Source organism: Lygodium microphyllum, chromosome 22, assembly GCF_053477565.2.
Source record: "Lygodium microphyllum isolate KBCC chromosome 22, Lygodium_microphyllum_v1.1.10, whole genome shotgun sequence".
Lineage (NCBI taxonomy): Eukaryota > Viridiplantae > Streptophyta > Polypodiopsida > Schizaeales > Lygodiaceae > Lygodium > Lygodium microphyllum.
Genome location: NC_141156.1, coordinates 58,504,819 through 58,576,907, shown reverse-complemented (window position 1 = coordinate 58,576,907; position 72,089 = coordinate 58,504,819). Strand labels below are relative to the sequence as shown.

At 40.2% G+C, this 72,089-nt stretch overlaps 1 protein-coding gene across 12 annotated transcripts; it reads right to left on the bottom strand.

Annotated features, from left to right (window-relative positions):
- Nucleotides 1-23,266: 23,266 nt before the first annotated feature.
- LOC148017191 (uncharacterized) lies at nucleotides 23,267-61,339 on the bottom strand. Of its 12 annotated transcripts, none has more exons than XM_087662552.1 (6): nucleotides 60,456-61,272; nucleotides 60,274-60,377; nucleotides 24,550-24,607; nucleotides 24,162-24,206; nucleotides 24,043-24,075; nucleotides 23,267-23,950 (listed from the first exon to the last, which is right to left on the bottom strand). In XM_087662552.1, exons 3-6 carry the CDS (start codon nucleotides 24,575-24,577, stop codon nucleotides 23,799-23,801), a joined length of 258 nt encoding a protein of 85 aa, XP_087518678.1. In that variant the 5' UTR covers nucleotides 24,578-24,607; nucleotides 60,274-60,377; nucleotides 60,456-61,272; the 3' UTR covers nucleotides 23,267-23,798. The 12 variants fall into 12 exon arrangements, with proteins under 12 accessions (XP_087518678.1, XP_087518679.1, XP_087518677.1 ...); XM_087662546.1 differs by having other exon boundaries at nucleotides 23,268-23,950; nucleotides 24,538-24,607; nucleotides 60,456-61,271; XM_087662553.1 differs by lacking the exons at nucleotides 60,274-60,377; nucleotides 60,456-61,272 and adding an exon at nucleotides 61,287-61,325.
- Nucleotides 61,340-72,089: the final 10,750 nt, after the last annotated feature.

The window sequence follows — 72,089 nt, the reverse complement described above, 5'->3', positions numbered from 1 at the left end:
ACAACTGGAGGTGGAGTGGAATATATGGTGGGTGGGCAATGATGCCATGTCCTGCACAGACTTGGTGTTCGAGCTACCGGTGGAGAAAGCCTAACGACCAACTTATCACGTAGAGAGCCAGGTGGGTCGATGACAAGCCTGCCTACCTACCTGGAGAATGCCTATTACCTGCGTGGTTACTGGGGAGGATCCTGGTAGACAGGTATGAGGAGATGATGGAAGTACCATGCAGGCCTCCTGAGGCCGGTGGTGCAATTCAGACGTATGATTGGCTGGCAGCGATCGAAGCTGCAACTTCCTTTTAGGTTAGCAATATTGCTGGAGTTGGCAAGGACGTTTTCAAAGCCCTACTATGGTTAGCATAAATGGGGCGAGAAGCTCATGGATATCATCGGGGGCTCCCTCTCTTTTGCCAATGTGAATTCCAGCTCCGCATGATAATTAATGTCTACTAAGAAGGAGACTGCAAAGTTTGGGGGCTTGAGATAGCAACTATATAATATACATATCATGCGATTGGGAAAAAAAAAAAGTTGAAGGCAAACAACAAGAATGTTTTTGATAGTCCAAGAAGTTTAGCACTATCCAAGATCAATTTGTGTTTGTAAATAAGCTAAGGTAGGGGTGATAAGAAATTGGGAGAGAAATGGAGGTGGAGTGTTGCAATTTCGAGGGGTGGGTCGTACGTATAAGGCTATTTAAGCTGCTACTTCTAGTTCTTTTTCTTACTTATTTGCTAATATAGGCAAGAAAGTGGAGGTAGGGTAATGGGATCAACATTTGCATATAGGTAATCATGAGGGATGGATTGTGTACAATTAAGCTTCTCTCTTTCTTCTTCTTCTTGGTTTGCATGTCCCCTACACAATCGGTTGCTTAAAAACTATTGGTATAAGTACAACATCATTAAGCTCTCTCTATCCATTTTAACAAGACAAGTATGCTATGTTGCAATGGACAAGGAGAGGCCCGCTCCAAATCAATATTGGGAGGCCGAGGATATGTTATGTTGCAATTACGGGCAAGAGGAGGGCCCTACAAAGTGTGTGGGCCCAGTGCAATAAGTAGGTAAGTGGTCATAGGAGAAGGCAAGTGGTCCATGTGGACTTTAGAACTAAGGGGGAATACCAATGTTAAGTGGTATCTTGTCCAAACACTAGCAATGCTCGAGTCATCAAGTTTCAAAGTAGCCATGGTGCATACATGCAACTAGGGTGCTACACCACCATGGCATGTGCAACCATGCATTATTCAACTAAACCACTAACCCCCACTCCCCTCCCAAAACACATACACACCCATGAATCATTTGTAAATATACTTTTTATCTCCTTAAGGTTCCTAACATATTAAAACTACAATAAAAGCTCACCTAAAATCTCTGATATTTGAAAAAGCTTGCCAAAAAATTTTCCCCATAATGGAGGACGGATTGAGCAAGTTAAGAATTACAAAGGAAAAGCTGCATAAGTCAAACAAAAACTTTTTGTACTAGAGAGTCAAACCTCCTTAACAAGTGCCTTTCTTTAATTCAAAGAAATTGCTCTTTAGCATCTGGACAAAAAATACCTTGGCATGGATGCCAAGATCCGAATGGCTTTTGGCTTTAGAGTAATAAAATGTTGAGAGCATGGAATTAAAGATGCTTCACAACTAAAATCAATGTTGAGAGGCTAGAGAAGAAAAATGGCATGCTAATTTGCACTACAAGATATAGACCTTATACCGACGTTTAAAGCGACGAAAATACAAACAACAAAATTTGCCCCCGTCATCGCAAAAAGCGTCGTTATTGATGACGCCATAGAAACGTTGCAATATGTGTTGCTATATGCGTCGCTATTTGCGTCAGATGACGCAAATAGCGATGCATATAGCGACACAACCAGTAAATTTGCGACGCTCATAGCGAGGCCAATAGTGACGCGAGCAGTAAATTTGCGACGCAAATAGCGACGGTAACAGGGGAAAAAAAATTTGTGGCAGGGCAGATATAGCACTGTGTGCTGTATGAGAGCCATACAAAATAGTTTCTGCACTACTGCATACAAAGCACTTGCAAACAAAAAGAATGTATACTGAAATCATAAAACTGATACATGAAATAAATACATGATCACATAAAATGCGATTGGTACAATCATGAAAGGATATCACTAATACATAGAAAATGTCTACATAGATCAAGCGACTAAAAACTAAAGGTGTGTATCCAAGGGCGAGCTACAAATCCTCATCCCCCGAAAGCTTGTCCCGCTGCAAAAGGAGCATCGAACGGATTCTGTAGAAAAAGAAACAACATATCAATCCACCATACAATAATGCATTCAAATATCTCATGGTAACTACGGACAAAAATAAGATTGACTTACAAGGCCGCCGCATCTATACAATCGGTCGATCAATGCATTGAGACCGTGCCTCTCTGTATATCGAGTCTCAAGGCCTTGCGGATTGCGATTTATAATGGAGTGTTGCAAAGAAAACAAAATGCTAACTGTTAGAAACATGATTGTCAGTACAAAGAATATTTCAAAAAAACAAATAAGCAAAACAAAAGAGAAACTTACAAACTCCACCAAATATGTCCTGTGGCCGCCACTCACAAGATGATGCACCACTCCGGCCTCAAGTCGTGCCCTTGCCGCCTCCCGCTAACTCCAACGTCCTGGCGAATCTGTAGCCTCCTTCCTCAGTCGGCGCCAATCGTTTGCATCTAACCACTCGGGCTTTGCAGCCCCACTCTTGATTGCCTTACGTGCGTCGGATCGTCTATGTGATATGTATGCACGCATGCAATCCATCATCCAGCCCGTGGAGAATCTATCTACTGCGGCTCGCACCGGAAACTCCTCATGCAAGGATGCTACTATGTAGTCATTGCTCCCCTCCGGTATGTTCTTCCAATGACCCAGGACGTTGTGCCGAAAAACTTGTTGGCACAACTCCCTCATGCGAGCCATCACCCTCCTCCCCTCATCATTCATGATGATGGCTCTTGACCTACTATCAACTAGGTATTCATAACCCCTAGGAGTCTGCCTAAGATGGGTCCTCTCCCATCTCCGTCCATGCTCCTAGGCATATCTAGGAGACCCCTGTATATCCGATGTACCGACGGGGGTACCCTCTCTCGGAGTGCCACTCAAAGGGGTGCCACCAAAAGGGGTGCCACCTGCTGACGGCTGCGCAAAAGCTGGAGTAACTGGAGTAGACGTCCCCACAGGTGTGACAAATCTTGGAGGTGACGTAGCTCCACCTGAACGACGAGACGGAGACACCACGTCCATGTCTCCACAGCAGCACCCCCTGATCCCGATGCAGTCCCTCCCTCTGGCCCAAGTCATGAGCGTCGAGATCGTCTACTCGAAGCTGAAGCATCTGATCACGCTGAAGCAGATCTAGCAGAGCGCCCTGACGAAGAACGAGACAGCTCCTGGTCTGCCATCCCTCTGAATCTCGCGAGCTGATCTGGACACATGCGTGCCATCATGTCCTGAAACTCCTCATCGCTCATCCCTCGACTCATCCAAAAAATGTCACCTGCACAGATAAAAAATGGTGTTAGAATAATCAATTTAAACTATACAAAGCACAGTAATATAAATCATTTTTAAAAAATCCCTCTTAAAATGCATATCTTATGTACCTTTATGGAAGATCTAAACAACGAATTGAGTAGTACAATTCTCCAAGAATGAAGTATTCTATGGTCCCATGTTAATCTCCTAACACAACTCTGCATACACTGGAAGGTCGATAGACATGTCACCACAAAAGAACGAGTCTACCTCGTTCTCAAAAAATTCTTGGACTTCTGTATTTCCATCATTGTTAGTCGATGCGGGCTCCAAACTTGCGGTGGCCTCCACTCCTTGTAATATCGACCCCTCTATTTATATATTTTTTTCATCTATGCCTGGAACATCGCTTTGATCATATACTCTCGCACTTTGAGGAGTTGAAGGTATAACATACCACCATCGAGGTTGTCGGGGGTTTGGATAGAAGATTACCTGTTCACAAACACGTACAAAGCGAGTTCAAACCATTGTGACATAAACCATGTCGTATTACAATTAGCAAGCAAATGACTCTTTGAACCTGTTCACAATGGGCCGGCAACACAAAGGTGTCGCGCAAATCCGTCCATTTTTTTTCGGAATCTATTTCGAGAAATCCAGATGGACCTCGTCGAACTGTTGCTCCAGCTCCTCCAAGTACCACTTTGAACCACTGCACATCGAATAGTATCATGGAGAAGCTACGGTAATCCACCGTAATAATACTTTGCAAGTTCCCAAAATACTCAATCTCATCCACAACCGTGTTCGGATCCGTTGCTCGTCGCCGGCTCTCTTGCTCAAACCTTGCCATGACACCACAGTCCATTGTGGAGCGCATTTTGTCAATACACTCCACGCAAAAATACTGTCCGCGCGACCACGCTGCACTATATATTTTGTACTGCACATTTGAAACACTCAAATTAGATGTAGCAAGTAAATTTAGATAAGACACATTCTAATCCCCTCATCACCTTTGGACTACATCCCCTCGAGAACTCCCACTCCTCCATTGAGACCTCTGTCCCTTCGCTGGATGCTGCGGTCAAGGCTCCATGCAACCATCGTGTTGACATAAACTGCGGCATCTCCTCCATGCCTTCGGGATATCGAATCGGTCAGTGACGCATACTGCGTCAGAATTCAGCTCGCGCTTCCTCTCAATCTTACCTTGCAATCTGGTACTTGGCAAGCCATGTCTCCATGGAGGCATGGTACAACATACAAAAGTGATTCACCTTCTCTTTCATTGAGGCATCCATTCTTTTTTCTAACCCATTTCCAACCACCACATCTCCAGTCAGTCTATCATCGTCCTTCAGCGTCCATAGCATTTCATTGTCTGGTTCCACCGTTGGTAGCTATTGTGAGATATGTACTAACGCCTCTGACACCAACCAACCTTCCGCCATGCTACCTTCTGGACGAGCTCGTTGTCGCACGAAGCCTTTCAGGGTTTTCATCAAGCGCTCCAAGAAGAACATCCATCGCGTATGGATAGGTCCAGCGATCTCCACTTCGTCCACAAGATGCACAAGAAGGTGAACTTGTATCGTGAGCATGCTAGTGGGCAGGTATTTCTCAAAGAGACAAACCGTCTCAACTGCTCCCCGCCTTGCGGATTCAATAGAGGATGTCTTAATCTCTTTCTATGAGATCCATTGCACCAAAGTCGACAACTTGTAAATGGCCCCACGAATTTCTGGAGTAAGGCATCCTGTGATCGCGATCGGTAGGACAAACTGCCACAAATGAGAAAGCATTATGAATAATGGCCACTTTTCAAATTGCAAAATGCCCACGCTAATTACAATCCATTCTGTTCACAAACCTGACATATCTTATGCCAATCATGGGATTTTAGCCCAGACAATTGGTCATCTTTAGAAAATGCGGACCTGAGAGAACGCATTATACCCGTCGGAGTGCGAATAGACTTGATTACCTGCTTCACAATGCGCTCTTCTTTGGTAGACAAAACCCAGGGAGCGCGAGGAAGCTACACTCCCCCTTCAGCACTCGACTGTGGCCAAAGTGCCTCCATCTTACCTACCTCCTTCAAATCCATTCGTGACCCTATAGTGTCTCTCTTTCCTGTGATGTGGTCCCATAGCAAGCTACACACATTCTTGAAAATATGCATGGGATTCAACAAGTGGTTGACCTGTAAGTGGGTCCAATATAGCAACTCGTAGAAAACTGAGAACCGTCGCATTCCATTTGGATGTGATTCCGGGTTTACCATTTTCAGCTCATACCAGCTTGCAGCATTCATACGTGCTGGAGGTCATCCAAGAAAACCTTCCCTGAGTTCATGATCCTCTGGCAAGAAAGCGGCGTATCCTTGATATACCATCTTCTTCATGGTTCGTTACCTTCGGGAGTCTAACTGTGGCCCACACAATGGACATGCATGATAACCTGAGGTAACTAGACCTGTAAGGCGAGCCACGGCCTAGTGAATACTTGATTGAATGAAATAAAATATAGATATTACCAGCGAGAACGGAGGTCTGCTCACGTGAGCACTCTCCCAATCCCGGAAAGTCATGCATCGTCCACATGAGAATGGCTCAAATGTTGGTTGACCGCCGACCATCGCGCCTGCTCATATCTTGCATAGTGACCCCCTCCTCCCACAAAATCTTAAGCTCATCGACTAATGGACGAAGATACACGTCTATATTTTTTACTTTGTAGCGGCCCGGGACGAGCAAGCTAAGGATAAGATGTCCTTTCTTCGTAGAAAGCCATGGAGGGATGTTGTAGTTGACAAGCACTATAGGCCACACATTGTAAGAAGTCGAACGCAGACCGAATGGGTTCACACCATCCATGGCAAGACCGAGTCGAAGATTCCTTGGATCTCGCATAAAGCCTGGGAAGGTAGAGTCAATGTGGCTCCATGCGCGTGAATCCGCTGATATTCGTTGAACTCCATCCGTGGACATATTCTGCACATGCCACGTTGTCAAGCTTGCCATGCCAGATGTGCAAAACATGTGGTTTATGCAGGGGATGAGCGGAAAGTGTCTGAGAACTTTTTGAGGGATGGTTTGCCCTTGCAAGTCCTGTCGATACCTGTGAGCACCACACTTTGGACATGTCTCCATAGTCTCATATTCATCTCTAAACAGTATGCAATCGTTGATACATGCATGGATGTTATTGTAGTCCATGCCAAGCTTCCGTAAAACATGTCGTGCATCATCACGAGACTCAGGCATGGTATTTGCAGGTGGTAATATGTGATATTTCAATAACCTTTAAAAAATCATAAAACACCTTGAAAAAGCACAAATGTTTGCAATAATACTGTTTTAAAAAAAAATCAATGAAGCCTATGTGCAAGGTACCTGAATAACTCAGTCACACTCGTATCGCTCCAACCGTATTTTGCTTGCACACTTAAGAGTGCAAGCAATGTCTTCAACCGAGATACTTGGCACCCATCATATAATGGTATGGATGCTTCCTCTCTAAGCAGGTCAGATGTCTCAACATCCATGGGAATCAATGCATCGATCATTGCCTCCATCTCAGGTTCCAAGATTGTAGGTAGGTCGGGAAGGTTGTCTGTCTCCTCTGGCATTGACGGTATAGATGGGCCTTGCGAGTGGTGGATTGGCTCCTGCAATCCATCCATCGCACGTCCATGAACTCTTCTAATTGGCCGCAAAGGGTGCACTCCCCCTTGGGTCGAGACATCACCCCCCTGGATAGAAAATTTGCCAGCAAGACCCAATCTTATTGTGTATGGTTTTCAATTAGCTTGCGAGTACAATGCATGATTAATATTAACTTCAAATTACCGTTTGCTGAAAATCCGCAATCGCCTGATCAATGATCTCAGATTGAAACTCGCCAAATTGTCGTACGTGTTCTATAGACAATCGGCGTTTTTGTCTAATTGCCAACTTGCATTGAGAGCAAGGACATGGGACACGCTGATTAAGATACGTCTCGCAGTCGTGAACAATAAGACCTTCTTCGTTTTCCATCTTATCTACATTACAACAAACGAGGCTTACATGGATAGCTTTATGGAGATGTACGTCAAGTTGCAAGTTGACCATAAATCTTGCATTGTACGTCAAGTTACATAGTAGTTGAGAGATTTATGGAGATGTACATCAAGTTGACCATAGCTTTATGGAGATGTACGTCAAGTTACATAGTAGTTGAGAGATTTTCCGATGTTATATCTCGGCCTTGTATCATGCTCAAGGATTTGTTTGTCCCGGTAGATAATTATTCGTTATTGTAAAAAACTGCACTAGAGGGCTTTGAGTATAAGTAATCAATTTTGAGCATCATTGAGGATCTCTTAGTCTAATAATAAATCAGTCTCAACAAAAAGCATCTTAGAAATGTGGTTTTTTTGTCCTAGGATCGCATATTAAAATCAATGCCATCTATGAAATTTATAAACTATAGTAATAAAATTTATTTCAATCAATTCTACTCATAGTCATAAGACCTGAGAGAAAATATCCTATACTCAATTTAAGGGATTCTTCTTCTATAACAATACTTTTGGGTTCATTTTGATGAAGTACCGTAATGACCATTAGCTAGGGTATCATTTTCTTTTAGTCCTTCCGTTGACTAGTTGGCATGATTTCTAATTTGTTATGCCTATAAAGTTAATACAAAAACAATGAATTATGCATATCACAATTAGATCCCCTACTTGGACATTATGAAGGACATGACCAATTTTAAGCCATCTTAAAGAGTCACCAATGTACGTAGCCCATGGCAAAGCACATTGCATACCATTATCGATAAGTCTATTATCTTAAATTTCCTTCCCCTCCCTCTCCCTCTCTTTCTCTCCCTCTCTCTCCCTCTCCCTCTCTTTCTCTCTTTCTCTCTTTCTCTCTCATTTCCTCTCCTAAACAAGCAAAAAAGAAAGTGATTCAAACATTAAACAAGCAAGAGGGAGAGTGAGAGAGAGAATGCACTCTCCCTCCCTCTCCCTCTCCCTCTCCCTCACCCTCTCCCTCTCTCTCTCTTTCTCTTTCTCTCCCTCTCTCATTTCCTTTCCCTCCCTCTCCCTCTCCCTCTCTTTCTCTCCCTCTCTCCCTCTCTTTCTCTCTCATTTCCTAAACAAGCATAAAAATAAAGTGATTTAAACATTAAACAAGCAAAAGGGAGAGGGAGAGAGAGACAATGCACTCTCCCTCTCTTTCTCTTTCTCTCCCTCTCTCATTTCCTTTCCCTCCCTCTCCCTCTCCCTCTCTTTCTCTCCCTCTCTTTCTCTCTCATTTCCTCTCCTAAACAAGCAAAAAATAAAGTGATTTAAACATTAAACAAGCAAAAGGGAGAGGGAGAGAAAGAATGCACTCTCCCTCCCTCTCCCTCTCTTTCTCTTTCTCTCCCTCTCTCATTTCCTCCCCCTCCCTCTCCCTCTCCCTCTCCCTCTCTTTCTCTTTCTCTTTCTCTTTCTCTCTCTCCCTCTCCCTCTCTTTCTCTCTTACTCTCTCGTTTCCTCTCCTAAACAAGCAAAAAAGAAAGTGATTTAAACATTAAACAAGCAAAAGGGAGAGGGAGAGAGAGAATGCACTCTCCCTCTCCCTCTCTTTCTCTTTCTCTCCCTCTCTCTCCCTCTCCCTCTCCCTCTCTTTCTCTCTCTCCCTCTCTCTCCCTCTCCCTCTCTTTCTCTTTCATTTCCTCTCCTAAACAAGCAAAAGAGAGTGATTTAAACCTTGAACAAGCAAAAGAAAGAGAGAGGGAGATTCACCGATGAGATATGGCGAGCATGGGGCGGCTCCTCTTTGAGATGAAGGCTCCTCCTCTCCTTCGCAAACAACGGCGGTTGCGGCGACAATTCTTCTTCCTCTCCTTCTCTCACGATGGTCGCTCTCTCCCTCGCTCTTGCTCTCAAAACTCACAATGGAGCAAACGCGAAATGAAAACCGCGCTCGGTTTCGACCGCGTTTTTTCCCTGCGGCCCATCGCTATTTTCGTCACAAATGCGACGCAAATAGCGACTCTATTAGCGACGCCGCTATCCGCCATCGCTAATCGGCGTCGCTACTAGCTCAAATCCTTGTAGTGTTACAATTTGCTCACTAAAAATAATATCTTGGAATGTGGAGATAAGGGGGTTTGAGAAGCTGCAATATCCTAATAATGATGGCACTAATGCATGGCCAATCCAAGTTGGCTAAATACAATGTGAAGGGGAGTAAATGAAAGCACTAAAAAGGCTTTGATTTTGCAATGGCTATTTATGAATATTCTCAATGCTACCTTAATTCAGGAGCATAAGCCACAAAGCCAAAGTGGGCCATAATTCTTGCATAAAGAATACACTTGCTTCATAGGAGGCTCACTTGCTTCGTAGGAGGCTTGGCAAGTGGAGAGTCAAGATGCACGACCGTCTTCAAAACATGCAAAAATCTAAAGCTCAAGTGCAAATTAAGGATGGTAGAGTGTTGATCATTTCAATTAATTGGGAAAATGATACTTTTGATTTAATTAATTTCATGGCTTTAATGACCCCAAGAAGAGAGGATTTTTGGTTAAGACTATGTAGCATTAACCACACAAGACGCCTCTTAGGAGGAGATTTCAACATCATTTGGAAGCACAATGATGCATCTTCCCCATCTTCTTGGGGCTATCAAGCAAAGAATTGGAGGCTTGTATGCAATATGCTAATGGATATAAATGATTATTTGCACTATAAAAATATCATGTTAACCTTTGTTAGATATAAATGATTACTTTCACTAGTAAGTCTCATGATAACCTTTGATGGATACAAAGGATTACTTGTACTATAAAATCTCATGTTAACTTTTGATGAACGTTAACCTTTGATGGATATAAACAATTACTTTCACTACAAAAATCTCATGTTAACATTTTATGGATGTAATCCTTTATATCCTATAAAATCTCATGTTAACCATTAATTCCCCAATCTATGTTGGATATTAGGCACTAACCATTGATAACTAGCCAAAGGCACTACAAACAATCTCAATTTGGATCCATCTTGAGGGGGGACCATAATGATTCATCTTCCCCATCTTCTTGGGGCTATTGGACAAATAATTGGAGGCTTGGATGCAAAGATGTTGATATGAAGGGGACCATAATGATGCATCTTCCCCATCTCTTGAGGCTATCAAGTGAAGACTTGGAGGCTTGGATGCAAGATGTTGATGGATATGAAGGATTACTCATTTTTTAATATCGTGTTAACCTTTGATGTTTATAAAGGACCGCTTCTTGCATTAATAAAAAAATCTCATGCCAAACATTTAATTCCCATATATTAGATGCTAACCACTCATAGCCAACCATAGGCAATATAAATAAACTTCATTTGGAAAAAGTAACTAAATATCAGTATGATGGAGTGCCTCTAGCATCATGGAAAAAGAGCATAATTAGTCTTAGTCCCCCCAAGCAACATCCTAGTCATTGAAGACCAATCCCACTAATGGGAACCATTTTCAAATCCTAGCAAAAGCATTTGGCTCTCGAGTTGAATCCATTAATGCAAATGTAAATTACAAAACATAAGTTTGATCTTATTGAAGAAAGATTATTGATGGATAATGTGATTAATGTAATCACAACAACAGAATGAGTAAGAAGATTAAGTCTATAGGAAATTGTCTCTCTCCAACTTGATGTTGAGAAAGCATTTGACAAAGTTAAATAGTCTTACACCAAGCAAGTTATGCTTAGAATTGAAAAGAAAATCATGTTGTTGCATGGCCACTTCACATCAAGCTTAAGATTTTGCAATGCTTTGAATATCTAGCTATGTATTTTTTACATTCCACTAATTTGTTGGAAGTTCAAACCAAGAAAACACTAAGATTTTGTGGTGGGAAAATGTCTTGGGGCCAAACCCAACAAAGCAAGATATTTGGCATCCATATCCATGAGCAACATCAAACAAAGAATCAGTTGCAAAGGTCTTCATTTTATGGACTTGCATCAAGAGAGTAGAGCTCTCATAACACAACCCTTGCTTAGATGATGGACTCAAGAAAATCACTAGTCTCAAATGATAGAAGAGATTATCTAATATGGCAATAAGAAGCTACACAAAAAATGGAATGTTGCCAAGGAAGACATGCTAACCATGCAATAAATTCTACAAATTAGAGCAAGTGGGATCATTGAGCAATGTTTTAAGTTATTGGAGGACGGCCCTAAAAGAGGCACATTGGAATCTAAGGTGTAGGAAGTCTCCTTCGATGAGGGTAGGAGAAATGCTTAAGAAATCAACCATGACCTATTAGGAAATTGTTGTTGCTAGTGTATTCAACTATTCTTACTATCCATCGATGCAAATGGGAGATGCACTATAACAATGCTTAGGTTGCCTTGGAGAAGTATTGTGAGAATGCTCAACAACAAGGCCACCTTAAGATTGGTTCTTGGCTAGGCAAAGTTTGGAGATTGAAAGATTACAAGACATTTTGTACTAAATCTCTTAGAGAGGCAAATGGAATGAAGATGCCTTAAGGGAAGGTTTGGACACTCAAGCTTCCCTTTAAAGATAGGGTATCTAGGTGAAATTTTGGAAGGTTTGGACACTTAGCTCCCCTTTAAAGATGGGGTGTTTAAGTGGAAAGTTATGATGGGCTCTTAAGCTCCCCTTTAAAGATAGGGTGTTTAGGTGGAAAGTTATGATGGCTCCTCAATTTACAAGCAAAAAGTTAAAAAGAACCCTAACCCCTAGGCTTTGTAGAAGGATGTCTTCCAAAAGCTTAGTTGGCACATAAACAACAATGGGAAGTCTAGGTGTTTCTCAATTGGCTGTACGAAGTAGAACCTTTTAACAAATCCCAAAAAGTGATATAACATTCAACTCCAAGTTTTTCATGACCAATAGATTTCATCATAATCTATGCAACATAATTTAAACATCAATCATAATGATAGAAATTTCCATATCAATCTAAGACTACATTCTATAGCAATAATTCTCCTCCATCAATCACCAATTGAGAGGATGAAAGACTAGCAAATAACTGAGTAAAATATTAACGAAATGTTGGCACAATTTGCATTAAGCTCATAATTGTTCTCAATTTCTTGCCCATTCAACATTTTAATTGTATGAATGGGATGCCTTGCCTTGGAAGTATATAAACCCTTAATAGAGTTTAATCAATCACACAAGTTATTGTGTAGCTTTCACATACCATTTTAGTTTTGTCTCATTATTCTTATGAATAAATGCTTGCAAAAGCTATTGTTGCTCTACTTAATCCAATAGTTTATATTGAATAAGTTCTCTCAAATCAAGCAACATTTGTTGCTTAGGTCTAGGAACCCTCAATCACTTAACTTTGAGATATCATTTCTAATCATTGCAAATAAAATTTTGCATACATAAATGCCGATTCTTCTTCAACTCATATTAATGACTACATACAAACATATTTCCATTTTGCAAATCCTTCAAAGTTTGGGATTAATCTCACCGCTAGAGTCTCCAATCTAGAACATTGGTTCAATAACAAAGGTAGACAATCAAGTGCCATGGAAAAATGAATCTATGAAGTGTTTAAGCTAATTTTTCAAACTCACTAGCATTCACTATATCCTATTTGTCTTAACATAACACAAAAGCAATTGTTACTATGATGCCTAAACATATATCGCACCACACTTGAAAAGATAGTTCTATAAATTGCAAGCATACAGTTTACAGTTTGCTCACATCAAGTGTGACTTGCAAGAAGCTACAAAGTTAATTCATATTCATTATTGTCATCAAATTCTTTTTTGTATTAAAGTCTCTACAAAAAAATATTTGTTTGACTATAAGTTGAAGCTTCTCCACAATCAATATGGAAATCTAGGGTCTATGAAGAAGAATGTAAAATACATTGTATCAAGCAAAGAAACCCTCTCTTTCAACATATATACATTTATTGTTACACACATAAGTAATGATCAAAGCATCAAAAGCAAGCTCCCATATATATGATAGTACCAATAGCCTACTCCACTTCACACAAAAGAAACATTCAACATAGTTTTCCTCACTTTAACAAGAAACACATTTTCATTACATACATCAAGAGGTATCAAATGTCTAGTCCACTTTTACATGCAATGAATCCCTATTCTAGACAAAACACAGCATCACTCCAAGCCCAAAAGTATTCTTTACCACAATAAAACCGAGTGGCAAAAATGATAGAATTAGATTATTCATGTCCAACTCTCTTTAGATAATCCTTCTTATTGATCAACAGAGGGGAGAGTATTGTCATTTTACCATTTTCTTCGTCAATTGTACTTACAAAAGCCTACTCCATAAGTTTTGGCATTTTAACTACTACTCACCTTTTATACAAGAATAACATAAAACAATTGGACATCTACTTTGTATTTTACCAAATTTTGGTTGCAATCTTCCCCCATTTGAAGTTAATATCTCTTAAGGAGCTGGGGAAAGTTACTATATATATATATCCTCTGCATCACGTGCATTCAAGGAATATTTATAAATATCCTTGTTTGTGAATAAAACATAATTCTTTTCTATTCAATTTGTAAATAATTCCTTTATATTACACCCTTCTGTATGTAAAAAATATATATAATGATATTTTAAAAACGCCCTATTTTGAACCCACGTGATGCACACAAATATTCATGAGTAACTTACCTGAGTTAAGGAGATATTTTTTCCATTTAGACCATGTTTGGCCACTCTTCCCGAGACATATGCTTGCAAAAACAATGCAAATCAACAAAAGAATGGCATATTGAGAACCTCTCCTCTAAAGAGGACATCCATATTGAAAAAGACCTTGCTTATTTTTAGAGACAAATTAGCGTGCATCAAAGGTTTTTTTCAAATGCAATTAGTTGTGTAAATTCAAAAACATGAGTTTAATAAACCCAAGATCCACAATGTTGCAAGAATATTACAACAACTTTTCAGTATTTTCCTTGAACAATTGCACATCACCAAGGGTAGCATTTTCCCAAGGTAAAACGCAAAACATGCTACTTTTTCAAGCAAGATTCATCAAATAATCATACATAGCCTAGGTTAGAACACACGACAAAATCTTGGGGTGACCTATCTCGCATGCAAGTCCTATTTTAGCAAAAACCTCATGAAGTGTATCAAAGAAACTCTACAACACTAGATTTTCTCATTTCTAGGAACCATACTAGAGGCATAACAACTTTAAACTCTTCCATTTTCTCGTTGCCAAATTATGGTAGGATCCTTTCAGGTGCCTTGTATTTAACTCTAAGCAATCTAATGGCATTTGCCAAAGGACTAAAGAACTGTTACATATTCAATGCTATAGCATAAACATAAGACAATAGATGCATGTTGCAGGATTTTGTGTATTCAACCAGCATTGAATCCCATCAACAGTTCCAAATTGCCACAAAAGCTTGAAAATGGGTCTTCCAACTTGAAAATCTAGATGAATGAGAAGTGAGAGTTTAGAATGCAAATTTTCTGCCCACCTATGTACCCAAGACAAAGCGAGCCAAGAAAAGCACCTCATCACACCTTTTGGTAAATCCACTCCTAATTGTCTCATTAAGTTAAAATTTTCCAAGAAAAACAAACTTCATTATAAAGTCTATAAAAGACTAGAAATAATGGTAAAACACAACCATAGAAAAAGCCTCCAAATCACTAGCATGGCAACAACCACACAATGATCGCCACATTGAAATTATGGAACACGCATTCAGCTAAAATGGATGAGTACTCACACAAACATGATTTCTTTGGGTCCAAACAATTCAAAAACCCCATATTTGATCCAACAAAAGAAGAGGAAATATTGAGATACCCTTTTGATGATAAACCTTCCAAACAACCAAAAGATATGTCAAATGTTAGAGCTAGAGATCAAATATGAAATTGGTAGAAATACCATTTACACAGAACCAATTTCTAGGCAATCTCAAAGTAGATGTAGTTGTCAAGGAGAGAACTAAGAGGTGAGAGAAAGAATAGTAAAGGAGAAAGAAAAGAGTGATGAGGAGAGAGAAAGACTAGAAAATTAGGAAAGCAGAGAGAGAAGCCATAGAATCTGTGAACAAGAAGATGAGCTAAGAGACAATAAATGTATTAATGTTCAAAAGATGTGAAAATTTACAAATCCCATGTCTTTATACCTATGTTAGTGTGACAAGGTATTATTAATAATTCCATACTAAAATATATCTTCTTCCTAACTTCTTATAATCCATCCCTTCCCAAAGGTTTTTACCCACAAAAACAAACTTACAATGGTTGGAAAGGATGGATGAAACAAAGTGCTCCTCTAATTTTAGATACACAAAGTATGAAAACGAATGTAAGATTGAAGATATTTTGACTGAAATGAAGACGTGAAAGTAAGCCTCAACTATATATATGATCCAGATGTCTTCAAAAGAGTTGGGAGCCTATAAGTCTTCAAGAAATAAGCTTAAGAATGAGAGGATAGCTTGTTATAAAAAATAGACCTTGCTAAATAAAATATGGCATAACTTCTGGTAAAAGTATCCAAATGAAACATACCACATGTCAAAACATAGCTTTTAAAGAGTACTTTGATTTTATGTAGATGGCATATTTTTGAAAATTTGATAGAATAAAAACTGCTCTAAAACAAACTATTGTCTCAAGACCTCGTCTGCTCCATAACTAGCTCCATTATAGTTATGCTTCAACCACACCAATGCATCCCATAGATAAGGAAACTCATCCAATATAGATTTAGATCTCAAAGAAGCTTCTTTGATTGGTAAACATCTCCAACTAATCAAATATTCAATGATAGAGTGAAAGCGAAGCTTCTTCTCATGATGACCTATGATAGCCTCAAGGATGTTCTAAATATGACATTCTTCATCTATAAGTGATAGCTCATCAACTGTATCCACAAGAGTACCATAGAAGGGCTTGAGCTCACTAACATGGAATACATTATGAATCTTAGTAGAAGAAGGTAGTTCCTATATATATGCTAAGTCTCCAATGCGCTTCAAAATCTTGTAGGGTCTATAAAACCTATGAGCAAGCTTGTTACTAGATCCATCCTTCAATGAAATTGATTCTCTTTCTTGGAATTCTAAATATCACATTTTCTCATTTACATATATCTTCATTTACCTTGGGCGTTCCTAAGATTCATCTTATGATTAGCTACATGTGAAGCAGTAAACTGTGTTGGTAGAAAGAAAGTGGGCTGCCTTGGTGAGTCTATCCACTACCACATAGATGCTATTCCATCCCCTTTTGGTAGTAGATAAACTAGTAATGAAGTCCATAGTAATGTATGTTTACTTGTTCTCAAGAATAGGTAGTTGATGTAATAAACCATGACTTATGGATGTTGTCCATATTGTGTTGACAATGTATTTATTTCATAACAAAATCCTTAACATCTTTCCACAATCATTCCCAATAAAAGCTTTTACTAATCTTACCATAAGTTTTAAAAACTCCAAAATGTCCGGCTAAAGGTGAAAATTGTAATTTTTCTATAATTTTTTGTATGAAAAAAATAGAGAAAATAGCAATCTTGCAATTGAATCTTATTAGACCATTTTGAGTTGATAATGTGAGTTTTCTTTCAAACACAATTTTAATGAATTTGAGAAACTTTCAAGTCCTATTCTTCATTATTTAGAATATTGGGACTCCAAAAAGACATATTTGAGTTTCCCAAAGCTATCATGTGACACATAATTGGAAACCTTATAAAAAGTAGAATATATTGAGCTATTGAATAATAAATTTGGAGCAATGGTGTGAGAGTTATAGCAAAGAGAAAAATTTGACCATGAGTCCTAAACTTGTGGAAATTTTCCAAATTCACTAATAGTGTGTTTTCATGAGACTTTGCTGTAATTTTTAAAAAACATGGCTAAGTTCATCATTTAAAAGATAAGCTTCATGTAATTCTTTGATCTAATCAGTATATAGCTCAGTTATAGTTGAAACTTTACATGCCCACATGCAAGAAAGAGAATCTGTTGCTGCATTGTAGTTGTCTCTCATATGAGTGATGTCAAAATCATAATTTTGCTGAGTTGCTATCTACCTACGCTGCTTAAGATGAGATTTTATTGAGTGAGAAAATACTTTAAGACCCTCTGATCACTTTAAACTCTAAAATAATTGCTAACAAGTAATGATATCACTTTTTTATCACATGTAAAATAGCCAACATCTCTTGGACATAAACATTCATAGCCATTTTCTTATATGTAAACTTGCGATTTTCAAAGGCAATAACTCCATGCTCGTGTAACAAAATAGTCACGATGCCACGGTCAATGGCATCACACTATATGATGGTAAACTCTTTTGAAAAATCCGAGCACACTAGAATAGAAGCAGAAATAAGGAATTCATTTACCTGGTTGAAGCTACTATCTGCAAGTGCATCCCAAAAGAAAGCTTCATTCTTCAACCTATCAATCAAAGGAGCTACGATATTTGCATAATGCTTAACAATTCTGCAATAAAATAATGATAGACTAAGAAACTCTCTAAGTGAAATAGTGGTAGTAGTTATTTATCAATCTTTAACACACTACATCTTAGGGTCAACATGTATCCATTTTTCATTGATAATATGGTCCAAGTACTCCACCTCAATTTGCATGAAAGAGCACTTCTTTTCCTTAGGAAAGAATATGATGCCTTAATACATCAAAAACCTTTCTCATATGTGATAAATGGTCCAATAGAGTCTTACTATAAATCAATATGTCATCAAAGAAAACTAGGACAAATTGAAAGAGGAAAGACTGCCAAATCTTGTTCATCAAACTCTATAAGGTAACTGAAGAGTTAGTAAGCCCAAATGGCATCACTAAAAAATGATATAGCCCATGATCAATCCTAAAGGTAATTTTAACTTCATTACTCTCTCACATACGAATCTAATGATATCCTACCCTCAAATCAATCCTGGTAAATAACCTAGCCCCCTTGAGTTCATCAAGCAAATCATCAACTCTAAGTATTGGATACCTATTCTTCACTATGTTCTTGTTTAGATCCCTGTAGTCAATACACATCTTAAAGGATCCATCTTTCTTCTTCACTGACAAGACGACCGGATATGCATAAGGTGAAGAACTAAGTTCAATGAATCACATCTCTAAAAGCTCCATGATTTACTTAGCTACTTCTTCACGCTCACACTTAGACAATTAGTAAGGTGGTTTATTGATTAGCTTTGAGTGTGGCTCTGAATCGATACAATGATTCACTACTCTCTTAGGAGGTAATAAAGTATATACTTCAAAAAATCCATGTACTCCTCAAGAAGAGATTTCAAAGCTAGATGATCTACTAAATTTTTGGACTGATCTTCAATCTCTTTATTCATGTGTAAGACAAAGATCTATGAACATCTCTTGCACTCCTTGAGTTCGTGAATGGTGATAAGTTGAAAATCGAATTTATTAGAGATTTCATGTAAATGGATAGATTGCCCATCAAAGACAACCTCCATATACAATTGTGAAAAATCCATAGTAACATTTCCTAAGGTTATCAACCAATCACATCGGAGTATAACATTTATGGATCCCATTTCCAAAGTAATTAGGTTTACCTTTACTTCATAATTTTTGATCAATTGTAAGAAAACTTATAGACATATTTGAGTGCTAATTTTTTCTCACCATTTGCTAGTTGAACTCTTATGGATTGTTGTAAATCAATGGGAAAACAATTCAATCTATCTACAACTAGCTTATTTACAAAACTGTATGCACTGTCACTATGTATCAAGGTAAACACATTCTTTCCATGAATATTACCCTACATACGAAGTATATTATGGCTCTTAGAACGTGTCCAAGCATCCACGAAGATGGAACAACTAGTGACAACATGTGACTCATTAAGAATTCCTCCTGAATCAAAAGAAATACTACCAGTAGAATCAAAAGGAAAAGTGTCAATTCTATCATAAATTTGTTCTTGCACAACTTCCTTTTCAACATTCTCAATTACAGTAGTAGTCACAAATGCATTTACCTCATCATTATCATCCCTTGAATCTTTAAAAAGACCTTGGCTTTTGCATTCTTGCATATACACTTTGTTGCATGATCAATTGTATACTTCTCTCCACATTTGAAACATAAGCATTTTTCTTTCCTTTCCTTATAAAGGTCTATAGGAATACTTTGGATTAACATTGACTGAAGTAGTTCTAAACTTGTTGTCCCCTTGTTTAAAATCCACCCTTGCTATTTGTTGTCCTGAAATTGCCTTCAAGTCTTGAAGCATTGAATGATGGATAACTTGGCACTTTAAAGCTCCCACTTGATGTATGATTGTTGCCATAAACATTGCCAACTTGTCCCTATTTTAAAACAGGCCTTGGCCATCCAAAACTAGGTTGAAATGAGGAGTTTCTTCTATATTTCCTTCCATAATGTTTCGCAAACTCAATGGCTTTAAAAAGAGTGGTGGGGTTTAATCCCGTATGCTTAAGTCTCTTTGCTCTAATCCATACCATCTTCGTGCCACTTTCTTTTTTTCAAGAGAAGAGTCTTGAATGCATCTCAACTCTCTACTAGTATGTTCTCTTTTTTAATATATATCCACCAAGTATGCGCAAACCCTTTCAAATGCAATGAGGCAAAATGAATCTTCATATCATTAGTTCTAGAAAATATATCAAAATAGAACTCTAATTTTTAAATCCATTCCTCTATGTCAAATGGTAAAGATGACTGTCCATTGTATTTTATCCAAATAATTTTGTATTTCAATTTCCTTTCATGAAAAGATTGTTATCCTAAAATAGGTTTATCATGATTAATAAGCATTGAACCTCGAAAACGAGATTGTACTCTTCCAAAAGGTAGCCAAAAGTTAGTGTGGAACCTTATCGATGATAGAGGATCTCTAGAAACTTGAGGATTTAACCCATAAGCTTGGGATTAGCACCATTCATATTACCCAAATAGTCACCATGCTTTTGTGAAGTCTCTCGTACTTCATATTGACTATTGAAAATACCCCTTCATCCAATAATTCCTTGACTTTTACCATTTTGATTAGGTGGCTGAAGTGGGACTATCGGGTCACTATTTGATTGTGCTTTCTCCCTAGCATCCTTGGTTCCCATTTGCATTTGCATCTATTGAAAGAATTGAGTTATAATTTGTCTATTGAATTCTACCAATTTGTCAATTGAAGCCTTTGTTTAGGTCGTGAAATCCACCAACTTCTCAATACAAGACTTCATTTGATGACTAGACAATACCATTTGTTCAATTATGAATAATAGCTCTATATGCCTTTGAGCATATCTATTCTCATATTCTCACACAGTATGATTAAGAGTACTAAATTCACCTTGCATTTGAGACTCTTCAAAGCTCTCTTTATGTGTATTTTTCAACAAAGTATCTTTGATTTGTTGGGCATATTCATCCTAGGCCTTACTCTTCCCTTTATGACCTACCATAGTAGCACAGTCTTGTAGAAACCCTTGTCAATAAATTGGCTATAACTTGAGTTAAAAAACTCCATTCCCAAACTTTTTAATTCAAAACAGAGCCATAATGTCCCCTTTGAGATAAGCTATTGCACATTTTAACAAGTTTAAAACAAAAATTCTCTATAATCCAACCTCTAAGATTGAACTATCTACACTAACACTCTGTTTTAACTTGTAAGTGTCATGTTTCCACCTATGAGAGTAAAATGGTTGTACTTAAAGACTTTCAAATCTTGTGGGAACCTCGATAAGATCTACGGACAACCTGTAGTACATACACCTGTACCTCAATGATTATAATGATACATATAGTGAGTTGTTTGTACCCTATAGTATCTTGTAAAAGCCCTATTTCACTATCTTTTGGTCTTCAAGATACTTGAATATTTGAGTGCTTGAATCTTCAATTCTCCACTCGTGGTACTTGTGTGAGGGATAAAATAGTAAAACATGCTCCTTACATGGGCTTTGAATCACCAAGAGGTGAGCGAAAATCTCTCTCGGTCAGTTGGTTACACCCCTTCAAAATCTTTAATAATGGGAGAGAGTCACCTCTCTTTTATCTCAATATCTCCCCTAACATCCACATTTTTCCTCGATGAAAATCTCAACATGACAGTACTATGCTACTATAATCAATCAACATTATATACATTATTGAAATCCCCATTCAGCTCATTCCATGAGATATAATAAAATTGAGATTGACAAAATGAATACAGAGAGAATATTACCACGCAATGACTCACTATTGACTTACCCTTTACAATGGATTATGATATATTTTACTATAAATCAAACAATCATCGATCAATCATTAAATTAGAGTAAATAATTTAATCAATTACTTTATCTTTAATAAATGAGATTATATGTAATACTGAAAACTCAAGCAATAGCTTCTAATTCACTATTTGAATCAAGTAATCAATGCACTCTATGAATGGATTGATTTAACAAATGACGAGCTAAAACTTTACGAAAACTTTTCAATTCTTTCATCTCTCAATCAAATGAATAAAACTCAACAATTGGATAAATGAGAGAGATCAAGATTTAAAGAGAAATATCTCTTACATAGCTTAATGAAGACTTGAATAATCTCCAAATGCTTAATAAAACCTCTGATTACTCAATGTTGCTAAAATAACCTTCAATCCTTGTTCCTTGGATACTTGGAAGTAATCTTGAAATCTCAAAAGCTCAAGATTGAAGCATTGAATCTGCTTCCCCTAAATCTTGACTCCATGGAAACTCTTGAGATTGAATCTTGTCCAATCTTGCCCAATCCTTGCCATTTCTTCAAGAAATCTTTACTAGAATGAATCCTAAGCTAAAATGATGAAAAATCTTCAAGAATTTTAAGAGAAGTTAAAGCTTGGACTAAAGCTTCCATGGCTATCAAGGTTCATGAAACCAAAAGAATAAAAAATAGAGCTTCATTTGGAAGACATCATACTTAAAAGTATATTATGCCAATGATTTAGAAGCATCAACATTGTCCAAGAGACGAATTGATGAAAAACAACGCTGAAAATCAACATAAATTTTGGATTGCTTTGTTGGTCCACGTGGCATCATCCCTGCTGATCAAGATAGTATGCAACCAATAGAGTTTGATCCCTAAAAACTTCCTATACCATCTATTCTTGAAGAGAACCAAGATTCACTAAGAAAGATAAATTTGAAGGACTGAAGATTCCATATAGATCTCAAACATAAATAAGAAGAAGCTCTTTTCCAAGTAACCACAAATTGTTCCTCTCCTAAGTCCAATCAATCCCTTTTACTAAGTTACCTTCCAAATAGCTTGTAATGGATGCACAATCTACCATTTTAGCCATGATTTTGCTAAATCTCTCCAAGATCTTTGTCAAAGCTCCAAGATTAGTCTCTACTCCAAGTAGAACACCTACAAGTACATGCCATATGGCTTCTATATTTGTTGTCCAAGATTTAATGTGAATTTTTTTTTTTAAAGTCTGAAATGAGAGAATCTAACAAATCAAAAACCTATGCTATGATACCACTTGTCAAGGAGAAAACTAAGAGGTGAGAGAAAGAACATGGAAGAGAGAAAAGTAATGAGAAGAGAGAAAGACTAGAAAGTTAGGAAAGAAGAAAGAGAAGCCATAGAGGCTGTAGACAAGAAGATAAGGTAAGAGACAATAAATGTATTAATGTTCAAAAGATGTGGAAATTTACAAGTCTGACCCCTTTTAAAGTGAGCTACGATATTATTAATAATTCCACACCAAAATATATCTTCTTCCCAACTTCTTACAGTAGTACTATCTGATTTGCATGCAAGCATCTTAAGACAATACGGCAAGACAGCATGCCCATGAAGCATGGAAACCCGAAATGTGGGAATTCCCACTATGGACGTGCAAATGAAAGATTACCAAACCTTGCTGATTCAAAGACAAAGGATTAAAAGGGGAACACTTGACTCAGAAGTAGGCAGATAAGAGGAACTTTGCAGGCATTAGTACCTTACTTGGCTGTATGCACCAAGCACTCATCAAATGAAGACAACAGTACCTAGAGTTCAGAGGGTAATAGGATAGAGGGAGAACAGTCACTTTGCACTCTTTATACACACATATCGCACAAGCCCCCGGTGGAAAGGAGAGGGGTGGGAAGGCTGCAGGTGCAAATCTACTGCTACAATTTATAATCTCAGAAACCGGACTAATTCTCTTCAAATACTGCATGAAGGCTTATGTAACTCAATTCATTCAGTACTGGGCACATCCTCCAGCTTCTCTTTGGATTTTAGCTTCTGAAAGTCTATGCCTTCAAACATTGGCTTGGAGTTCACATAATGAGACCCATAAGCAGCACCAAAGCCCCAACCAAGGCCTACTCCAACTCCACAACCACCACCTTATGAAGAGTATAAACAAGGTTAAAGCCGTCAATCAATCAAATATGATCTGCATACATGAGAATCTTTATAAATCAGAGTGATAGAATACCAATTCCAAGACCCAAGAATTGTAAAGAGGAGCCTGCAACATCACAAAGTAAACTTGAGTTTCAACAGTAATTTCAAAGTGCATAAACCAAGAAAAGCACACAAAACCAAATGCAGTACCTCCAAAGCCCCACCCAACACCAAATCCACAGCCTGCTCCAAATCCTGCTAAAAGGGGAGAGCCAATCATCTTGCAGTTTCATCGAAATCGAAGCTCAGTTTCATGAAACACAAAGTTAAGCCTCAGGAACAATAGGCAGGGGTAAAAGCACTAATAAATGCATCCACAGGTGTCACTTAAGCAAGTTGATAATGCAACATACTACAAATATATGAACATGGGAATTCAAACCAGCAGACATTAAGTTGAGAGGCCATGATGCATTGCAATTGAGGAGTGCTTAAAAGATGAGCTGCACGTATTCTGAACTGAGCAGGCACGCATGTGTCACACTCGCGCGCACACACACACACACACACAGAGACAGAGAAAGACCAAATCCAACACCAGTGCCCTTGAAATTGGTGAGCACCATTGTCACAGTTTTCCTTTTTCAATCTAGTGCCTGCATGCAACCATTAGTTTTATCAGTTTCAATTCAGTTTCCCGTACATGTTCATACTATTACTGATTTCATTAGACATCTACTGCAATTTAACAGACATTCTGGGAAAGCAGCCAGAAGTGGACATCAAAGAAATGGCACATGGGTCAAAGAACAAACCTCAGAAGAGAATACAAAGAGCCAATTAGGATAGGAAGTATTTGTTGTTATTGTTTAATGATGCCCATTTCAATACAATGAAAGTCACTATCCACAAATGTGCTCTTTTCACAACTCCGGTCTTCAAGCTTTTTCAAATTGCATATTCTTCCCCTCTTCCAAACTGACAATGAGTTGATTATTAAAAGGATCACTGTAGCTCTTATCATTCAGAGGAGGTATGCCTTGAACCAACTTGACATAAGCATCTTAACCTTAGTATGTAGAGTGTGTTAGCCTATAATAAGCAATCGATGAAAAGCTGGCCACCTATGTCCAACCTATAAAGGACCAAAATAGGTCCAACCTGACAGGTGACTGATGGGCACCAAGACTGGGGTGCAATAACACTAAGTGTCCATGGTATGGCGCTAGACCTAAACTCGAACATTATCAATGTAGAGAGAGTTTGGGATTTGTGACAAGTTGTAATGTGTTTAGTTTGTGCTCACTGACTGCCCAAGGATAGCCACACCAAGGTGCTCCAAAACAAACTTAACAAGTGCAAAGGGGCAATGTCAAAAGTCCATTTCTTTGAGTGCTCCAAAGTAGCTGAAGTATTCATTATATTGCCGAAGCTTGATGGGCCATCTTGAATCTACCCCATGACTCTGAGTAACTATGCTTCCAAGCACACCTTACAACAAGAAACTTAAAAGGTAAAATGTAGAGTTCAAACAGAGCACTCACCACACTGCATGGGGAATCAATACCCACTGAAAGGGGGCACCAAAAGAGTAAGTGATTTTCTTTCCTTACTAATAACAGGGTGATAAGACTCAAATGAATACATTCTGAATACTTGATCTTCAGCTCAAGAAGTGCTGCACACAACTAGAACTTGACTTGGGACTACACCCAATAGAGAACCTGATGATCAAATCATGCACACAGAGCACTTAGTTTCCAAGCACACCTTACAACATGAAACTTAAAAAGGCAAAATGTAGAGTTCAAACAAGAGCACTCAATGCACTGCATGGGGCACCAATACCCACTGAAAGGGCCCCCACCAAAAGAGTAAGTGCTTTTCTTTCCTTGCTAACAACAAGGTGATAAACTCAAATGAATACATCCTGAATACTTGATCTTGAGCTCAAAAGGTGCTACACACAACTAGAACTTGACATGGGACTGCACCCAATAGAGAACCTGATGATCAAATCATGCACACAATGCAAACAAGGCCAACTGCAGCAAAAACACAGCAGGGGCACCAACAAGGCGATGGCTCTCACAGAAAACACGCAAAGCAACACATCCCAACTGCACAAAGTGAACTGCATGATCAAGCACATGAACGCGGGCTGAAATGCAGGCAGTTAGCTACACCAGAACCAGCAACCTGAGTGCTAAAGAGGATTGCTAAAATGCAGCAGCAAACTGTTGCAGTGGTTAGCCGAGGTGTGAGCCCTGCATGCCACCATGCAGGCTGTGTGCATGGACCAAGCACAACTGTTTGGTGATGGTGATGCAGGCTGGATGGAAAATGCGGCAGGTATAGCAAAGGGCTGAGCTGCCAGCACACATTGTTGACGAAACTAGGGAAGGAAACATGAACTGATGTTGGATTGTCTATGTATAGACTCACTTGTCCAAACTGACTGTAGACTCACATTACAATGTAATAGGTCTAACTCCCCAAGTCATCCCAAACTCCAAGCAGGTAACAACGGTCTACAAGCACTAAGAAGAATGTGAGAATGATAATACTTTGAACTTAACCAACTCGATTAATTATCACCATGAAAATTAGAAGAGAGAGAAGAGTCGACACCATGTTGAGAGGAGAACCAGCCCTTCATAGGAATTTATTGAAACAAACCATGGGCAGCAAGTGCCTGAACCATATACCAAAGGACTAATTTCTTGCAATTCTAAAAATTAGGGTTTTGAAACCCTAATTTCTGCAAACTCCGGCCAGCAAGCTGATTTTCTTCTTTAATGCTTGGATTAGATCAAACTAATAGAAAGTGCTTCTTGGATGAGAGATAAATAAGAGAGTACAAAGCATGTGGCTAAAATTTTAGCATGAGAGCTTCTTCCAAATGAAGAGAGAGACCTCCATTATATAGATGTGGGGCTTGGGTTCTCAAAAGTGAACCGTAGAGGATACAAATGACAAGTGTTTATTGAAAATGACAAATGTAAGGACACTTAGTCTCTTCAAAATGACACGTGTCCTCTCCTAGATGCCACATGTCACTTTTCTAGAGAAAGAAGCTTCCAAACCTTCTACTCTAAAAATTTCTCAAATGGTTAAAAATTTGAGATAGTTGTTGAAGACAAAATTGTTCCTTGCGAAATTCTGAAGCCTTTTACATGAACAGAATTTCCATCTGAGCAACTTCCAAAAATAGTAACCTTCTAACTTTTAGGAGTCGTCAAATTTAACTTCTCGAGAGCTTCATTATATAGATTCACCAATTCATGGCTTGTTTCTTTGATCATGAGCATCTGGTTTCACTTTCTAAAACCACTCATAACATAGACTTCTAATCAATGTGACTATTTGAATATAAAAGTCTTAGTCATCTAAGCTTTCTAGCCAATCTGACCACCCAACTAAACTTTTAATTTCTCTTAGGTATCTCATCAATGACAATCCAAGAAAGTGCCCCAAATTCTTACATTCATTAGCATCCAGTTTATTCCAAGTTGTCATGATGTCCATCTCAAAGATACTTGTCAACCAATTCAATGCAAATATTTTCTTGAATTGAACTCACGTTGACACTGCTCTACCTTGCATCAAAAGAGTAGATCACCACTGTAATGCATTCCCTTTCAAGAAAGTAGCTGCCTTTCAAACCTTCAAGAAGTCTATAAAGTTTCCCCTTGAATAGGCTACATCAAACTGTTGAATGAAAGTCAAAGCTTTCAACCTATCTTATACACCACTGAAGGACTCAAACTTCACTGCTTTTCCACCTTCATCATAGTCTTTTGCCCCTTTGGGTGTTAAGTTGTCATACACTAGCTGCTGCAAAAAGAGTGCATTTGCTGAATTTACATTAAAACCAACGTCAATTGGAGCATTTACATTACCAATATTCATTCCTTGAGCCCCATAAGCATTTGGGGGTGCAAATACATACCAAATACGCTACTTTGTGCCCCAGGCATCAAGCCAATACCGCCATACATAGGGTTTTGTATATTTCCAGCCATACCCGAATACATTAGGCCTTACACACTATGCATTGGTTACTACATACCATAGGGATTTGTGTCATACATTCCCATATATTGTCCTTGTCCAACCATAGCATGAAAAATCGTGCTTCCACCAAAATATCTTAGCTGCCCCATCATAGCATGCATACCTAACTGTCCAAAATCCATTGGATTGGCACTTCGATGATGGCCTTGCAATTGCATTCCTTGCCCCGTAGGTACCAGTTGTTTTATTTCATTAGCATATTTAGGAGCTTCAAATGAAGGGTTTGGCATTATCTTCAATGCATCTTGCTGTCGTGAAGGTATAAAAGACATCTTCTTCTTCTTCTTCTTACCTTCGCTCTCCTTCTTTGGAGCCTTTAAAAATCAAGTAAATTCAGAATCCTTTGCCAAATCAACAAAGAGATTTGTTATTGTCCTCGTCCGATTCTTGAACTGGTCATCAAATTTCTCTTCACTTTGCTGGTCATTAGCCTACTTATGCCCTAAAGACAATGCATCTTGCTCAACAACAATATTTTCAGCTTATTATCCATGGTCCGAGTATTGTCCAAGTCAGGCATTGCAATTCCTTCATTCCCATATGAATGTTCATATTGAGAGGCATCATCACTGCTTGAGTCATCTCATTGTATGAAGACATATTGCTATAATTTCTCAGTTGAGATTAAAAATTAGTACTAGCATAAAGCTTTGGCTTGCAATCAAGTGTCTCGAGCCCACCAAATCAAGGGATTGAGTGGTATCTCAGCAATGGAACCATGTAACCAGCCTTCCTCCTTAGATAGGGTGGTAAATAACCTGATTAAGCACTATTTACAGCAATTAACAAATTCACAAAACTGAAAAGCACACTTTACCATATAATCTTGGACATTGGACACCCTGTTGGCCCCAAAACTGACACCCCTTTCGGTATTTATTTAGCTTAATTGAAGAAGTTAATGTACAATGAAATTCTCCCAATCCCTTTCAATATTCCAACTCCCCTCGTTGTCCAAAATGACCAATAAGTCTTCAATCTAATTTGTCCCTTGATTCAGGCAATCAGTTGGCCTTCACCCACTTTGATAAAGGTGGAAAATGCCCCAAATTCATTGATTTTCTGGTCCCTCCATTTGAATAGGCTAAAAATAGCTTCAACATTGTTAAATTCAAGTCTTGGAGCTTCCAATTTCTTGCACGCTTTTCGAGGCTACAGATTAGGGTTTACAGCAAAGAAATCTGAAATTTCTCAGCCTCTGGTGATCTCAATGCTATAATCTTTGAAGCGAGACTGTAGAAAGGCTTGGAGATGAGAGAAAATTCAAACTTTCTTCGCGAAGAATTGAAGAAAATCTGTCATTTATTGTTGCTGCCCTATCTCAATAGCTTATAGATACAAAGAACTAAAGAAAATCAGTCATTTACTATTGTTGCCCTATCTCAACAGCATGTAGATGCTATCACCTGCTGTTGATTGGTCTTCTCCTGCTCTAGCCTCAGAAGGTCCTCCAATGGCTGCAAATCAAACCAACAGTATCTCGTCCCTCTCTCTTGCAGTCTAAATACACTAAAAATGCCTCTCTCCAACCTCTAAAGATGTTTTTCAATCTTGCATGGGCATTTTTGACAAGTGGAGCCTTTCCAAATGGTTTTTCCAACATTATCTATAATTAAATATTAATTTTCAGTTTTTAAATACTAAAAATTAATCTAATAATTATTTCAACCCTGAAAAATAATCTGACTAGCCAATAATTAAATTGGCTAGACAACTTCCATTCCCGAGTGTCTCTACACCATCTTTGACTATCAGATTGGCGCTACGTACCATTAAACACCACTACCCTAGTATCACCAACTGACACTTATGGCCAAATGAATGACCTAGACTAACAACCAACACCAGATACCACCAAGTACCTGTGCGGCATAACTTATAACAACTTTTACGATTGACAACCCATGATTTTCTCCGATCCCGAACTCGTAAATTTACTCTAATCCCAATTACACCTCACATGTGCAACATTTACTTAACCATGTGATTAAAAGTTAATCTACATGTTAAGTGAGGTTTCAAAAATACATGTGCTGATGACATCATGAGTCTAGTCTCTAGAGTCCACTAGTCATGACTTGTCCAGATTTTGATGACCCATGCACTGCCTCCTCATCTAACTTTGAGGGTCCTTGTATCCCTGGATTGGATTGACATGCCTCCAAAACAGATCTGGCACCATAATAAGGTAATGTCAAACAGAAACTTGCAAAGAAATTGAAAAATAAAGAAAGATTGAAAAGGAGGAGGAGGGCAAAACATATAGAAGAATGAGAGTGGAAGAGGAAGAAGAAGAAAAACTCATTAAAAAAAAGGAAGAAGAAGAGCTTAGAAGGAGAGAAGAAGAGAAAGAAGAAAAGAAAGAAAGAAGAAAATAGGAGAAGCAGGAGAGTCGAGAGCTACAGGAAGTAATCTGCTTGAGTAGGAGAAGACGGTTGTGCAAAAGACAAAAGTGAAACTGAAAACCAATCTGCCTATCCACTGTAAGATGCCAAAATGGCATTTCCTTGTTCTCATTTCGGTCTAAAACAACAATTCTATTTCAGGGCTTCCAAAACACCATTTCAGATACTATGTTACCATGGAAATTCAGACTATACATACCAAGAGCCGAACCTTAACCAGCCATTGTGTTATGTCCCTGGACACCAAATGTGCGCAATAGGGCCTTGAGTCCTATAAATAGGGCCCACATATCCTAACCCCGAAGCGTCCTTACATTCGCACTAAGTCACTTCATGATGACTATGACCAATACTACAAGCACCCATCCAAATGTCCAAGGACATCAAGAACATAACACATTGCATGAAACATCAAACCTCCACCAAAATATTCGTCTTACATGCTATTGTCAAACATTGATGATGGACATAGAGAACTATTATGACTCTTCACTATTTTTCAAGAGTTGATAAAATCGACATCGACATCAGATTCTCTCCAAGGCACCTTGGTAGTGGCTTCATGACCCACTATTGGAATGAGTGCACAATGGAATGCGAGACAGAAATGGAGCAGGAGCAATATTGAGAGTGAGAGAGAGAAAATCCCAAGATGAGTGTACCAGAAAGTCATGGTACGCAAAGAATAAAATGTATTTATATGTTATGATACAAATAAGGGTGTGTTCACACCCATATAAGTTTGTATACATGGAGATTTAAGGGACTTTACACCCAACAACCTCCCACTTAAAGGCTCGAAGTGGTACCTTTAAGCTAGCCAACTCCCACTAATCGAATGCAATGCTCATGCTAAGCCTTTGCAAGACTCTTAGTGAAAACATCTGTAAGGTTATCTTAGGTTTTAACCTTAGTCAATGTGACAAGACCATCATCCAAGACTTGTCGAATGAAGTGATACTGAACATCTATGTATTTGGTATGTATACGAGAACATGGCATTCTTAGCAAGACATTACACTCTGACTATCACAACCAAGCACTGGAATACATGAAGAGAGACCAAAATCCTTGACCAAACGGCCAAGCCAAATAGCTTCCTTAGAAGCTTCCGTCGATGAGACATATTCAACCTCTATAATACTCAGTGCCACAATTTTCTGCAATCTTAAACACCAAGAAATAGCCCCACTAGCCAAAGTAAAGACATACCCACTAGTAGATTTTCTAGTGTCAAAATCTCCTATTATGTCCGAATCACAGAATCCTTGCAACTCTAGTGTATCCTTTCCATAGCATATATACTTTGCTTGTATATCTTAAGTATCTAAAGATACATTTCACTGCTTCCCAACGTAGCTTACCAGGGTTAGACATGAACCTACTAAAAACTCCCACTACATAAGCAATGTCAGGGCGAGTTGCAACCATGGCATACATCAAAGAATCACAAGCTGATGCACAAGGTATGCCCTTCACAGCACTAGCAATTACATCATCCTTTGGACAATCACATCTGCTAAGTTTTATATGTGCCAATAAAGGCACACCAATAGGCTTAGCATTAGCCATATTAAATATGTCAAGTACTTTGCTAATGCACTTATGCTGCGAGAGAAACAGCAAGTGTTGCCCTCTATCTCTTTTAATCCGCATGTCCAAAATGTGTTCAACTGCCCCCAAGTCTTTCATTGGGAAGGCTGAACTCAGCTACCTTTTAAGAGCATTCAAAGTACTCATGCTTTTCTACAATCAGTATATCATCCACATATAAGACCAACACAATAATGCTTCCATCATCAATCCTTTTAGCGTATAAGCGGTGATCTGCATGACTGCATTTAAATCCATGGCTAAGCATGAAGGTATCAAACGTTTTATACCATTGTCTAGGGGCTTGTTTGAGCCCATATAAGCTGCGTTTCAGCTTGCAAACCAAATGCTCTTTCCCTAGAGTAGCAAAATCTTCGGGTTGTTTCATGTACAATTCTTCATCCAAGTCACCATGAAGAAAAGCAATCTTCACATGCATCTGATCCAACTCGAAATCCAAGGATACAGTGAGAGTAAACAAAGCACGGAGCGTAGTCATCTTCACCACTAGTGAAAAAACCTCCTGGAAGTCTATGCCTTCATTCTCTATATAGCCCTTAGCAACCAAAAATGCCTTGTACTTGAGCTTCCCATCAATACATTTCACCTTGTAAATCCATTTATTAGGGATAGCTTTCCTATCCTTGGGCAAAGATACAAGCTCCCATGTGTTATTTACATACAAAGACTTGATCTCTTCTTGCATAGCAAGCTCCCACTTTCTCTTGTTTTCACATGATTGTGCCTCTCTAAATGTCAAAGGCTCACCTTTATCAGTCAACAAAATGCAATTCAGATGGTTGAGACCTCTATGGCTGCCTTCTAACACGTATAGACCATACCCAATGATATGTATTGTTAGACAATAGGTCTACATCCTTGGATATGTGCACACCATTACCTGGTGGCTGATTTTCAATATTTTCTTGCTGCTGTAACCTATCTTCAACATGTTCTTCTTACTATTCTATTCCATTCTGTGCATCTATTTGTTGTCCATTATCTTTTGACTGTAGCATAATAGGTTGCTACTCATTTTCAACATCAAAAGAAACAAAATCTTCAGCTAATAGTTGCTAAACGGCTGGCTATTCATGTTGAAAATTGACCTTCTTTTTGTCGAGGTCACCTTGTATAGCATTTTTCAACAACTTTGCCTCATTAAATACTACGTCTCAATTGCGTACTATCTTTCTGTCTCCTGAGGAAGCCAAACTCTATAACCCATCTCTTCCTCATCTCCATATCCCATAAAGATGCCCTTGATGGATTTCATATCTAGTTTAGTCCTCTGATTTATAGGAATATGCACAAAGGCATCACAACCAAAGACCCACCAATGGTCATATGAAGCAAGTTTGCCAAACCAAACCTCTTCAAGAATTCCATTTTCCAATGCACGATTGGGAGAGTGATTGCATATATAAACTGCAATTTTAGGAGTCTCTCCCCAGAACTACTGGGGGAGATCAGCTGTGGACAACATGCATCTGACTCTCTCACAAAGTGCGCGATTATATCTTTTAGCTACACCATTTAAATATAAGGGGTTGTCAACTCCCTCTTAATGCTATGCATGTCACAAAACTTTTTGAACTCATTAGAAACATACTCGCCCCCATTATCCATTCTTATAGCTTTTAACTTAAGCCCTTTCTGTGTGATAACGAAAGCATGAAACCTTTTAAAAGCATTCAACACTTCTTTTACGCTCTTTAACATATACACCCATGACTTTCTACTAAAATCATCAATAAAAGTGACAAAGTACTATGCACCCCCATGTGAATTAACAGGCATAGTACACACATCAGAGTGTACTAAATCAAGAGCATTGAACTTCTAAACGACACCTGAGTAATAAGGAGACTTCACATATTTTCCATATATGCAATCATCACAAAAGTCAAGACTAGAGCCTTTTACATCAAATCTCCCTAAAGAGGAGAGAACTTGAAGGCCTTTCTAGCTCATATGGCCAAGTTTTTTGTGCCAAAGTTTCATTTGTGAATGAACTTCAACCACACCCAAAAACTTGTTAGGTAATGTTTACAATGCAAATAGTACAAAGTCCCCTTTTTGTTGCCTTTAACAATCAGCATAGAGCCCTTGTAGACCTTCCAAGATCCACCATCAAGGGCAGTAAAATATCCTCTTGCATCAAGCTACCCAACTAACAATAAACTTTTCTTTATGCCAAGTACATATCTAACATTCTGTAAAATCAGCTCTTTGCCATTTTTAAGGGCCAAGTGAATGGTACCTACCCCTCTATCTCACATGCATAGTTGTTTAGGTAACCTACTATGTATTCAAAAAATGACTCCAAAGAGGGAGTAACGTAAAAAGAGACCCCGCTGTCCACTACCCATGATTGGGACAACCCATCATGAGCTGAAAGTAAGGCATCAATCACCTCCTTTTTGGTGATGTGCATATCACATGCTGCTGCCATATCATCTATATCATTGCATGAGGCTGTAACAAATATCTCTCCAATGTCAGAGAGTTCTTCAATGACCACACTAGATGTAACATTTGCCTTTGCAACTTCTTTTGAGAGAGAGCTGTTATCATCTTTCTTGTCATCCTTCTTTTTCTTTCCTTGATGTTTCTTTCTTTCTTACTCTTTCTTGTAGCTGACAATCGGGCTTTTTATGCCCTTTATTCCCACACTAATAGCAAGTAACATCCTATTGTTTGCCTTTGCTTTTACTCCTGCTTTTATCTTTATTTTCCTCATTACCCCTCTTCTCTTACTTGCCACTAAGATGATAGACTGAACCATTGCTTTCTCCATTGGACTTTCTTCTAATCTCCTCATTGAGAAAAGAGCCCCTAACACCATCAAAGGTTAAAGCGGGGTTGTTGCTTGGTAAAATTACCAAAGACTCCCAGCTATCGGACAAAGTCATCAACAAGAAAATAGCCTTCAGTTTATCATTGAAGGGCTACAAACCAAAGTCCTACGACAACTGACTCAAAATCCCTGTGAAAGTACTCAAATGCTCAAATGATGGCTTACACTCATCCAGCTCCATGTTCACAAGCTTGCGCATGAGATGCACTTGATTCATTGGAGTTGTGTTTTCATAAGTGCCCATTAACTTTTTCCATATGGCATAAGCCATATCAAGACACTTAATGTCTATAAGTACATCATCAAACAACCATTTTAATGTATGCAATGGCCTTCTTGTTGAGTCTAGCCCAATCCTCATCTGTCATAGTTGTCGTCTTGATTTCCAAGAGAGCATCATCACAGTCCTTGAGAAACAAAATGCCTTGCATGTCCTTCTAAAGCTAATGCCACCAAACCTCTTGATTTCAAGAAGGGATTTAGTATCACTGCTGCTAGAAGCATTAGCGGCCATTGTTCAGCAAAGTGTCAAGTACCAATGCTGTATTTTATGACAGTAAATAACAAGCTGAATATTCAGTTAATTTCAGCCCAAAATTTCATGAAATAAGAGCAAGATTTATTTCAAATACATGTAGAGCAGTAGAAAGGATAACTTTCATCAAAATAATTGAGATTTCAGCATACATTCCATGCATACACCACTGCAAGGTGACTCCAGCTTCAGCAATATCACCAAAATTACATTTGCAACAATCCCAAATTTGCAAATGATCACTAAGACTGCTGCACCATGAATATCCAGCAATACATCAACTCAATAGGAGCTGCCTAACATGTGTACTGCATAGATATGTGCCCAAAAGTACTTCTGATACACAAAAACACCAAAATTCTTTGCAATTTCTTCAAAATCTCACAAGTGGGAGATGATAAACTCGAATTTCACTACTTATAACACCAAGATTGCTTTAGCAATGTCCCCAATGTGCATTTCACACATCAATTTTACCAAAATTCACAAATTTCAGCAAAAGCCCCAAAATTTCATTGATCAATCTGCCCCAACTGCATCAATACATGTTCTTGAGAGCATAATACATGTAAATTTTGCAAAATTTTGCCAAAGCCCCAAATTTCTAGGGTTTAAATGTGCACCAATGTCAGTAAATTCAGCTCACTAAGCAAAATTTCACTAATACATGAAAAGCTCTAAATTTTTCAAGGCCAATGTGCACAATTTCTGCAATTTCCGGGTCCAATCTCACTGTTATGCATGAATAGCATCAAATCTGGAAAAACCTCCAAATTTTCAGGCATAAATATGCACGAATCTAAGATTTGTGCTTATACGCGCGATCCGCCGTCAATGAGGAGGCCTACTTGCAAAAATTAATAAAATCTGACAGAAAAAAAAGCTGCCAAAACGTGGCAAAAATAAAACTAACCGTTAACCTGTCGTGCGTTTTGCTTGTTGCCATGTGGTCTTCACCAAGCCCTTGCTTGCCTACGATTGACTATCACACACCTAAAAAGTTGTCACCTGCACAATCCGACCTATCGCTTGTTGTCGCCTAATCCACCTGGTCAAAAACTGACCTGTCAACTACCTCGCCTAGTACACACGTGTCTGAAAGATGACAACCTGACCTATGCGAGCAAAAAACTAGCCTGAAACATTGTCGACAGATCCTTGCTTGCCTCGAGAAGCGTGCACACCTTGTGCAACTCTGATACCAGTTTATTGGGGTGAGTACACAATGGAATGCGAGACAAAAATGAAGCAACAACAGTGTTGAGAGTAAGAGGGAGAGAATCCCAAGATGACTATACCAAAAAGTCACAATACACAAAGAATAAAATGTATTTATATGTTAGGGTACAAATAAGGGCGTGTTCACACCTATATAAGTTTACACACACGGAGATTAAGGAACTTTACACCTGAAGAAACTTTACACCCAACACCCACTACTTGGATATCCATGGTTGTAGTCTGGTGATTCTTTGTTGTATACACTATGATTAGCCTTTATCATTGTATCCCTGTATGTATCAAATCACCCATAATTTGAGAAAGGATGTTTGCAGCCTAGATAGCTCATGTGAGTCTAACCTATACTGGGTATGGCTAGGTTATTTAGGCATTTTATTATGGTTATTGTATACTTATTTGGGGCATTTTATGTTGGCCGACCTACCCCTATTTGGGCATTGTTTTCTTCTTTATATATCCAGTTCCCTCCTCATTCAGATTGTCATCACCTACAAGTTCTATGGAGAGAGGGAACCGGTGCCAAAGCCAGTGCCAGTGCTAGTGCCTAGGAGCTTGAGACCCACTATTGTACATGCCATTCTTGTGTTTGGTATATGAATTCCATTTCTCGAGCATATCTCTAAGTTCTCGTGTTTAGTATATGAATTCCATTTTCCAAGCACATCTGTAAGTTCTCTTCCATTGCAATGTTCTTCTGTTTTCTTTTGTCTAGTATTTTGCAGTTTATTTCAGCACTTGTCTATGCTTTCATTGTTGCACCACTTCTAACACCTACCTCCTATTCAAATCCCACATTCTCAACATGTTGCCCATGTTGCATACCTATACCAATGTGAGAGTGCACAACGGAAAGAGGAAAGCGAACACGAAGAGGAGACAGAGAACACGCGAGAGAGAAGGAACAATGTGACTGCAATGACTGAAGATACAAGGCTGCAATAATCATCCCCAACACGCAACTCTACATGTCAGTATGGGTGCCAGATCGTAGCAGGGAAATGAGAGAATGAGGAAGGTTGGCTGATCATCGAGGATCAATGATGGATAATGAAAGTGGAAGGGCCAACTGCCTATATATAGACGAAAAAGAGGAAAAACCGTAAATGTGGTCAAACCCTAAAAAATAGCCAAAAAAGTGCACAAAAAGAAATGCACTAATGTGTCCTCCATATAAAGTGTCTAAAACACATAAAATGATAAACAAATACAATGTTAGAGATCCTAATGTTCTCATCTGACTCAAACTAAGGCTCACAAGCAAGAGATGACCACACAAGACACACATGACTGCTAACACCCCTTCTCAAATCTTGGATATGGCAAAAGGCCAAAGAAGATGCAAATTCGAGGGTGGCAAGAAGAGTGCCAATACCGATGTAATCTGTCAATGAAGAAAGCCAGCTCTGAGGAGCAACACCCCCCTCCTCAATAGAAAAACCTAATCAAATAGAAGGCCATCAAAGGGCAAAGAAAACAAAGAGACCTTGAACGAATCACACCTGAAAACTTCAATTGGGGATGGATGAGCCAAATCTGGAACCCAACTATGAGACGATAGCGAGAAACTATCGAACACGCCATAAGCTACATAGAAACACTAGCAACCAAGGGCCAAGTAGCAGCAAATAGTGGCTCAATGATGAAAAAAAGTGAAAGCCGCCTTAAAAAAAGGTCCAAACAAGACTGGAAACCCTAAAGAAACCCCTCACAATCCTAGGAAGCCCCCTCTAAAACACAAAGGGCCAGGAAATCCACAGCCACATAACCAATATCATCCCCCTCTGAAAGGGATGGGAGATATGAGGAAACCACTAGAGGAGATGGTGGGGGATGGGATGGAACCTATGGGAAAAATGGTGCACAATCGGGCCAACCTGTCACAAAAGTGGCTAAGGTAGAAGAATCCTCAACAAAGACGGCCAGCTCAGTGAAGACAAGGGTCCTGAGTCTAAGAAAGCCATGAACTAAGAGAAGACAAAAGCCCAAGTCAAAAACATGTAGGGCCTTAGAAACAAAGCTTGCAAACAATAGAGGTAAGGTGCCAACACCACTAATAGGCATCAAAGAAATGTCACCAATAGTGATAATAATCTTTAACGAACGGAGATCCTGCAGCAAATCACCTCAAGGAGTCATAGGGCTTAATCCACCACTAGCAATGAGCCAAGGCTACTCAAAAGAAGAGACGGTCAAAGAAGACTCCTCCACCTAATAAATATATAGAAACTCTGACTTGGTGGGAATAGCGGTGACACAATAGAGGTAGACGAAGGCTCCAATGTAGATCCACCCTTTGCTCCCAAATGAAGTTGAGGATATATACTCCAACACTTCTCCTCGGAGTGCAAGGTCATCCCACAATGAAGACATGTGGGATATCCTCTACGCTTCCCCACAAAATCTGTATCAGAGTCGGAAGATGACTCCAACTTCTTCTTCCCTTTCTTCTACTTGGCTTGTCCTATACCTGTAGAGAAACCGTATAAACATGGCCATGTGCACAAGCTCCGTAAGAAACTAGCTCACTGTGACGGACATCCTGCTTAAGAACCAGTGGAACTAGCTGCTTCCAAGCGAGTCTCTTGGCTACGAGAAGCGAGAAGACTATTTGTAGAACACATCATATGTCGACAAGAGAAGATGTCAAAGAAGTGTCAAAACCAAGACCTCTAAATAAATGTCTGTACCAAGGAATGAAAGTTCATCCTGAATCTTCTCCATCTAGTGGATGTGATCCCTCATTGTAGGGGAATTTCTGACCAAAAATTGTCGTAGCTTCAACTCAAGAGATAATCGATGTCCAAATGTCTAAATCCGAAAGAGATTGCCAATCTCCTCCAAATCTCTGCAGTGGTGCAGAGATGTCAAACATGCACGTGCACACAGTCTGTACGACTCAAAAGGAGAGAAGTGTAGGTTATAGCATTCAACCAATCCCATAAAGCTACCAGATCCGCGGTCACACCATCATGAGGATCCACGATAGGTCAAGGTGTAGGGATTGTAACAAAATCCCAAAGGTCACAATCATCAAGGAGACACTCTATGCCGCACGATTGTAGAGGGTAGTTCGTCCCATCCAGCTTGTCCGATATGGAGCGAGAAGGTAGGATTGGCACTTGCTTAGTAGATACCATCAATGCCCATCAATGACTAGAAGCCCCGAAAGAATATAACAAGAAAGATTAATAAGATGGTGGTCGGTTTGAATGATCCCGAACCACATGATCCCCCATAGCATACACATCAGCCATATCTTTCCTTCAATAAATACTTGCAAAAAAACATAGAACATGCTGCAACTAGAATGTCCACCTATACGGGATCTATCAACCTATGAATCAGAAAAAACTGATGGAGACAAGGAGTATCCAAGGTAGGAAGGAAGAATTGGATGTCAAGAAGGTATGCTAACTGAAGACACAGGCTGAAAGCTCTGCAGATGATGATATCAGCACCAAAAAAAGGATTCCCAGCCCAAAACAGAGATAGATCCAGTATATGCAGCAATAAGGTGAGTCTGTCCACCTGATAAACAGGCCGTCCAACCTGCAAAAGGGGCTGTGCTGAGGGCTGAGGTGCCGCACAGGGGTGGACCAACTGCACGGACCAGAGAAGACCGTCAGCTATGCTGAAGATGACACCTAGCTCAGAGAGAAGGACCTGTCAGCAATAAACACAGGCAGGAGGTGTCCAGCACCTGTGAATCTGGCTGCCCAGGTTAGGGGAAGACCCCCAGCAATAAAACACAGCAACCACAGATAATGACCAGCATAAACGCAGGTCTGTCAGCCTGAAATAGGATCACCCTGGCTGCAAGAGAAGGCTCCTCGTCTGTAAACATGGATCATGGAGTACCTTGCACAAACGCAGATCTGGAATAGACCTGTCCCTGCTAAAGATGGCAGCTGCCAAGCAGAAAATAGGAAGCACCCAGTGTAGATGAAGACTTGCTGACCCAAAACGTGGGAGGGCAATGATGGATAATGAAAGTGGGAGGGCAGGCTGCCTACATATAGGCGAAAAAGAGGGAAAACCCTAAATGTGGTCAAACCCCTAAAAATAGCCAAAAAGTATGCAAAAAGAAATGCACTAATGTGCCCTCCATATAAACTATCTTAAAAACATACAATGACAAAAATACAATGTTAGAGCTCCTAATGTCCTCGTCTGACTCAGAATGAGGCTAACTAGAATGAGATGACCACACAAGACACATATGACTACTAACAAATCAGACATCGCATTTCTACATAAGCTCTATGATCCTTTCAATTGTGATGCACCACCATTTCTCAAATCCATTTCACTAGAGTATGGTGATGACATACTTGCTCATTTGCACTCAACTGATCACCAATTCAGCAAAATTCAATCATGCTAGCTTGCAATTAAGTGCCTATGGTCCACCTACTCGAAGGAGTTGATATACCCTAGCAATAAAACCATGAAACCATCCTTTGTTCTTAGACAAGGTGAAAGATGGTTGCCCAAGCTCAAGGTCAACTGCAGGAGACAAGAACCAAACAAATCAATAGCAGATAGTGATGATCATAGATCTGCAGCAACAGAAATCAGCACCAAGTCCCTGAACAAATGTAGCAAAAGACAAAATAAGGAAAACCTAAGGACAAAGGAACCTATGAGCTCAACGCATAAGCCTAAGAAACTAAGAGGTCTAAAGGATGCTAGCCTAAAGTAGCCTCACGTACCTAGAGAGATGCTAGCCTAAGGATGTAGCCACCATAGCATTCTTTCATCAGCAAGTTTCTAATTATGATACGCACGATGAGGTGGAAAAGTAGTCCTAGATGGTGGTGTGGGTGAAGACCCTAGAATGGATGCAAAGGGTACTATGGGAAAGGATTCAACTAACCAATCAACTAATCTTTCAAGGATAGTGAAAGATATAGGCTACTAAGGTTATCCGTATGCCACGTGTCCAGCGACAACGATGCTAGAGCAGGAGGGTACGGATGGGACAATAGTAGGAGGCCTAGACCCACAACTGTCTAGCAAGAGTAGAGGCAGTCGTAGTGATCTGTTGTGGTTTCATAGGGGAGGAGACTAGCCTTGGTACAGCACTCCTCGTCTACATGGCCCAATCTCTCACAAATTCGAGGCAGCTTCCCAACGATAGGTATTTGTTGGCTACAACTCCCAATCCCAAGTTTATCGCTTGTATGATCCCATGAAGCGGGATGTCTACACGAGCCGAGATGTGCAGTTCATGGAAGTTCCGGCCACACAAAGGGGTGAGGAGCACCCCGTACTTGGAGATCCAGGGGAGAATTGGGCTCCCGAGACAATTCCTTTGGAGCTAGAGCCTCTTCATGGAGATTCTTCTTCAAATTTCGAGTCTTCCCTTCCACCGGCCACCCAGTGGAGATTCCGCTAGTGGATGTACCGGAGTCTTCAGTAGATAGAGAGCGATAAGGAGAGATCCGGCCTCCTCCCCGTTGGGCTTGTGACACCCTCCGAGATTCAAGAATCGAGGGGGTCCCTAAGGAGTGGGCACCGCTGTCGAAGGGGTTTTTGTTGAAAGGTCGAATCCACCAGGGATCAGAAGTAGAAGGAAGTAGAGATAGCAAATGGAAGAGAAGATAGAGAATACCCAAGTGGTAAACACTACACAGACAAATCACAATGAATTGAATCAATATGTATTGAAAGAACCTGGAATCTTCGCACTACTCAAAAGCAATCTCCAGGCATTAGATCTCCTAGAGCTTCTTCGTAGAACAAAACGTGCATAAAAATTACAGTTCCTTCTCTGCTGCTCGGAACCCAAATCTAATGGCTCCGTTGGCTCCGAAAGGGAGGTAAAACCTCAAGACACCTGCTCACAGATCTCCCTGATCACTCATTATTCTTCTTTCAGTTCAATCTACAATTTTCAGCCTGTTTTCAGCGATAGCAATGCGCCCGATTTTGTCAATCTATTTTTTTTATGAAAAATCTCCTAACTGGCTGAAAAAGCAACTTGCTTTTTGCATGCCATCCTAATCTAGAAGCTTTTCTAACTTTTTCGGATTTTTACAATAAATAATATCAAATATAGGCTAAAATTATCCAAAAATCTAGTATTTTTGGATAATCCATGCAACTCACACTAATACTAATGGCTCAGATCACATTGACTCTCTAGATCAATAAAGATGTCGGATGATGATGCATTCCATACTTTTTCACACTGTCCTCATAACATCACGACATCCACCCCCTCTGAACCTGCACATCCTCCGGTATGTGCCAAAATCCTAGTTGTCACAGGATTCTAAGTCCTCATCGTCCTCTGCAACCATATCCTTTACTTCATCTTCCATATCTTCCTCGCTAGCCCCTGTATTAGGACCACTATTTTCTTCCAATTCTGGCAACTCATAGATAGTAGATTCCCGCCTTTTGAATAATTTGATTCTTTTCCCTGCTACCAGAAGTTTGATGGCTGTCCCATCCAGCTCATTTAATGCATAAGTAGCATTATCAACCACCTGTCTTACCACATAGAGTCCAAACCATCTTTTGGAAACTTTACGCATGACACTATACTACTTATCTAAACTTCTATCATAAACCAATACCCAATCCCCATCTTGTATGGTTCTTGGTCTCAGTCTATGTCTTTTGTCAAACCGTTTCTTGTTCTGTATCCTTGCTGCCCTTAATTGCAGTTGTTGCCTCTATGTCTTCTGACTTTCTTTCCAACTGTCTAATGCATAAGGCCAATAACTCCTCTCGATTCAACTCCTCCTCCCAAGGTAACACACTCCATGTGACTGTCGTCTCTTCTATCGGCATGATAGGTTTTTGACCATACATCAATTCTGCAGGCATATAACCTGTAACAGCACTATGAGTTGTTCTGTCGGCCCACAAAGCATAAGGGAGCAATCGTGGCCACTCTTTTACCTTCTCTCCACATGCTTTTACCAATGCCTTCACAATAGGTGGGTAACCTCTTTCACTTTTTCCATTTCCTTCAAGGTTATAGACTGAAGTTAAAGCAAGCTTTATCCCCAACCGTGCAAAGAAATCATAAGCTTCATCTACATCCAACTCACCCCTATCTGCTGTAATTTTACCCACACAGCCATACCGACAAAAGATCGTTCTAAGAGAAAAGTACACGCAGCATTTGTTGTCTTAGTACGTAAAGCTTTCCCTTCCACTTGATTAGTCAAGTCTTCACGAGCAAGCACAAGATACCTCATTTGCCAAAGACCTGTAAGCATTGTGACCAAATCCACCACCCACTTAAAATGAAGAGACAATGGATATGTGGGTTGCAATCCATCCCGATGTCTCACAGATGAATACATTTGACATGTCGTATATGTTTCCACAAAGTGAGCGACATCCTTATATATACCCTGCCACCAATATCTTTCTTTGATCTTTGTAAAAGTACCCCAAATACCTCTATGACCAACCCACAAGCTTTCATGAAATTATTGCATTACTTTTACTTGTGAAGCTTTGTCACCCAAAACTCGCAATGGCATACCATGTTTCTTATTAGCATGTTTCCACATGTATCCATCTTTTTAAAAAAGCCCATATGCTTTCCTCTTGATTTTCTTAAACTCCTCATCTGACCATTTATCTCTCTTTATTAATGTACTAAGGTATTGACCAATTCTCAGCCACCCTTCTGTATATTTGTCTTCCAGAAACATTTCTACACAAGATACAAAACATCTAAAGTGTCTTCTCTTTGTTGTCCAAGCTTTTGTTAATGCTATCATCTTGCCCAATTGTCCATCCAATCCCAATTGGGCTTGTATCAACAGTTATAATGATAGGCTTTCCATGTGAATAGTCAACATTTCTCAATGTAGGAGCAGATTTTAAGAGTTGCTTCAATTTCTTCATTGCTTTCTCATACTTCCTTCCCCAATGAATTTTCTGACCTTTCCTTAGAAGCTGATAAAGAGCATCAGCTACATGTGCAAAGTGAGGAATCCATATCAAATAGAACACACATGCACCCAAGAATCTACGCACCTCTGATAAATTCGTGCATACATCTTGCATTCTATCAATCCCATCTATTTTTGCTGATAATGGCCTTCGCCCATAAGGCCCACACATATGCCCAACAATCAAAACCTCTTCAACTCCAAAGGCAGACTTTTGTCCAGAAAGAGTTAAATGCATCTCTTCTAGACGTGTCAAAATCCTCTCAAAATACACAATATGGTCTGCAACAAACTGTCTGCATCCATGAGCATCTATCTTTTCATTCTTTTCATCCATTGCACACCCTTTGATTGGAACATCATCCAAGAAGGGCATAGTCAATTGTGGTATAAAATCCCTGAGCACCTTATTCATAGCATTTGTCATGTGTGCCACTGAGTTTGTTGCACCCTGTGGGAGAGTACACATCTGTACTAACCCCAAAGGAGTCTTCATGGTTGTGATATCCCTGCTTTCAATTGCAAGCTAAAACTGATCATAACCCGAGTAAAGGTCACCCAAAGAATAGATCGCTCTGCCTGCAAAAGCCTCTGCAAATTCATCAACCTCAAGACTTGCACCCACATTTCTTATGGTCACTTTATTGACCGGTTGCATGTCTTGAATAAATCTCAAAGCCCCATTCTTTTTGGGCACAGTAAACCAACGATTTGAGTACGGGGCTGAAGAAGGCTCCAAGATGTTCATGTGAATATTTTCATTTAGCAAATCCATCAGCTTTGGCAAGTAAGCTTTAGGCACTGGAATAGGCCTCAAGTTCCATGGTACATGTGGCACAGTAAATATGACTATAGGAGAGAACATTTAGATCACATAAACAGTCTCTCTCAGCAGGCAAAAGAAACCCTTCTGCACCAACTTTCAATTCCTGTAATGTTTCAAATGTAAACTGATGACCTATATCTAGGATCCCGTAAGCTTGGCTGCCTTGACACTTTTTCATACATACCCTCACTCTCTGGTGGAAGTGGCAAAACAAATGGAACTATCTTATACTTTGTCTCCACAAGTGCTTCGGCCCATTGTAATCCTTCCTATTGAGCAAACAATGCTATAACATCATATATATCCAAAAAACATACTGACAACACTCTGTTTTCAGCCTCATTTTCTGCATGCATAGTTGCTGAAATTTCAGCCATAGTGTCATTGATATTCAGCCCATAAAAGATGCCTAAAATGCCATCATTTTCAGCTAACAACCCCAATGCTCTCAGTTTCTTAGTAGCCCATTTCATAGGTATGCATTCAACCCTACACATAGCTTCCATAGGCTTAAACCAACATGAACTGTTTGCTGTAAACTGAGAATTACCAATAGTAAATACGTGCTTCATTTCATCAAGAGGCGAGTACACCCACTGAACAACACTACTGTAGCCCCGCATTACAGCAGTGCTTAATGAAAATCCAGATATTTGAATTCCCTTGCATTTGGAACCAAAGGAAACTCTCGAAGCGTATCCCGATTTCTAGGATGATTAACACAAACAGTAAGAAATTGGACTGCTTTTCTCCTATCCTTGCTTTTGACTCTTGCATAAACAGAACCATCATCAAGCATCTTTGTTTCCATATGCACACCTGTAATATAGGGCTGTCCCAAAATCACTGCATATGAGGAATTATCTTGCACAAAGAAGTGTTGCTTTTCTTGTACATCACCAATTGTCACTTTTACATTAGAACATGCAGCATAAAGCTCTCCCGAAGAATTATTTGCAGCTCTCATACGCCAACCATGATCAATGTCCACAGGCCATGCACCATTTTCGTACAATCCCCGCTCAATGACATTTATCTCAGACCCGTGGTCAAGTAAAGCAACACAAGGAGTTTCATATTCCCCTATTTTCACTACCGTTTCAGTGGTAGCTCTAGCCCAATGATTTCTTGTGTAGTGACTTCGAGGAATAAATCCTAGAGTCTTTTCTCCATATTGTTGCATTTGCCTTACTCCACCATGCATATTGCTACAAGACAATGCATTTTCAGCCACTTTCTTCTCTTTTCCACATGCTGTCCATTGATTAGTAGCATCATGCATAGACAATCATGTACTTACTTCATGCTCATATTCAGCCCGAATACCCAACAAACCAGTTTCCTCTTCAAATTGTAGCAATGCACTAGTAGTATCACCAAGAAACCAACGCTTCCTTTTAATTATGTCAATGATCTCATCATGAAATTCTCGCTTGGCAATGCCATCTTCCAAGGCAAATTCCACCTGACTATTTAAGATCCGTTCTTCAAGAACCTTCTTAAGATCTGTGGCTGTCTCAATGTCAGATTGCAACTTATATCCTGGCTGCTTGCCCTTCTTTTTGCCCTCTTGTTTGTTATTCTATTTTTACTCCTGACTGACCTCTTCCATAACATGCTCGGGAGGTGGCTGATTTGCAGCTTTAGGCTGATCCACACTTCTTGTCATTCTTTTAGATGTCCCTGCAATATCTTCATCTCTTTTTCGTTTTTCTTCCACAAGTACATCCGTGTTTTGTACCTTTACTAAATATACATACACTGAATATGCATCTACCAGTGATTCCCAACCAGTTATGCCACGAATGTATTGCCCTGCATGAGACATTTCACTATCAGTGACCTTTCTCTTTTCAGCTGCATGTAAAGCATGTGTCCATATTTCAGTCTTTGAACCAACCATCACTTGGCCATGAATTCTATCCAACTGTAGACCAAAAGTAGAAGCATGTACCGCCGCATAAGCATTTCGGACAGCCAAGTCTTCCAACAACTTCTACATACCTCCCATTCCAAAATTCAAAGCAAGAGGCAATCCCGTTTCTTGTGCATGGATCTTGCCATCTTTCCAAAAGATAAGCTATCGTGCCAAGGCCTCCTTCCTGATAAGCAGCACAATCCTTTCTCTCGTACTGCAAACTGTCACACCACATACAACTTTTTCCAAGCTTAGCAACTGCTGCCCGTCCCCTTTCCTCTTGTCCTTTTCCGTCCAATTTTGCAACCTTCAATTGAAGATCCCACATGCCTTTGACCAATTCATCTAAGACATCTTCCCTAACAGAGGGAACAATAGTAAGTACAGCCATAGGGTTAGCCACATAAGTAGGTGGCTTACTGGATACATCAACTGTCTTGCCCGTAACAGTGGGCAAGCTAGAGATATGCAATCTTTCTCTTCTTCTATGCTTCTTCACAAGTGCAATAACAACTTCCTTGATATGTCTCCACTCTGTTTTCAAACCTGTCTCTGTAGTCTGATCCTCCAACAAATCATCAAGCTTCTCTTGAAGCTCAGGATCAGCTGCCTGTAGAAACAATTCAATTTTCTTAATTGCAAGAGCTTGCTGTTCTGCAAGATCCAACTGCTCAAATCGACTTTCAAATTCTCTTAACAATTCCGTAGCCACAAGACCCTTATTGGGTTGTAAAACCCACTCTTGAAAAGTCTTGCTCGTAATCAAACTAGTGTCCTCAATGTAAAAGTCTTCCCTGAGTATCTTCTTAAAAGCTACCCAGTCTGCATCCTGCAAGTATAATTCAGTAATCTATGCTTTCAGTTCATAAACAGTAACACCTACAAAATACTGGCTCTGTGCAAATTGAGCCACCCCAAAGAATTCCATCTTCTGAGCATAGGTATATACATATGCAGATACATTCCTGCCATTAAATAACTTCACCTCACGCTCAGCTGCTTGCAAAGCATTCATCACAACACTTTTTGTTTGAGCTGAAGCTTGCATCACCTGTTGTTGTACCTGTATAAGCATATTTATATTTTGCACCAATTGTTGCAAAACATCACTGGAGAATGTATTCGAAGATTCTACCATCTTGTCTTTCCTTCTTCTGACGACCTTTCACGTCGGGTTCACCAATGTCGGAGGGGTTTTTGTCGAAAGGTCGAATCTACTGGGGATCAGAAGTAGAAGGAAGTAGAGATAGGAGATGCAAGAGAAGATAGAGAATACCCAAGAGGTAAACACTACAAAGACAAATCACAATGAATTGAATCAATATATATTGAAAAAACCTGGAATCTTCGCACTACTCAGAAGCAATCTCCATGCATTAGATCTCCTAGAGCTTCTTCGTAGAACAAAACGTGCATAAAAATTACAGCTCCTTCTCTGCTGCTCGGAACCCAAATCTGATGGCTCCGTTAGCTCCGAAAGGGGGGTAAAACCCCAAGACATCTACTCACAGATCTCCCTGATCACTCCTTTCAGTTCAATCTGCAGTTTTCAGCCTGTTTTTAGCGATCGCAACACGCACGATTTCGTCAATCTGTTTTTTTTATGAAAAATCTCCTAACTGGCTAAAAAAGTAACTTGCTTTTTACATGTCATCCTAATCTAGAAGCTTTTCTAACTTTTTCGGATTTTTACAATAAATAATATCAAATATAGGCTAAAATTATCCAAAAATCTAGTATTTTTGGATAATCCATGCAACTCACACTAATACTAATGACTCAAATCACATTGACTCTCTAGACTCAATAAAGAAGTCGGATGATGATGCATTCCATACTTTTTCACACTGTGTCCTCATAACATCACGACACCGCAGGATGGACCACAGAGGTCACAAAGGCACCAAGCATATTCTACAGAGCTTGTTTGCTCTAACTATTGTTTGATGTTCTATGTTATATAGGATAGAGAGCCTACATCAGTAAAGGAAGATTTCCAGTCTGACCATTGGTGGAAGGCAATGGAAGCCGAGTTGGAGGCTATTGAGCGGAATGACACTTGGTTCCTTGTGTGTCGTCCCTCTCATAAGGTGATTGGTGTCAAATGGGTGTTGAGCTAAAATATGCATTACTTGCTGATCAGCCTCTTAAACAGCCCCAAAATACACTAAAAATGCTCTTTTAGAGTAAAACCCTAAAACGGGGAGCGGTTTGAGAGAATTCAATGGAAACATTAAAACGAGGAGCAGTTCGAGAGAGTTTAGTAGAAACCCTAATTTTTGGGATGCCCTTCCACATCTATAAATAGACAAGCTGCCCCCATTCAGCCTCATTCCGTCTATGTAGGTTTCACACTCTCCAATGCAGATTTCAACCATCAATCTACCTCCACACGGCTGTCCAACCCTCGCGACTGCTGCCACCTCTCTCTCCAACCTCACAATGCCCTGGCTCCTTCCAACTATCGCCCACTGTCAAGCGCCATCTTCCAGGCTGCGTTTGGCCTCCAGCTACCATCACCAGCATCTCCAACATCAGGCGACATCCTACAGCCTACGTTTGCATCCTTCTTGAGCCGCCTAGTGTCATCTCGCCTCTCTCTCTGGCAACCCCTAGTGTCAGCGTTTTGCAGTTTCCTCTCTCTTCACACTCTGACTGGTGGTCACAGACTTGGGATCTGTCTCTAGTGGACGTCACACTCCGACATTGCTCTACCCTTGAGCACACTGTACACTCTTACATTCATTTACAGCATTCATTCACTTCAGAGTTTGTGTTTTCTCTCTCCTTTCTTCTATTTGTGTTTGAGTTTCTGTGTTTGAGTTTTGAGTTTTAAGTTTAGAGTTTGAGTTTTTCCCTCTATGTTTGCGTCTGTCTCTTTGTGTTTCTGTCATGGTCGTACACTTTGTGTGTTCTCAGTGCAAACCCTAGCAGTTTTCTTCACATGGTATCAAAGCCGGTGCTCTTGTAAAGAGTATCCTACGGATATTGTAGAGAGCTAGTCTTTGTGCAAGGCTCATAATACGACTCGTAACCGAATCACAATGTCCCAAACACCTTCTTATCCAGCTTCTATGATGTCTTATTAGGCCTCTCCATCATTGGATGCCCTGAGACAGCATTATGGACTCGGTGAGAAGGACGACACTCTACCTTCACTAGATTTCACTAACATGACAGAGGACTTTGAGGAGCACTATCACAACAAGTACGGTGATGTTTACACCCCTCCTACCAAATTTGCTACCACATCCACACCGGTTGGTGAGGCTAGCCACCTCTCCGATCATGGAGGACATACAGCATTCGAAACGTCTGGCGATCTATCTTCATCATCTTGTTAGCAGAGTATTTGTCAGCTCATGTGTGAGTCTGAGTTTGATCTGGGCTGGGCATTTTTATTAGGTATTTTAGGTATTTTTCTGGTGTGGCATTTTATGCCAGTGGGACATTTTATGCACCAATCGGCCAGCTTTAATGCTGGCCGACCAGCATTGTTGCTCCCCACTTTTTCAGCCTATATATACTCAGTGGCTCCTCCTCAGTCAGTCACATCATCATCATCTTCACCATCTGCAGACTCTGTGGAGAGAGGAGCCAATGCCAGTGCCCACGCAGCCAGTGACTCACTGTTGTATGCGACTGTCTCGTGTTCAGATATATGGATTCCATTTCCCATGCATACATCTGAGTTCTCATCTGTATCGTGTTCTTTTCTTTCTTTTCTTTTTGTCTTGTGTTTCAGCAGTTTATTTCAGCACATGTTTATGCTTCCACCGCTGCTCCACTTCTGACATGGTATCAGTTTTCAGGATTTGTGTTTCTGCTGTGTTTTCTTGCTGATTTCAGGACTGTTTTGTACCCCTGCTGATCAGACGACTGCTGTCGCAGCCAGGCGACCTGTTTTGGGGCTGTTTTCAGCCTGCGTTTTTTGCAGTTTTGCCATCGCCTGCTGCCTCCGCACCCTCTGCTGCCTGCGTTTTTCATCTGCAGCTGCTGGTGACAGTTTACTACCTGTTTTCTCCAGTTTACAGCCTGCGTTTTGCTGATTCCGCATCTCTCGTGGCTGGGTGGCTGTTGCTTCAGGCCGTTTTTGCTGTTTTTAGCAGTTTTTGACTGATTTTTTGACTTTTTGCAGCAGATTTTGTCTTCTATTGATCAGATTTTGGGTTCTATTGCATGTGAACTCTCATTTTCTGTAGTCTGTGCTTGTGTTTTGGCTGTGTTTCCTCTCTAAATTCCATCTCTTCTCTACTTCTCTTCTTATCCTCTCCATATGGCTCCTCCGTGCACTTCCACTGATGATAAGTTACATGGACCTGATTATCTCACATGGAGTGCTGTCATGAAAGCTTGGTTTGTGCAGAAGCGGCTATGGTACATCGTCTGTGGAGCTCTTGCTCGACCTCTCCGTCCTTTTCCTCTTCCTGAAGACTTTGATGAGGACAACCATGAGGAAGCGGTGCTCACATGGGACTCGGACGATGCCCGTGCTTACTCGGCGTTGCTTCGGTGTATTTCTAAAGCGGTCTTACCGGCGGTTACCTCCTGTAGGACATCTCCTAAAGTATGGCAGAAGTTGCAGCAGATGTACGAGGCACCTTCCACCATGCGGGCCGTCACACTTTATGGCCAGCTCCAGCAGATGAAGTTTGAGCCGAAAGATACTATTCAGTCTTTTCTTCTTCGTGTTACGCAGGTACAGGACCAGCTTCGGCACATGCAATCTGCTCTTCCCGAGGTGCATCTTGTCGGGACGGTTCTCTACAAGCTCCCCCCGGAGTTTGATGGAGTGGCCAATGCTTTGCGGGCGCAGACATCATCGACTCCTGTCAGTTTTACACATATGACCTCGATGCTTCTTGAGCATGAGGCATCCTTGAGATTACAGGGGCGGCTTCCGGCACATTATGGAGGTGAGGCTTATGTAGCTTCAGAGAGGGGTAACGGGAAGAAGAAGTCGAAGGCCCAGTGTTACCACTGTGGCAAGAAGGGACATTTGCGGAAGGACTGCAAGAAGTTAGCGGCTTCCAGGAAGAAGGAGCAGAAGACGAAGCGGGATGCTGACTCTACCGATGAGTCCTCTCCTTCATCAGACTCCGACTCCGATCCTCCGACCAAGGTGAAGTCCAAGGCGCGGAAGGGATCCTCTTCTTCGGATCGCGGGAAGGGCTTGGTGGCCCCTTCCTCGGCTGCTTTCTAGTGATGGTGATGAGGTCATCCCTCACGACTCTCTTGTGCCAGAGAGGGAGTGTGAGCGGGTGTTCAGATGGGGCAGCCGCGCCTCATCTATATTTTTATACAGGTGCACACGTTCCAGAGAGGGACATCCCTGACGCATCGACTTCAGTCTGGCGGAATCAAATCCTGGAGCTGGGATTGACATCCAGGTTCATGCTGAGCTGGTTATCTGACAGAGAGTGGGAGGCTTTCGTGTGGAGCTCACATGAGGAGACACTTTGGTGGTCTGGCCAAAGGCTGAGAATCCATGGTCACCTATGTTCAGAGGCATTTTTGACAAGATGGTCTTGTATGCTCCTGCGAGACATTGGTGATGGACACAGAGACATGCTATGATCTTCTCTATTTTCAGGTGTTTGGTACGATCGACATCGACATCAGGTTCTCTCCGAGGCACCTTGGTGGTGGCTTGATCACCCACTGCTTGGGTATCCATGGTTCTACTTGGTGGTTCTATGTTGTATAGTTTCTGATCCCTTTTCATTGTACTATTGTATTGTATCAGATCACTCATGATCTGAGAGAGGGTGTTAGCAGAGTATTTGTCAGCTCATGTGTGAGTCTGAGTTTGATCTGGGCTGGGCATTTTTATTAGGTATTTTAGGTATTTTTCTGGTGTGGCATTTTATGCCAGTGGGACATTTTATGCACCAGTCGGCCAGCTTTAATGCTGGCCGACCAGCATTGTTGCTCCCCACTTTTTCAGCCTATATATACTCAGTGGCTCCTCCTCAGTCAGTCACATCATCATCGTCTTCACCATCTGCAGACTCTGTGGAGAGAGGAGCCAGTGCCAGTGCCCACGCAGCCAGTGACTCACTGTTGTATGCGACTGTCTCGTGTTCAGATATATGGATTCCATTTCCCATGCATACATCTGAGTTCTCATCTGTATCGTGTTCTTTTCTTTCTTTTCTTTTTGTCTTGTGTTTCAGCAGTTTATTTCAGCACATGTTTATGCTTCCACCGCTGCTCCACTTCTGACACATCTCAACCACGTCCAATGTCAGGTTTGTACAATTCTTTTGTGTTGCATGAATCAAAACCCTCGCATGTTTCTTCTTTTGAGGTACAAGATTTGGATGGCTTTGCATATGTGAACTTCAATAGAGGGGACTCATGAAGCAGATAGAATTCAGATACATCTACAGCTTCTATTTCATTTGAGCATATCACACACACTTCTCACTTCCCTCCCATCCCACCCTCTTCTATATCACACCTTAATCACCTCTCATCATCTTTCCAAAACCTTGGATTACAATCCACATCTGCACCACACACCCTAGGGGTTGGATCTTCCATCTCCACTCCTGGCACCTTTTCCTTTTTTCCCCCATTCTCTATCTCTTTGCACCATGGTACTTCATTAAGGAGAATGCCACCCTTTAACACAGTGCCTCTCATCTTTCAACAAAGGAGCACATCCATAACTCCTGGGTCGATTGTGATGGGCACCCCCCTCACTATCCCCAACTTCACATCTCACATGACCACTCAAACACAAGGATTTCCCTCCTCAGCTTATGGTGCGTCTTCACACTCTCCTTGGGTTACACCTACGCAAGGATTCCCATCTTCTGTTTCCCTGTTCCCATCCCACCTCCTTGGATTCCTCATGTGGCTACCATGCCCATGCCTAGTCAGCCCATCCCTACCTATGGATCCACCTTGCACACTATCCGCATGCCTAATGGGCACTCTAGGGCCCATTCCCAAGTGTACACTCCCCAATCCTACCCCCACTACACTTTTTCACACTATCCATCTCCGAGCACTACCACTTCTGTTGCAACAGCCAAGAATACCTTCACGGATAAGACACATTTTGACGTGTCGAATTTCACCACTTGGTCTAATTTCATGCAACAAGTGCTTGAGTCTCAGGGTCTTTGGGACCTCATCATTGGTCTAGAGCCTATGCCGGATCCTCGACTAGCTCACCCTGATTACATCCGTCAATGGAGAGCCCACAATACTACAGCCAATGTTGAGCTGATGCAGGGGTTGCTTCCTCAGTTTCACTCTCACTTGCAACACTTCACGCTCGCATCAGAGTGTTAAGAGTCACCTCCTCGACTGCTATGCGGCTTGTGATCGTACTCGATGCATCAGTCTCGACTTTGAGCTTCAAGAGTTCTCTATTAAGAAAGGGGATGATCTGAAAGTCAAGCTGGCTGAATATAGGCAATTACTTGCTAAGTTCACCACTACTGGCTCTCCAAAGTCAGTTACATTCTTCTTGAATAAGTTGCTTGAAAAGTACTTCAATTTCATTCAACACATCATCTCCCAACCTTGATTGCCAACCTTCTACGAGTTTGACTGCCAGTTCTTGCGTTACGCGAGGTTGCATGATCAAGTCCAAAAGAAATCCTCATCCCAGCCTTATTCAGAGCAGAGGGGGTTGGTTGCCTCTTCTTCGAGAGGGAAAACCACCAATGGCAAGAACTTGCAAGATGTGAAGGTAAGCCAATCAAAGGGTAACTCCTCTTCCTCAGATGGAACCGAAGAATCTAGACCTATTTGGCAGCAACTCCCTAAGAAAAACCGGTTTTGCACACATACCAAAGAGTAGGCCATATGGACGAGGAGTGTCGCCCCAAGGTCCAAGGTCTTTCACCTAAAAAGCCTTAGCAGACCACTGCACAGTCCAGTGGAGCTATGCCTTCCGCTCTTGCTTCATCTGCTCCTTCAACACCCATTGTTGTTGTTGGGCATGTGGCTCGAGTACAGTCTCAACAACCCATCTCTTTCACTACCCCTGAGTGATTGGGTGATTGGTCTACAGGTTCTGATCCCGTTGCACTTCATGCATCTATCTCCCCTTCCTCCCCACCTTGTCAGGCATTCCCTTGGCAGAGCCCTGCTACTGGATGTACGCGATGGTGACCACCTTCTTAGACTCGCATGTCTCTAGGTCCTTTCAGATACCCTAGGTTAGTCTAGGATTCATTTTTCGCACTCTTAGAGTCGGGCCCATAGAATTCATTGTCCTTAGCTTTTTCATTCTTTTGACTTCCGCTGCATTTACTCACACGCATCCACATCATTGCATTTACTTTGAGTTAGATTTTCTTTATGTTATGTTTTGCTTTGGGGCATCTCATCACTAACCTCTGTGTTTGCAAATTCTCATCTCTTTTGCACGGTTTTGTCTTTCAGTGTAGGGCTAACTTGTAGATCACTTTGGTCCTACCTGGGCTCGAGACATGGGGATATGCACTGTTCCTTTCATGGTTTCATTATCCTAGGAGTGCTTGCTCTTCTTCCAAAATGGTGATTTTCCCTCTCGAGGTGGATCATGCAGCATCTCTCTCGATGCTATCATGGCAGTGACTTCTACCTTGCTCTTCTAGCGGGGCGTTCCATCCACTTCCTCCACTTCATCTTCTTTCATTCCTTATGGTTCTCGGCACTACACGAAGACCTACATCAGGCTCTTTTTCCTTATTCGACATCCACATCCAGGTCAAGAGGGGGTTCCTACCCTTCTTGGTATTCTACAGGCTTCAGCACTTTGTCTTCGACATCGACTTCTCCCCCTTGTTATACCTTACCCTTTGCATTGCATGATTTCATCATCTTTGTACTAGGGCGCTTGGGCAAGTGAACAATTTTCCCATGAGAAACACTATCCCAGTGGCACCTCTTGCATGAGCATTCTTCAGCATGTAGCATACTTTACGCAAAGCACCACTTGAGTGGATCCTAGGCTGTTTCCATCGACGTGGCAAATGTCACCACACCACCATCCTCCTTCATCACACGGATACCTCACCTATGTTCCCTCGTCATCAGCACCCTGATTGGATGGATTGGCTTATATTGTTTTGTGATGTGTTGGGTGTACCCTCCCTACTCCCGTCTTCTGAGTCACTATTACTCAATCGGTCACATCCCATAAAATTTACCTCACTTATTAATAATAAAAAAAGTTCCATGTGGTTCCATCCACCTTTGTAGGGCTTGGTAGGTCACTGGGCAACCATCGTGCACCCTTTGTTCGATGCCCTATACTCTCTGGGGTGGCTACTTGGATTCCCTTGGTAAGATAACCATCGCCTCTATAGTCTTGGAAGGCCACTAGGCAGCCGACGTGCACCCTTTGTCCGATGCCCTAGCTGCTTTGGGGTGGGACACCTTGGGATCAATAAACACCACAATAGTTGGCCTAACCTTTCAGCTCAGTTTTAGGCCTGAGAGGGGGTGTTGAGCTAAAATATGCATTACTTGCTGATTAGCCTCTTAAACAGTCCCAAATCACACTAAAAAATGTTCTTTTAGGGTAAAACCCTAAAACGGGGAGCGGTTCGAGAGAGTTCAGTGGAAACCCTAAAACGGAAAGCAATTCAAGAGAGTTTAGTAAAAACCCTAATTTTTGGGACACCCTTCCACATCTATAAATAGACAGGCTGCCCCAATTCAGCCTCATTCTGTCTGTGCAGGTTTCACACTCTCCAATGCAGATTTCAGCCATCAGTCTACCTCCACGTGGTTGTCCAACCCTTGCGACTGCTGCCACCTCTCCCTCCAACCTCATAGTGCCCTGGCGCCTTCTTCCAGCTGTTGCCCACTGTTAGGCGCGATCTCCCAGGCTGCGTTTGGCCTTCAGCTACCATTGCCGTCATCTCCAACATCAGGCGACATCCTACAGTCTGCGTTTGCATCCTTCTGAGCCGCCTAGTGTCATCTTGCCACTCTGCAGCTGTCGCCTCTCTCTCTGGCAAACCTTGGTACCAGCGTTTTGCAGTTTCTTCTCTCTTTACTCTCCGACTAGTGGTCACAGACTTGGGATCCATCTCCGGTGGATATCACACTTCGAGATTGCTCTGTCCTTGAGCACACTGTACACTCTTACATTCATTTACAGCATTCATTCACTTCAAAGTTGCGTTCTCTCTCTCCCTTCTTCTGTTTGTATTTGAGTTTCTATGTTTGAGTTTTAAGTTTTGCGTTTAGGGTTTGAGTTTTTTGAGTTTTGTGTTTAGGATTTGAGTTTTGCCCTCTATGTCTACGTCTGTCTTTTTGTGTTTCTCTCATGGTCGTACACTCTGTGTATCCTCAGTGCAACCCTAGCAGTTTTCTTCACAATGGGTCTTCAAGACCAAGTACCATAGTGATGGCTCTTTGAACAAGCACAAGGCTCGCCTTGTTGCTAAAGGTTTTGCATAGCGCCCAAGTGTTGACTTCCATAATACTTTTGCCCCTACAGCTTACTGTCAAAAGATGGCATACCAGCAAAACAATAAGGTTTGTGGGAAGAAACACAGAGTAAACTCTGCAAATATGGAGAAGAGAAGAGAAGAGAAGAGAAGAGAGAAGAAACTCTGATAAATGAAATGATGAAGATCTGAATCATGGAGTGAATGTGATACAAGGGAACAAGGGTGCCATAGCACAAGAAAGATGATGAAGTCAGCTACGAACCACGAACCACAATGTTCTCCTAAAGGGTTGTGAGGGCAATGAAAAGGCTGGAGAGAAGAGGTAACGGACCGAATGAATCAGTCATAAAGAATGAGTCAGAGAGTGGCCTATAAATAGGCACAGTCAATCTAGGGTGGTGCCCCTTTTTGGGGCTACAAACCCTAAACGCAAAATACAAAAAGCACTAAAACGCAAACTACAGGTAAAGGATAAAGGGTTTCTCAACACTCGCATGGTGACTATTCATGTTGTTCTTGCCTTGGCTGGTCATAGAAGATAGCATGTTTTTCAATTGGATGTGAAGTCAACCTTCTTGAATGGTAATTCGAAGGAGGAGATCTATGTAGAGCAACCTCCTGGCTTTGGTTCCTCAGATGGGCAGGTTTACAAGTTGAAGAAGGCCTTGTATGGCCTGAAGCAGGCTCCACACGCTTGAAGCGAGAAGATTGATTCGTTTCTCTATGCCAAGTTGGGATATCAGCGCTCTAGGGCCGATCCGCAGCTTTATATGCACACTTCCGAGGATGGTCGTGTGTTGTTTGTTTTGTATATTGATGACTTGATTGTTGCAAGTGATCATACGCAGAAGGTCGAAGAAACGAAGGCAGCCCTACATCAGAAGTTCGAGATGACAGATTTAGGACTTCTCCATTTCTTTTTAGGCCACAAGATTTATCAATCTCAGAGGGAGATTTTTATCTCTCAACAAAGATATATATAGAAGCTCTTGGTGACTTTTGAGATGGAGGATTATCAGTCCATTTCTACTCTTATGGATCCGAATTGAAAGGCCACTTTCCATGCAAATTCTCCTTTGGCAAATGCTACCCGCTACCGTCAACTGATTGGATCATTGATTTGGCTTCTCAACACACGGGTTAATCTATGTTTTGTTGTCAGTCTTTTGGCTGGGTTCATGAGTACACCTTAGCAGGAGCATTGGCTAGCTGCTCAGAGGATACTACGGTATCTGATGGGAATCTCGGACTTAGGGATTCATTATCTAGCAAGCACAGGTGCTTCAGCTCTTATTCTTGCAGGTTGGAGCGATTCAAATTGGGCTGGCAATGTGAACCACCGATGGTCTACTACAAGCTATTACTTTATCTTGTGTGCAGGTGTTATCTCTTGGAGTAGCAAGAAGCAATCCATGATAGCCCAATCTTCTACTGAGGCAGAGTATCACACCGCGTCTTCCACCACATGTGAGGTTGTATAGCTTCGAAGATTGTGGAAGGAACTTGGCTGCCCCCAACCTCGTCCTACTCTTCTACGGTGCGACAATGAGAGTTGCATTCTCTTGGCACGAAATCCTATTTTCCATGCATGGACAAAGCACATAGAGATCCAGTACCACTTCATCAAGGAGAAGCTTCAAGGTGAGACTATAGATGTGGAGTACTGCAAGACGGAGGACAATCTTGCAAATTTGTTCACAAAGGTGCTTCCCTAGGCTCTTCTTCGAAGACATGTCAGATCCCTCAACCTTATGTCCTGTGTCCAAGATCTGAGAGGGGGTGTTAGAGATTGTCATCCCCTAGATAGACATTTTCTTCAGTTAGGTTGTGTACATATGTATTTTCCAACCAAGCAACCATTCGAGAGTGTTACAGTATATAGAGCAGGTTGAGGTCAGAGTAGCAGACATGCAAGTGCCACGTCAGCAACCACATCATCGCTGCCAAGTCAGATGCCACGTAGTAGTCTACAATCAGTCAGGCGCATTCGGCCAGTACAAGTCCGATAGTTTTTGCACCGATAGACTGCATTTAATGCAGCCAGCCTGGTCATTATTTGATTCTTCTTTTCTGCTATATATAGCAACTCTCCAACACATTGTTCTATACTTGTGTCTGACAGATTTCAGCCTGTTGTTGACAAAGACTGCACTCGGGCTAACGGAGATCGAGGTCCTCAAGGTGGAGACATACGCAAATATTTTCTCTGCACCCGTGTATAATTCTACATCCTTATACAGCATTCTTCACTGCAGATATTATGTGTTTCACTATCTCTTTCTCTCTCTCTCTCTTCTCTCTCTATTCACTCTTTGTCATGGTCATTCGCTCCTGCATTGCTTCACTCTGACAGTACCAAGGGGTAAAGTGGCATTCACCTAAGATGGTGATAGGGGGTGTAGAGAAAGAGAAGGAATTAGAAGCACAAATGCAAGATGGATATAGAAGTAGACATGACTTTTCTTGTAGATCTTCTCATGACTCCCTTCAATATATGTCCATAACTCTTCTCCTAGTTCATCAAAAGGCACAAACCTTAGTATATCTTCATGGGTGTTGGGTTAAAGCCAACGTAGAGCTATCGTACAAGATGCAGCATTTGGAATTCCAAATTCATATTTGCCATTTTGCCTCTTTACCTGGTCAACAATTCAGTTTTAACACAAACTAGAAGATACTAGTCTCCGAAAACATACTACTCAAAAGAGAAAATATACAGGGAAAACCCTCCAACTCGAAGATACGAGAACAATTCTTTTGTTTGCAAAGTAAAGGCTGCCAACACCAAATCCTTGCCGCACTCCAGCCAGCATACGCTTGCATATATACACTCCCAAACTCTGCTTGCTGCCCTACCCAGGACAGACTGCTGCTCAGACTTCAACGGTCCCAGAACACAAACCTTCAAAACCTCCAGTCTCACAAAACACAATCTCAGCACCGTCCAGCACTAGTAGGTTCGAACACCCATCAAGCAAGTCGAGAATGAATTCTATTGTCCACTCTCCCGCTGTGCATGCCTGCACCCAAATCGGCCTCCTACTGTATCATAACTGTTTGTTGCTGCAGTAGACCCAAAACGCTTCTTCAGCACACCACAAAACCAGTCTTCCCATCCAGGCAACAGTTCAACTTCTTAAGCTTTTCTCTTGCAAGCACAGAACCGGTATAATGCTCTCTCTTTCCTAATGCTTCAGGTGTCGTTTCCCGTCTACAAGTCCATTCATATCGATGGTCAGCTAAGTAGTCTTTAAAGCTGCTTCTCCTACTGCACAAAACAATTGGAGGCTTCTCGAAACATTAGTTCGCTCTTCAAATGCTGCATACAGCATTCCGATGAATGAGGATTTCTGACTAAATGAATGTACTCATGGAAGCTGCTGCTGCACAGAACCATTGGAGGCTTCTCGAATGAAGATTGCTGCCTAAATGAACGCAGGCCTTGAGCTGCTCATGTCTAGTATCGTCGAAAGAGGAGGAGGAGAAGAAGAAGAAGAAGAAAGACGCCCAAGATGCATCTTCAATTGGGCTGTAGGGAGAGGGGTTACCTGCGGAACTCCGCAGCCGACCTCGACTCATCTTTTGTAAATGTGCCTCTGGCCGCTAAAAACGACTCGGTACTGGAGGTTGGTTCGGATATGACGTGTGACGCCAAACCAAGGGCCTGGTGCCAAACCGGGATCGATTTGAACAAATCCATTTGCAAGGTAAGGGACCAATAGAGTGCCATCTAACAATCCTCGCTACATCTTTTTTTAACTTTAAGTTACATAAATATTTTTGCAAGGTTAACGGGCCAATAGAGTGTCATCTAACAATCCTCCATTGTATTTTTTTAAGTTAAGTTACATAAATATTTTTGAATAATTTAATTACATATTTCATCTAGAGCTCAAAATAAAACTTTGTGGTTATTTTGATGGTCTTGTCAAATAGCCCTAATTATAAATGGAAGGTTCACAAAGAGTGACAATGAGGGGCCAATAAAGTGACACTCGAAGATGCATTGTTTTAGGGTTTTATAAAATCCAAAATATAAGAAAATTTACATGGCCTAATTGTTTAACTCACATTAAACTTATATATAATATTAAAATATTTGTATCATAATATTGAGGGCTAAAAAAATATGTATCTTTTTTGTAAAATTGTCACTAAATTGGGATGGGGCATGTGTTGCTTTTGGGGGCCATCACTTTATAGGCCCCTTTACCCTAAATCACAACCTACACTTTATTTTGGTCAACTTACAACTATCTGGGTTTTTTTTTGGAAAAGACCTAAATTTTCAAGTTAATCATTATTTTAAAAGTTTGAATTTTTGAGAGAATAAGAAAAAGTAAAAATTATCCTTTTTTTGTGACCAATTGCCATGTGGTAGACAATGCACAAAGAATAAAGATTTATTGCACTACTTGGAGTCATGTTTCAATAGAAACCCCCTTGTCCATGCCCTCTTCCATTGCTTGTCTTGTTTCTTAGTTCACAACCGGATTGCAAGCCTATAGCCATGCAATCTTGTGGATTCGACCAAGGGTTCCCAACCGAATTCCAAATCATGGCTTGGTGAAAACAAGTCCAAAGTAATCTATAAGAGATAGAATGGCATTAAAAAAGTATGGTTCAAACTTTCATTCCAAACTTCTAAAAGCTTAGTGGCTAGTAAATTGTCAACTTTGGAAAAGAAAAGAAACTTAGAAGAGAAGGTTTTTAAAGGGTCGTTTTAATTCTAATACATCAAACAAGTTTCATAATCTAAAAAAACTTTATGAATTATTAAAAGGTTTGAGGTTTTTGTATCAACATAGAAAAATGTTTTGCATAAACATTGGCTTATTCCCATAAGAACCAACCCCCACAATAACAAGAATAACTATTCCAATTCTCACAATTATCAACTAAGAGGATCCTCTCTCTCTCTCTCTCTCTCTCTCTCTCTCTATATATATATATATATGTATACATATATATATATATATGTATACATATATGTATACATATATATATATACATGTATGTACACACACATTAAATAGACTAAATGGGACAAAAGAGTAAAAGAGAATCACAAGATATTACACAATCTCCCCCATGCATTGAGATTGTTGCACATATTCTATGTATTGAAAAGGCTCATGCCCAAAAGTAGTCATCACAAAAATAGATCATGTTTTTATGGTACACTAAGATAAGCAGCATGAGCTTGTAGACCTTACACCATATGAAGCATCTAACTAATGTATTATTTTTCTACAAATGAGATAATCAAAATGGTAAATGGGCCAAAGTAAAACAAATAAATTAATGTATAAGAATAAGTTGATATGCCATAATAAATAATATGAGGGTGCTACCACCAAAATAATAATAATCCAATGTATTGAAATATAGTTAGCCAAAGTACTAAAATAATCCTTCAATATATGTCAACATTATCATTAGAATCATTAGTAACATAAATTTTTTGACATACTAAAATCAATCACAATATATAGAAATCAACTAGCCACAAAGTAAATCCATAGACCAAGGATGCTCCACATGAATTCTCGCTATAAAGGAGTATGAAAGGAACTCTTACGCACATATGGATACTAACACTAGTAGTCAACCTGTATATTATAGAATCACCCACTAGTGGAATCACTCATGTACACTCAACAAGTCTCGTAGTAAAAGAGAACAAATGTTTCTATTAACTATTTACATCAAAGGAGAACTATCTAAGGCCATCATCCCTTGAGAATGCACCTAAATAATGCATAAGAGAGGACCACCTACAGTGATGAGGTCATTATCCCTCTAACACGAATAATGATGAACTATTAAGACACCACAGTATTGGCCCAAGCACGTAGAAAGCAACCTCATGAAAATGATGATCTTCAACACATATGATTGAGGACTCATAGGCATATGAATTGGTGCACCATGACATAGTGTCATGGTGCACATTTCGATACATACATGGTCACATCTTGTACACTCAAACACCTAACATTTGGCACTTGTGCACAATAATCAATGCCCTTATGAACATGCTTTTTAGGTTAGTTTGCACTAGGTTTACTCATTGTGTGTTGAGAGTATAGGCATATGAACTCTCCTTATGCAAGAGTGGATAAGGGCAAGCACGTGTGAATGGTCCTAAGGGGAAGGGGAAACCCTAACCCTAGCTAGTTGGGGCTATATAAACAGCCCATGGGTCTACATCAACTGAGAGAGTGAGATGACCCTAGTTGTACTCATAAGCAACTTTATAAGCAAGACATGTTCTTGTACTTTGTGCATCCTCTCCCTCTTGTGCACACACTTCAATGTTAGCTTGCACTCTGATTTTCCACATGGTATCATAGCCACCTCTAATCCTTAGCTTCCCTCAGCCTCATTACTTCATTAAGTGCACATGAGCCTTCATCTTCTTCATCTTATCTCTTGACCTCCATAGTCATAGCTTAACCCCCTAACCTTGGAGGAGTTGGTGTGTGCAAAGGAGGTAATATTAGCTCATGATTTCTTTTGGAAACTTCATCTCCATCTCAAGGTGCTCTAGCATGGCGCATCAAATGCGAAGATTGGGCGATGTGGAGGGCAGCATTGCATTTTCTCCCAAAACTGGTGCAAATTTCGCTGACACTTTGTGCGCAATCACTCCAACTATTATGGGGCTTTCATAGCCCCCCAAGAGGACCATCTACATCTAAGAGGGTTCAGAGAAAGTCCCTCTCTATTGCCCATAATTAGCAAAACCCTAACTGTGGGTTTCCTGGCAGCCATAGCCAGGAAGCTTTAAGCTTTCCTATTCTCATTTTTTTCAATCTAGGCATTATCAACAGTTATTCTAATCACTAAAAAATCTTTGTCAAGATCTGTTATTGCTCTATGGAGCTCAAATGCAAAGTTTTTTCTCATCTCATGGGCACTCCTAAGCTCGTGGGAAGATCAACCTTCATTATGAATAGAAGAATGGAAGTTGGTACAAGTGCTTCTTAGCACTACTAATATATTTAGCTGGTGTTTCTTACTATTTGCTGCTAGTAAATCAAAGAAATGAATACTATTGTACTCTCCTCTTATTCATCACATAGCATAGAGTTGATTGATCAACCTTGTTCCACCAACTCTTCTAATAGGCCATATTATCAGGAGGAGCCAAAAGTGAAATCTAAGTTCACTTCACTAAAGCCAAGGAAAATAATCAAACATAACAAAAGGGTTGGTCAAAGGCAAGGATCACCTAAGTCCTATTTTGAAATACTCCATATGTATGATTTTCAACCATTCTCATCCTTGAAGTTTTAATTGTAAAATATACATTATTTTTGTTCTTGCATTAGTGGCCCTTTGTAAAGGATTAGACAATGCTACTTGCACTAAGCAAGTAGTAAGACCTTCCTATGGCGACCTTCATCCTCAAATTCATATTTGATGGCAAAGACTTTCACCCTTGGCAAGTATTCATTAAGTACAAAATGATGGAGAGAGGTTATTGGCCTCTCCTTCAAGGGACTAGAGCTATGATTCTACAAATCCTTCCGATGTGGAGGATGATCAATCTACTTAAGCAATAATCATGTTACACTTAGATGAATCCTTGATTCATCATGTTGATCAGCTCGGGGGGGCATTCTCTTATGCTTTGTATTCCAATGCCACTTGACATTGAGAGGGGGTGTTGAGAGCATAGGCATATGAACTCTCCTTGTGCAAGAGTGAATAAGGGCAAGCAGGTGTGAATGGTCTTAAGGGGAAGGGAAAACCCTAACCCTAGCCAGTTGGGGCTATATAAATAGCCCATGGGTCTACATCAATTGAGAGAGTGAGGTGATCCTAGTACTCATAAGCAACTTTATATTCAAGACATGTTCTTGTACTTTGTGCCTCCTCTCCCTCTTGTGCACACGCTTCAATGTTGGCTTGCACTCTGATTTTCCACATTGCTTACACAAGATGAGGCATTTGACTGCATTATAAGGTAGCTATTCCATGCATAAAATATCAAGCCTGTGCATAAGATACATAGATGCATCGGAGTGTTAGTAGTTAGATGTGTTTGGACCCAACACATGAATTACACAATCATGCATTGTACTTGCATTTGAGACTTAAGACACCCTTGGTTAGCACATACGACTCCACAATAGGCTACAAAGCACATGTACTAGGGCCACAACTCCATCAGACCACACACATTGCAGCTTACTCACTTGTGGTTGTCCAACACACACACACACACACTCACTAGGTAACTATATGCCACGTGTTAAACCCTAGGTTCCAAACTATGTCATAGTAGGTTTCCACGAACATAGCATGCTACTCTACATAGCACACTTGCACCCTAGTCACATGTGCAATGTTAATCATACATTAGGCACATGTGTTAGGGCACACAATGCTAATTAACAACACATGTTCTAGTCAAATCACGAACAATCACACCCATTGCTCTCTACCCTAGGGATTGGAGTTGGAATCCTTGAACCCCATGTCAAGCCAATAAGTGAACTACCTCTAAAAATCCTTGAGATTTCTTGGAAGATAGAACCTTGATCTCACTGCACCTTGGCCCTCAAGATTCCTGTGCCTTGAATCAATGACTAGCCACACACTTTGCCAAGTTTGAATAGAGAATAAGTGACAACACCATAAAGTTGAGTGCGATCATTTAACCTCAAGCAATGAAGGGCAACCCTTCTTGCATGCCATAGGAAGAGCCTTTTATAGCAAAAGAAATAACCTAAAAATCATAATGGAACCTCACCCTATGGGACGTATCGTGCACTAATGTATGGCACTTTGGCGGCATTTGAAAGAGGGAACCTAATGGGGACATCAACTTGTATCTGCACCGCACTCGCTAGGTGTTAGGCTAAAATCACATTGATTTGTGTCAGCATTGATCAAAGCATCCTACTCCTCCATCAAGCCTCATGAAGGGAGTTAATACACACCCCAATACATGCAAGTATAAACACTTATGATAGTGCACATTAGCAGCCACATAGTGCACTAGTTAGATGCACTATGTGCACAATGTATATTGAACCATGTGCACATGATAGGCTTCCAATGCTCCATGTGCATCAGAAACATTGAGCCAAGGCATCACTCTATAAACACGATGAGTCCTCACTCTCACAAACAATTGTCATAGGTATTCCATAAGTGAGATGCAAGCAATTCACCAGCAATGGGAATAGGGATCCAATTGCGACTATTTGAGGATGATCAACAACCCTCTAACCTTTCATTTGAGACCTCAATTGTCTAATTCTCTCACACCAAACTTTACTACACATCCTAACATTTCACATTAATGGTGTACGATGTGACACACAACCTTTAACAAAGACTACTAAGGGATTGCCACTCATCAAAAAAATTGTTAGCTAGTTTAAGCAATTGTGAAAGATCTCTACAACAAGCACCTTTTGGTAACATACTCTTGTTGTGAGAAAACAATCATCCTTAGTTACTATTGGCATGATTTTTTGAAAATAACATAGGAACACAAAATCTTGGGCTGTCATTCATTGAGCTTCCTTAATAATATGGCTCCTAAAATTTTCAAGGTATCGATAGTATGCATTGCATGTACTCGTAATCAAGTGGTTAGTACCTATGATAGCTTTCCATTTTTAACTTTATGTATGTTCTTCTAGCAAAGTGGTTGGTCATAGACTAGATGTACAAGTAAAGTTTCCTTTAAAAGTCATAGTAGACCAATATGCTAGGTATTATGAATTTGCTGATAAGATGGAAGGTCAAGTTTAAATGGCCTTAATATTAAATTTTTTATAAACTTTAAATGCTCCATAAAATTTAGTGATGCTTAACGATGGGGTTTTTCTTTACACTTTCCAACCTACACTTTGCAATTTCTCCATCAAACAAAATCATGTTCTTTGGACTCCATAGCTGTTCTTTTCTTGTTGCCTTGAGCAATTTAAGATTGTTGGGCTTTAGCAATCATTGCTTTATCTTGATGACAAATTTTGAATTGCTCTCTCATAGAACCATTTGCAAATTTATCTGCAATTAGACATATGAAATGTAGATGTAGGCATTCTTCTACCATAAATCATTTCAAATGGTGTTTTCTAGCTGGTTATCTGAGGTATATTGATGCATATGGAAATTGAAGAAAATTAATGCAAGTTTCCCATATGTCAAGATGAGATATAGTGTATGCATCCAACATGCAACGAATGATGGCTTGTGCTATTTTGGCTTAAATTTGCCCATTCCTTCCTTAAGAAATTCAAAACAGAAGTCTACTAAAAGAATCACAACTAGATAGAAGAACTTTTAGCAAACCATGATATGCAAAAATAGGCTTAAGAAACACACAAATGGATTAAGAAATGTCAATATTTACTTGTATGGATTGAAATAGGCTTGTTTACTAAAATGGTTAACAGTAATCCAAATAACATTCTTTTGATAAGAGATAGTAGGGGAGCTAGTAAGAAAATCCATACATATTTGTTTCCAAGGAAAATTTGGAATTGAAATAAATATAATTGGATCATATTATTGCCTAAGATGGAATTTAACACTTTTACTAATTTGGCAATCATAAATAAAGGGTGCAACACTCTCACCCATATGAGGCCAATAAAAGTCATTTAAGAAATTACAAGTAAAAATAATATCACAATGGTTGAGAGGAAAGCAATGGTGGGATATGACTCAAAAGCTATGGAGTGCAAGAGGATTGAGAGAGAGAGAGAGAGAGAGTTTAGTGGGTATAATAAATGGTATCCTTAATCTCCTTACTTATATATGATTGTACATTGTATACTTCTAGAAGGGGTGCCCGCTCAAATATTGGCCATTAGCCTTTACCTTAACAAGCTTCTACTTAAAAGCTAATATGTCTTTATGGGAATATAACAACAAAGTGAACATACTATCCAATGCTCACTAGTACTCTACAATGTGCAATGTGCTTTAAAAAACAACTCTTTGTAAGAAGGATTGAGGGATTATCACCTATATAGACCTTAATAAGCTCAATGCGCTTGTCCTAGAGCATCTCCCCAATGAAGTGATACTTCATCTCAATGTGCTTTGTCTTTGTATTAGAGATAGGATTTTATGCCAATGAAATGGCACTACTCTAACTATCATAGTGCAATGTAGGTATCCCTCTCGCAATGTGCAAGATGAGTAAACCATATAGCTTCTTTGCTCACCTTAATGGCTATAAACAGTTAGTCTCATTGCTAGATAAAACTGTACATGGATGCGATTAAGAGACCTAAGAGATTGCACCACTTATGAAAGTGAAGATAAGACTTATGGTAGACCTCCTAGAGTCTACACTCCTTGCAAAATTAACATCTACATATCTTATAACATATGCATCCTTCCTTTCAAAGCATATACACATTGCTCTAATGATGTTCAAGTATCTCATGATATTCATTTCCTCCCAATGCTTATGCCAAGTTTTGCTCACGCTATATAGGTGATATTCAGATGTGTAGCAACCATGGTGTACATCAAGTTACCAAATATAGAAGCCCATGGTCATGGTCTTCTTTGTCAAAAACTTTATAGGTTGCAACTTAAACCTCTTTATCTTCCTCTTGATCAACATCAAATTTTTCTTCAGCGTGATTATCTTCATTCTGTTCATCTGAATATTTAAGTACCAAGAATATTATTGCATTCTTTGCTCTGTATATGTATTTGTGATTGGAATACATTGGTTCAGCATATCTATGACATAATCCTTGAGCATGCAATTCTCTAATCTGATCACTTGCAAGCTTTACTGGTTGTAGACACAACTTTGCTCATATCATCACTAAATAGATCAGCAATAGAATAATCATAATGTTGTCCATGGTACTCATGAGAAGCATGTAGCTGAGAAGGAAGAATGTTGCTCATAGTCATATTGTTGTCATTATAGATAATGGTGCCCATAAGAGAGTGATTGGCTATACTCATTGATGTACAAATTTAGCAACGATTGCAATAAGACTTGTTGAGCTGCTGCATTAGTCATAGCAATCGATACAAGTAACATATGCTTGTCATATGCATGCACTAAACCCTCTTGCAAAATAACATAAAGATTGATGGCTATACTAATTGATCCATATGAGATGTCAAGTGTTTGGCAACTGCTCGTTTTGTCTTGATGGCATCTATCACTTCACCTACCATCATGGTTTCATCAAACTCCCTAAGTGTATATGTCAATATATCAATCATGCCAACCATGTGAGCAATTGACTTGCTAAATTCCATTTCTCAAATGATACTCATAATTTTGCTATTGGATGGCACTTGCCTTACTAATTGACCCATAATATCTATTCTTGCTAGGTATTGACTTAATGATGTATGGCTTTTCCAAGATCCCTAAGAATGCCCACATTGCTCAAGAAGTGTTCCTGTGCTCCAACTTTGTTGTTGCTTATAAGCTCCAACAATTCCAAACAAAGATCTACCTACTTCATATCTGACTTGCTACTCAAACACTGAGCCATAATCAACTTTTCCCATCCTGTTATCAATATTATTTGAGCTTTAGTTGTATTGGTTGGGTCCAAGAGTTTATTCCAAATTGTGATCTCACTACATGTATGCTCGTCATGGATGCTTCTAATACCATTAAGGCGTCCTATGGGCAAAAGCAACATCTGTGTGATCATTGCCAACTATTGTTGCTCAGATTGTCCAAGAACTTGCTGCTACAGTAAATGTTTAGAAGAATGGTATTGTTGCTCTTGTTCTAGATGAGGTTGCTGAGGTTTAAAAAGCTATTGATGGCACCAATAGTTACTATTCTTCTGTAGCTCTTACCCCTTCCATTGTTCCTGCCACTACCAATTGTGAGTACGGTATTGCTGTAGACAAAGTTATAGCATTGCTAGCGGCAGTTTTACCAACATGAGAAGAAAATGTTGATTGAGGAGATGCTATTAATCTGGAGGCATGTGTAGCTATCTTCTGGAAAGATGTTGCTGCTGATGTTTAAGTTGCTCTACTGGTTGGCTGCTACTACTGACTATTGATACTAATCTTATACATAGGACCAAAGCTTTTTAGTGCTTTATGGATCCAACATTTGCCCAAAAACCAATATCAGGTTCTACAGAATTGGAGGAACAACTTTGTTGACCCTTACTGAAAGACCATTGGTTGAAACTAGTCGTAAAAGAGCTCAATATCTATTGTGTCTTGTTGGATTTCCCTTGTCAGATTAAGCATCAGATTCTGTTCATGGAGTTCCAAATACTAATGACTTACTTTCTTGAAATAGATGGAGTTCCAAATAACATGCCCTGCATCCCAGCATATGCATGTAGAAGATTCAATAGCTTTGCCATATAGCTCTACCAACACATCAGTTGTATAAGATGACAACCTTGAAATTGTTGATTTAGTTTGTTGAGGATTGTAGGACTGTTAAAGCCAGTCTCTAGCAATCTTATATATCCTTTCTGAGCTACTATTGTACAATCACCAAAACACCCTCACAAGTTATACAAGAACATAGACCTCATGGCATTCTCTACAACAAGCTGTCTAAGCACATGCTAAGGTCCTCAAGTGACAGTTCAGTTGTTGCCTCTCAACCTTTACTGGTTAGACCACAAATAATCACATTGCCAATGGAAATCGGTCCCTCATCACCTGGAGACCATGCAGACTGATTGATTGTATTCAGCACTGTCTTCTCCTACATAAGCTAGAATTGCATCTAACTGCCCTCCAATCCACAGCTCATAGATTAGGCCTTTGTATCACTTCATGGAAGTATGAAACCTTAGATGTTACTGATTGACATACAAGATAGTAGTGTTTGCAATCGTATATGTCATGGTGTAAGGATCCATATTGCTTGCTCCTCATAGGACTTTGAGTTGTTAAAAGCCAGAGGGCTGAGATGGTCCTAAATTCATAGAAAGAGATAGCTGAATTGTTTATCAGGGCTTTAATGAGCAAACAAAAAAAAAAGAAGTCCTCCTCATCTCGTTCATGGTCAGTCTGCTCCCAACCATGTTACCTCTATAGTACTGTGCATATGTCTAAAACTGTGTATCTCTTTTGAGAGAAAGCTCAGCACTCTAGCAACCACCAATGAAGCACCTCACTTCTCAGAAAAGAAGGCTACCTATGGGTCAAGACAACCCGCAAAATCAGGTCGACACAAGCAGCTTTGCTTTATGCCAATCTATCGACAATGGGATGGCTTAGTAAGCTCGGTTTCAGAGTGCAACTCAACTTCTCTGGGACCACCAGGTTTAGAAAGAGAGAAAGGAATGCTTCCTGTAGTAAAGAGCATCTCTGGGGAGTGATCTGGATTCAAGCGGGGTAGGCAAGTC

Coding starts and splice junctions, on each gene's coding strand:
- LOC148017191 (XM_087662544.1), bottom strand. CDS start 24,577: ATGGTGCTCACCAATTTCAAGGGCACTGGTGTTGGATTTG. Junction 24,076..24,161: donor TGTTGGGTGGGGCTTTGGAG/GTACTGCATTTG, acceptor GTGATGTTGCAG/GCTCCTCTTTACAATTCTTG. Junction 23,951..24,042: donor ATTCTTGGGTCTTGGAATTG/GTATTCTATCAC, acceptor ACTCTTCATAAG/GTGGTGGTTGTGGAGTTGGA.